The 60948-nt window shown below is 31.5% G+C and overlaps 2 protein-coding genes across 6 annotated transcripts; one reads left to right on the forward strand and one right to left on the reverse strand.

Annotated features, from left to right (window-relative positions):
• Positions 1-12167: 12167 nt before the first annotated feature.
• LOC127720200 (E3 ubiquitin-protein ligase Midline-1-like) lies at positions 12168-40267 on the forward strand. Of its 5 annotated transcripts, none has more exons than XM_052226669.1 (9): positions 12168-12267; positions 29294-30058; positions 31886-31981; positions 32961-33191; positions 33579-33601; positions 34179-34306; positions 35536-35687; positions 36950-37160; positions 38504-40267. In XM_052226669.1, exons 1-9 carry the CDS (start codon positions 12196-12198, stop codon positions 38794-38796), a joined length of 1971 nt encoding a protein of 656 aa, XP_052082629.1. In that variant the 5' UTR covers positions 12168-12195; the 3' UTR covers positions 38797-40267. The 5 variants fall into 5 exon arrangements, with proteins under 5 accessions (XP_052082629.1, XP_052082633.1, XP_052082632.1 ...); XM_052226673.1 differs by lacking the exon at positions 12168-12267 and adding an exon at positions 14047-14187; XM_052226672.1 differs by lacking the exon at positions 12168-12267 and adding an exon at positions 15151-15213.
• A 6941-nt stretch (positions 40268-47208) lies between these two features.
• On the reverse strand, positions 47209-53840 carry LOC127720983 (guanylate cyclase 2G-like). The gene is made up of 5 exons (XM_052227700.1): positions 53594-53840; positions 52366-52503; positions 51925-52023; positions 48919-49010; positions 47209-47372 (listed from the first exon to the last, which is right to left on the reverse strand). The coding sequence occupies exons 1-5, from the start codon at positions 53832-53834 to the stop codon at positions 47247-47249; spliced, it is 696 nt and encodes a 231-aa protein (XP_052083660.1). The 5' UTR covers positions 53835-53840; the 3' UTR covers positions 47209-47246.
• Between the last annotated feature and the right edge of the window lie 7108 nt (positions 53841-60948).

Raw genomic sequence — 60948 nt, forward strand, 5'->3', positions numbered from 1 at the left:
AAAGGGATCGTCTAGTCTTTATTAAATATAAAGAATATGTTTAAGATAATGTATGTACTGTTTTCATACAATGAGAAACATCAAATAAGAATAGCGATACGCGTGTCCCTTGTTTTATTGCTACAATAACATCCAATTAACACCGTTTAACTTTGACGGTACACGCGTCAGACAATACAATTACACGCGCCAGAATATACAATCATTGTAAATAGTGAACACCTATTTAGAACTCAACATTGTCTTTATTTATCTTTAATTTTCAATCAACATTAAACTATACATAAAAATTATCGTTTAATGAGGCAATACACAAAATAAAATTATGTAAAATATTAACGTTTTGATTACGTTTTCTTCTTGTTTGATTTCAACGATTTCAGTTCATTGTATTTCACAAATTATGTCTGTATTTTCTGGACAATGATGCACAAATAATGCATTTTGCATGCAGTCAGTTCATTATATATTAGACAAAAAAAGTGTTAAAAAATCATGCATAAGATGAATATATAATTGTTCTGAAACACAAGTAAAAATTGATATCATAATATGTCAGGAAAACGTAATATTTGCTGTAAATAAAATTATGTAGCACATAGCCAGAAACTAGTAGTACTTTTGCTAATTAATATTCATAATATGTAAATGAGAATTGTACTACGTGATAATAGTTTGAACTGGACTGGCTTGGTATCATTAAAATCTTTAAAACACGGATATTATAAGTTGCCCGTCACAGAGTCCTTGTTTATAATCACTCTGATATTTCCGTAAAGTTGTCAGGCGGTCAAAATCAAAACAATGAACGCGAATTTAGTGAATTTTTCGTGTTTTCGTGAGTTTATTCTTCTTGAAATAGGGGCATTTTAACTTTACGTGGGAACCTAGAGTTCAACGACTACACATACAAGGTTTGGATTTGCTTATTCTTTGGACATTTAAGTTTCAAGTTTCATCCCCGCAACCTGTTTTTGTAATGACCTTGTTACTAGCTGTTAGCCAATTTTCAACACGACGTTTGCATATTTGACGTTTCAGCCATTTTAGCCTGTATTTTATACTGCAATTTTAAAAGCCTCTCGCTTCGATTTGATTGAATGGTGTATGCTTAATGTTCAGCAGCAAATATAACATTCAGTCTGTGCTGTTACATCCAAATAGTGCATGCATGATACATAGCTCATTTGTAGCTGCAACTTTATGTACTTAGAGTTTGTTCAGCCTTCAGGTGCAAACCTAGAATTGTAACAGGTCTTCCTATTTTTACTAGTAGTAGAATTATTTATGATGAGATTGGTTGGGAAACTCTAGCTGAACGAAGAGAAAGGAGGATTAGTTACAATTATTTTATAATATTCAGCATAATAATGCACCAGCCTATCTTTGCAATTTAATTCCACCAACAATCCAAAGTACAGCTGTTTACCCCTTACGTAATGGGAATGATATAATATACCCTTTTTGTAGACTTTCATTGACCCAAGAATCCTTCATACCTTCAACTACACGACTGTGGAATAACCTTAATGTGGTGACCCGCAACATTGACTCTTTAATAAGGTAAATTTAAAACCGAATTAAAAAATCTTAAACTGAATTCAAAAGCCCAAGTACCTAAACATTATAAATTTGGAAATCGTAAACTCAATATCATTTTGACTCAACTTAGATGCTCAGCCTCTTTTTTGAATTATGATCTTAACAGAGTCAATATAATTTCAGATCCATCTTGTAGCTGTGGTGCTAAGCGTGAAGATTCATTTCACTTCTTTTTTGAATGTCCTAATTATACGAATATAAGAATCAAACTATCTAATAATCTGAACTGGTTACCAGAGAACTCTCTACTAAATTTGAACATCTTAACCTCTGGTGATTCGTCATTAACTAATGATGAAAATGAAAGAATTTTAAAGAATGTATATGAATTTATTAAAGAGTCAAAGAGGTTTCTAATTGTGTAATACAGCACACTAAAGTGCATATACATGTATATTGTGTACAACCATTCACATCATCACACATCATCTTTTTACATATCCAATATATATATAATGTATTGTTTGCATGCATGCTTTGTAAAAAATTCTATTGTTATAAATTGTTCATGGGAGAAGACTTCATAAGTTTGATTAACTTGTGTCTCATCCCTTTTGCATATTTAAGCAAATAAAATATGTTTAAACTAAACTAGAATATTCCACTTAAAAAAGAATAATTTTTATCAGAAACAATGAATATTTGTATAACAACTGTTCTTTTATATCATGTTCATATAATTATAAATTTGATAAAATTAAATTTTTTCAGTTAAAAAATGATTTTTTTGGTTGAATTGGCAGTTTTAGCTGGTGACAATTTCACTTGATCGTTCATGCAGAATGGATTTAAGACACAGCAAGACATCTGAGGACACCCTAATATTCCGAATATAGCAGGCTGGCTTAGTGATGCAATGGTAAGAAAAGTAAACATTCAAAACAGTTACATTTCTTTATATATACATTGTACATTTATACTTACTTTGGCTCAACTTTCTTTGAATATATCTTGCCTCAAAGGATATAAGAGTATTAAAAAAAAGCTGGATTTTTTTATACTCCCACTCTGTGTTTTATCCCCGTTTTACCCCCGTCTATCTGCCCATCCATCAGTCTGTCAATTTGTCCCATGAAATTTCCCGTGCATTTTTTCACAGAAACTCAAAAATCAGAACCTCCTGAAATTTGACATTTAGGGTGAGTGATGTGTTTTCAGATTCATTTCTCCTCAACTGCCTGTTTACGGAATCTTTATATTTTCTTACTCATAATGGCCATGTATGAAATTTTCATTGCATTTTTCTAGAGAACTACATATAAGAGCTTCCTGAAATTTGTTTTCAGGCTTCATGTGAACATGCTATACAATGAAATGGGTTTTCAGATTCATTTCTTATCAACTTCCTGTTTACTAAATACTTGTATATTCTAACACATATAATGCCCCGATGATGTATGAAATTTTGTCACATTTTTCTAGGAAACTACAAGTAAGTGGTTCTTGAAATTTATTATCAGACTTCATGTGAACATGCAATACAGTGTGATGCAGTTTAGATCCATTGACATCACTTTCCTGTTAACTAGATACAAACTTCTTATAACACATACAATGTAATGGCCGTGTATGAAATTTTTGTCATATTTTTCTTGGGAACTATAAAAATAAGAGCTTCCTTAAATTTGTCATTTTTTCATAGTGAAGTTTTTATAATGCTGCATTGGATTTCAAAAATAATAAAATGGATATGTCATGGAGCACTTTCATTCTATATGGTATGCCAAATTTTTTGTAAGGGTTTCATTGTTTGCACTCCTGATTATTTTGATTTTGGAGCTACATGACCAAAAAGGACCTAATCAGAATTGCCATATTCATCCCCAGTCAACTTTGTCTAATAATGTCACATGAATGGTTGAATTTCCATGTTTTTAGAACGTTTCTCAATTGTTAACCAATCACAGTGTTTTTTGTGTAGGATTTTAATTTTTTTCCCAATTTTGTGAGGATTATAATGTAGAAAAACATGACTTAGTAACTAGACGAAAAAGAAAACACTAGAAGATAGATAAATACTATTAGAAAATAAAAAAAAATAAATTCATATTATTTTTTGCTATGTTAAAAAAATTAAATACATTCTCTTCAATATAGAAAACTTAAAACTATGAGTTATCTCCCCTTGTATACCAAATTTAAAAAAAAACAATCAAAAACAAATGTAATTCTGTATTTGTGAAAAATCTAAATGATTTCAATAAATTGAAAAATGATTCAACTCCTTTAGACAAAGTTGACTGTGGATGAATTTGGTTATTCTGTTTAGGTCCTTTTTGGTCATGTAGCTCCTAATATTTTTGCATATTTACAAATCCCTTGCTCTTAAATATTTAGTTTTGAGTTTTACTGATGAAGGCAAATCAACAAAAGGGCTTTGGATGCATGAAATTTATCAAATGTTTATTTCAATTGCAATCAATGATGGGGATAATATAGCAATATACCCATATGCTGCATGGACTCTCAGTTATTGTTGAAGTCAAAAGGAATAAAAGTAGACAAAAAAGAGTTCTTTGTCAATGAAAAGATATGTTAGGTTAATAGGTATAGGTCAATGAGACAGCAACGAAACATTAACAACAAAAACAAAAAAAACATCTATAGGTTAAAATATAGTCCGACTGCAGAGTCCTCATACAATATGTCAAGCTCTTAATCACTTCTGCTAGAAAACAGGGATTATTTTTTATCAGTTAATAATTTAAATAAAGGATTTAGTTGTCACCAATGTATTGGAGCTGAAATTTGTAAAATACAAACTTTGATACATGTATGTAAAATTCTGAAACTCTTTCATTTTGTTTTTATAATCCATTTGCCAACACAAAATTGTACCACAACATACATGTAAACCCAGGTGTTTAAAATCTTTGAAAAATAAGTAGAAATTGAAGGAATTGATTATTAGTTATTATCACCATAAAAATAATGGTGCTTAAAAGTCTAAGAGAATGAGAAGAAGCTTGTAGCAATGAATTTGGTCAAATTTTATGCAAATGCAGTGATAAAGTATATTGATGTTGTTTTCATTTGGATTTTTAGATATTCATAAACATGAAAATTTTAAGTCAAATATGTTCAAAGAATAATAGGGAATGGAAAAGAGCCGCAAAGAAATCAAGAATGTGCATATTATTAGAAAAGGACATATAAAAAAAAAGGTTTTAAAATTACTCCAGTTTTGTTGTAGACTGATGGCTGTACATGTCCTTCTACAAAAGATCTTTTTGTCCCCTGCGCAACGTGTTGCAGGGGACATAGAAATACCGGGCGTCTGTCCATCCATCAGTTCTTGTTACCGCTCTTACATGTACAATTCTTGCCAAATTTTATGAAACTTATATCATAGGTTTATATCAGCAATGTCTTGGAGGATTTTGAAAATCAGTGCCAATCAATAATTTTTTCAAGAGTTATGCCCCTTGGAAACATTAAACATTAATTATATGGAAAATTGCATCGTTAGCGCTCTCATATGTACAATTCTTGCCAGAATTTTATGAAACTTAAATGATAGGTTTATATCAGTAAGTCTTTGACGAGTTCAAAAATCAGTGCCGATCAATAATTTTTAAAAGAGTTATGCCCCTTGGAAATATTAACTATATGGAAAATGATCTTATGAGTGCTCTTAAATGTGTACAATTTTTGCCAGATTTTTATGAAATTTATATTATAGGTCTATAATTTTCATGGATATCTTTGATGTGATCAAAAATCAGTGACGATCAATTATTTTTAAAAGAGTTATGCCTCTATGAAATATTGATTATATGGAAAATTACATTGTTAGTGCTCTCATGAGAATTTTATGAAACTTATAACATAGGTTTATATCAGCAATGTATTTGACACTTTCATAAATAAGTTCTGATCAAATATTTTTAACGAGTTTTGCCGCTTTGAAATATTAGTTATAATGGAAATCACATTGCATTTGCTCTAAAGCCTTTATTTCTCTAAGATATTAATAAAATTTCTAAAGAACAAAAAAAATGTGCATTTTTTAGTTATTGCCCTTGTACCTTGGATAGATAAAATATGTGCAATGTGAGGGACATTGGAACACTGTTCTTTTATTTATTATATTATTATTAAATGCATGTTGTCCTGTTGATACCATATTATGTCCAAGCACAGGCATATTGGGTTGAGGTTTGCTGCATAGACCTGGGTCGTAGACAATTAGGCCCAAGACAGCTTTAATTAGGACCTAATATGACTGTGTAAGAACATAATACAGGATCAATACCAAAACACCCATTTGATTATTATATAATTTACATGTAAATATATATGGTAACTTTACAAACACAAAATAATTTAAACTTTTCAGTAATCAAAACAATTAAAGAATTTGAACTATCAAGGCCAGGGGAGATAACTCAGATATCAATTAATGATTTGATGGAATATGCCTACATGAGGGGTTTTCAGAAACCATGTGTAGCGAGGTTAAATGTCTTTTATGATTTTTTGCAAAACAATGATATTATTTCTAACCAAAGGGAGGGGATGCATCTATTCATATGTATTGATAATACATCTTCCCAATTTTATATGCCTGTTGAAGAAGGATAGATAGCCTTTATTTAGCCTTACATTGTGTAAAAATTTAGTGATGACTTTTTAAAGCATGCTTGATTTAAAGCTAGTCTTGCATAGAAGGACTCATGAATGGAAGGACAAATGGACAAAGGGATACCATAATAGATCCTTCTTCTAAAATTTTCCTAGTCAGTATAGTCCTTAAGATATGGATTTTAAGATTAGGTAATGGGAGAGTTATAGGACATTTACATGTTTAATCATCAAAACCTGTAAACAATTTTTGTCGAGCCTGCAACTTCTGTCATAGAAAGGTTGACATAGGGTTAGTGATCCGGCGGCGGCCACGGCGGCGTTAACTAACTACTTAAAAGCTTTACATTTCAGAAGGTCCTGTACAAACTGTGACGCCCGTATATGACACGGAAACCAGGCGTAAAAATCATACTTTATCCGGGCGTCATTGCAGTGTTTAAGGAATGCATGTCCAGGCGTCAACCAGGCGTAAACCAGGCGTAAACCAGGCGGAAACCAAGCGTAACTGAGGTGGAAACCAGGCGTAAAATTAGGCGTAATATTTAAATGAGTACGCCTGGTCCAGAGAAAACCAGGCGTAATATGCAAATGAGTACGCCTGGTCAATAAATAAACCAGGTGTAATATCCTTACATAATACTACACTTATTTCAAATCAGTGTATTACCCTAGCTGTGTATTTAAGACAAACTTCTGTACTGTTGCTTTAATTTCTCATTGTTTGACATAAAACTGGAAATATTAACCATTGAAGAAGCTAATATATAAATAAACACATTTTAGACAGACACTGCCACTGGCTCAAATAAGTTTAAAGTTTAAATAAGAATTATGACAATTAATTTTTCTTGAAATAAAACTTAAGCATTTTAATTAACTAAGTTTTTTATAAATTAATGTCCTTTAAAATACAATGATAATACTGCAATTTAACTTCATGTAAAAGATTTTAATGTTATTATCCAAGGTTAAAGGTTTTGGGATTTCAAAATTACTGTTAGAACTTAAAACTTAATAACTTAGGTTACACTCACATAATTATTATTTACCATGTTTTACTTTCCATTTTTTCACAATTTTTATTAATCAATTTGATTCCACATTTCCAATTTCAAATTCTTTCAAAAAGCACAAAACAAGCTAATTATCCCTGAACATATGAAGCTGCCATAAGTCCAACTCTTGCAAACTAAAACCAAAGAGTCAAATTTTGAAAAAAATTCCCATGATCCTTTAAACAAAGCATTATGGGTATTATGATTTACGCCATACCAACAGTTTTACGCCCGTAAGAAAATTTACGCCTTGCTTATTTCAATTTACGCCAGGTTTACCACTTTTTTCTACGCCCGTAAGTACTACAAATTTACGTTTCCTGCTCCCTTATGCCTGGATCTAGACACGTAAGTACCACTTACGACTGGTTTACGCCTTATTTCCAGGCGTAATACGCCTTATAATTTCATACGGGGTGGAAGAACTGGATACTTCATACTTTGTATATAGATGCCTCATGTTAGGAAGTTTCGGTCTGTGATATGTTCATTGTCCTTGACCTCATTTTCATGGTTCAGTGACTACTTGAAAAAAAAGTTATGATTTTTTGTAATGTTAATTTCTCTCTTATTATGAGTAATAAGATAAGTATATTTAGTATGTGTGTACCTTGCAAGTTCCATGTGCCTGTCAGACAGTTTTCATCTGACCTCGACCTCATTTCATGGATCAGTCAACAAGGTTAAGTTTTCATGGTCAAGTCCATATCTCAGATACTATAAGCAAAAGGTCTACTATATTTGGTGTATGGAATGATTGTAAGCTGTACATGTCCAACTGGCAGGTGTCATCTGACCTTGACCTCATTTTCATGGTTCAGTGGTTAAAGTTAAGTTTTTTTCTTTAACACTATATGCAACAGGTCAGCTATATTTGGTGTATGGAAATATTTTACGATGAACATGTCAGTCTGGCAAGTTTTATTTTACCTCATTTTCACAGTTCATTGCTCAGTGTTAATCTTTTATGTTTTGGTCTGTTTTTCTTAAACTATAAGCAAAAGGTCAACTATATTTGGTTTATGGAATGATTGTAAGGTGTATATATCTGTCTGGCAGGTATCATCTGACCTTGACCTCATGGTTCATTGGTCAATGTTAAGTTTTCATGGTTAAGTTTGTTTCTAAAATACTGTAAGCAATAGGTCAACTATATTTAATGCATAAATTGATTGTAAAGTGTACATGTCTGTCTGGCATGGTTCATCTGACCTTGATCTCATTTTCATGATTCATTGGTTAATGTTAAGTTTTCCTGGTTAAGTTCGTTACTAAGAAACTATATATAAGCACTAGTATATTTGGTGTAATTGGAATGATTGTAAGGTTTACATGTATTTCTGGTTTGGTTTATCTGACCGTGACCTTATTTTCTTGGATCATGTTAAGTTTATGTGATACTTGTAGTAAAGCTTTATATTTAGGACTATCAACATAAAATCAATGGTCAGTAAAGCAGGCGAGACATTTCAGCGTGTGCACTCTTGTTCATTTTATCACAAGTGAAATCTAGCTTACAATTAGTACAATTTGTGGAAAAAATAACTGTTTTATGTATTCTATTTAAGACAACATCATTTTATTGTTTCCCCAAATTGCATGTATTGTAAGCTTGATTTTACCTTTTTTAATTGTTCTTACTCGACCGAGAACCAGAAATTTTGTCCTACCACACAGTTAAGGTAACCTATGGAAAATATAAATACTCCAGAGTCAAAAGTGGATAATATGAAAAAAGTCTATTGCTTTAAGGGGAAGATATATATATTAAGTTGTCACTTAAGGTTTTAACTTTAAGTAATGCCACTGTTAATAAGCAGGCAGTTGTTAATCTCTGTTAAATATATGCACTAATTTAATTCAATGGTCATATATAATCATATACATTTGGATTATGATGTCAAATAAGCATATTTAGTTAGTTTTAATTAAAATGGGATTACTCGAAATGCATGTGTCAGCAGACATGTATTTACCAACGTTACTCAAAAAAAAGTACTGCGTGAATAAGAAGAATGTGCTTAAAAATAATTAAAAAGAAAAAGCAAATTCATTATAAATTTCATGGGAGCAAGCTTAAGCAATATACATATAAAACTTTGAAACCAAAGTTTAAATATTCCCCTAAACAGGTATCTTTTCTTTATTAATCATAGTTAATAAATTTTTAGCTGAGAGAATAATTAAAGGTTAACAAATTTCATAATATGATAAAATTCCATCCATGTGTCCATTCTTTCAGGAGCCCCAGACATCAAAATTTGGACAAAATATTTAGAGCCAAAAAAAATTCTTTACCAAATTTGGTATATCATAATGACCCACTGAAAGAGAAAGAGAAAGAATCCTATTGATTTGGGGTCAATGGATCAAAGGTCAACATCAAAGTGCTCCCTTGTATAGACTAAAATTTCTTAATATCCATATATATCACTTTTATCAAACTTGTTTCTTAATGACCAATAAGATGATGATGAATCCCACTTTAAGATATTCATAACCATTGAAAAGGAAGAAAATAGTACCATTTGAAAATATATTTGTTGTTTAAGATGTAGATAGCTTAAATAATGTAATATTATTAACACTTTTTATTACTCTTTTTTGAATATTTGAAAATTAAGTTTGAATGCCTTTCATAATTAATATTCATTTTTTTTCAGATGAATAGTTAACCTTTTTAATATTCATCATAAAATACACTAGTAGTTGTAATACTTATTAGAAATATTACGGTAATGCACTTCACGATGGAATATAACTATAAGCCAATGTCCTAAGCCAAAATTGAATATTAAGTAGTTCATAAATTGAAAATCAAATCAAAATCCTTGATGGAATGACTTTTCTATAGGTTTCTACCTGTCCTTACTTCAGAGGGAAATTTTCAATATACATTAGGTTTAATAATTTGTTTGAAAGGGATGCTATGATATGGTTGAATGGTTTTACAATAATAAAGGAAAGAAAATTTCATTTCAGGTTTAGAATGCATTTAAGTGGAATGGATTTATCTATCTGGAAAGAAAACATACATTGATTTTTAAATCGGGCTTCTGAAGTTTTGATCCTGTTCAGGTAACGATAACAATAGTCAGAATAATCGACCACGATTTATTACTTATTTAACTTTGAATACATACTGCATTTCCATGTATACTTGCAAAGTTAAAAGAATAATTAATTCCCATGACAAATGGGTATACCTGTATGTTATCTGTAGAAACGTAAGGTTTCCATTCGAGTACTAGAGCATGATTTTATTTTCAACTTTGTCAAAAGATTATACGTGATAAAAACACAATTTATTACTTGACAAATTGAATGCATGGAGACGTTTTCAATTAACGGTAGATATCTTACCGTGATGACATAACTTAAACTGATCCATTTACATATTTATGGAAAAGTGGGAAAAAAATGAGAGATTTATTTCAACAATATTGTAAGGTATTTAATCTATTCAGTTTTCAAATCTTTTGTAGTTTTATAGTTTTTCTTTTAACATGTTTAATTTAATTTAAAAGTTATTGCATATATTTAATTTGGTTCTTTAAAAGTAAATCCTTTTCAGTTAATAAGAATTAAATACTTGGTCTTATATTTGTATATCAAACATGTCAAAGATAGGACCAAGCCTTTATTTGGATTTATTTTTCTACAACTCCTAACTTATAGTACTACGGGTGCATTACTGGTGGGGTAATTTTCTTTAGAGTTGAGGTGAACACACAAATTCAACAAAATACATAGTTCCTGTAATGCAGAATTTTTCAAAACTTCTGAATCAAGTTTCCATGTAAATGCATTTTTGTTATCATGGTTATCTCCTTAATTTGTGTGTGATGTTTAAAACATGTTAAAGCCTGTCAATCAGAAAATTAAAAATTTTGTTGAAAATACTTGAATATTTTTTAACATTTTTTGTAAATAGTCTTTTTAATGTTTTATATTAGTATATATTTGATATGAGAACAAATTTCTGGGTCATCTAGCCAAGACTTAAGATGTGTCATTAGTAAAATATTCCTAGTTGCACAAATGCACAAATTGAAAAATATACAGCATATCGAGACGGCAGGTCAGTGACACAAAAGAATGATTGACATACAAGTGTTTTGTGAAAAATGCATTTGACGCACTTAAATCACTTAATAATTTTTTTTTACACAGTGATCAGCAAAATTTGAAGCCTAATCATTGCAAATTTAAGCTTTTCCTTAACAGTTATACATAGATACTTCATCTGACATGACAGAACATTATATTGAATTTTGAGTACTGTAAACTGGGAAATTTTTGTTCTGTCCTTTTATTTGTAGTTTGCTGAATGATTTCAAATTAGCGCCACTTAACTTCACGATTTCTGGGTCGTAATTGTTTATGTATAGTCCCAAGTCCTATGAATTGAGTTCCCTAGAAATATTTGTGGTTATTTTATCTTTAGCGTATCACTCTTACTGCAAAAATAGCGAGAGAAAAAACTGCAGCAAAAATTTCCCTGTTCACAGTACCAAAAAATGTTTCATACAACTTCTTTTTACTGTAAATTCAAGAGCTGTCCTGTACTTATACAAAGTCATCTGGAGATAAAAATTTATCTCTAAAAAGGTACAGGCAGTCAGTCCTATGCAGTCCTTCTGCTTAAGTTTGGTGAAAAATGGTTTAAAATATTTGACACAGTAAATTTTTTGACAAAATATGGTTGGACGATAGTAAAGATTAATGATAAATCAATTTCTGGACATTAGCTCCTCACTATATGTTAAAAAAGACAAATAGACCAAAAAAACACTAAAAGTTTCAAAAATTGAGGCAGCCTCATTGAATAATTTGTTATTGAATTTTACGAAGTAATTTTGATCCAGAGTGGTGTACCAGGACTTGACAACAAAAAAGGATTTGTTTCTATTTTTATTGTAGGTGGTGCTCCTAGAAACAAGAAACGGTAATGGCCCAGTGTAGCTTTTGGAGTACAGAAAGGCACAAAGACAAGTCCAACCTAAGATCAAGAAAAAACAAGGTACTATCTTTTAAGTTTTTGTCGTAAGCATGAATAGGCTTGTATATTTCATGGGAAATAACAAAGCTCCATTATGTTCCTTAGGACCCATGGAGCCCATTCACTTTCAGACAGAACCCTACTGACACACCATGACCAGAAAACCCTATCATTGGTACCTATAATAACCCTATAAGTTGAGCCCTGTGTCCTGTCAGGGGAGCCTAGAACCACAAAACATTAATCAAAGGAGCCCTGAGCCCAATGATAAAATTAGGTTGGAGCTGGGAGCTCAGATCCTGTGGTATGCCCCAAATTTTATTTGTACATATTCAATTCTGATAACTTAACTAATATATCTTCAGACTTCTAGCAGACATTTTTCTTATTATGTGCTGTTACACCACTTTCCCAGGTTAGAGTCTGAGGGTTTAATCCAGTCAAATCCTGTATGTGCCTGTCCCAAGTCAGGAACCTGCAATTTTATGGTTTTCTGATTGCTTTCTGTTGTATTTGTTTTTAATTAATTGTTTTGTCATAAATAGTGCTGTTGGTTTTCTTGTTTGAATTGTTTCACATTTTATCATGTCATGGTCATGTATATATTTTATAGCTTGCTATGCAGTAGTAGTTTTGCTCATTATTGAAGGCTGTACAGTGACCTATAGTTGGAAACCCTGGTGGATTATATATAAGTTGTCTCATTTGCAATCATACCACATCTACTTATTTTTATATTGAATATAAAATAAAGATATGTTATATATGGTTGCCAATGAGTCATATCCTTCTTATTGACAAAACTGGTACCCATTGCTTCACAAATAGATAATACCAGAATACAGCATGGACCAATGACTTTAAGGCAATCATTATTTGGGCAAAAAGAAAGTTTGTAGATATAAATAGTCTTCTGGACTGTCATAAGTAGGTGGGGAGGAGGCATAATTAACCACTTGCTATGCAACCCATATAAAACTAAAAAGGTGTCTGATTTGAAAATTGTTTTAAATTATTATATATATATACAAATAGCTGCTGATCTTTACAACCATGAGGGTGAACTTTCAGAATTTTTTTTAATTTCTGAGGCTTTCTTCATACAATATCTGATACTTACGCAACCATAAAATTAGAAAAAATCATAAAGCAGTGGTTCAAATTTGCCTCAAAGAACAAAAGGTCTGTTTAGATTTTATACTGAAAAAATCAAAGTTTTTGTTCTAAAACAGACAGGTCCCAGGCTTTAGCAAGAAACCCACTAATTGGAACTTCTGACCTGTTAACAATCCATGTGTCATGATACTGTAAATTCAGAAATTATTGTGAATTTTTGCAGAATGGACAAAACTGCTAGATATAAAGTATTGCAATTTAAGAAACATTTGCATAAATTATGTATTGATCGGATTTCAGAATGGAACTCTTCAGTATTGAGATACTCATCCAGTTGGAATGATTCACATTTATAAAAACCTCACATTTATTTCTGAATTTACAGTATTTCAGCTCTTACTACAATATGAACCTCTTTGAAGATCAAATGATTTCCTGGTGCAATGTAACAACTTTAAACTATTTTATACAAATTACTCAATAAACTATTTGTATGCTTCAATAACGTTCTTATTGATGTTTTAATTGATAGTTTAATTTTTGCTGTGATAGGATTATTAAACCATGCCAAAACATTTAGATTACAACTAAGATTATATGATAAAATTGTCTTTGTGTCAACTATAACAGGTAGGGGTCGTTTATGTATTGGCCTAAACTCATGTTTAAATAGCTTGGTAGTTTTTGGATTCGAATTTTAGTATATATGGATTATTATAAGAAATTGAGAAAAAAATTGTTTATTGGATAATCTTGGATTAACTTGAGACTATTACTGACGTTGAGGTAATTGTATGTGTTATAGTAAACACATAAATTTCTGAGGTAAGCGTTATCTTATATCTTTGTTTTTTTTTTTTTACTTTTAACTTTAAAAATATGATGCTTCTGAACCAGTCTTAAAGTTATAGCAAATTTGTTTTATATTAATTGTCAAATATATTAAATTTCCCATCAGTGTTGACTCAAGAAATTGTGAAAATGATCATACATATGTCCCATCTGAAGTCAAGTGAGATCAGATACTCTTATCAGGCCTGTTTTATGGTTCTCCTTTATGAGGACCTTAACAGTTAAAGATAGACTACTGCATGGTGTTAGAGCAGTTTCATCCGTATTTAAGTCTGTAACTTTTTTGCAATTTTACTGCTAATCAGATGCCATTGTCTTAGTAGACCATAGAGTTTTGACTTCAGGAATGGCCAAATTTGAGAGTGGATGATTGTTATATGCATTCAACCTGCTTATTTTAAGGTTTTATTGTTTTTTTTGTAAAAAAACATTTTTGGATCAATCTTAAAGGGGTTTCAATCAGCCAACTAAAGAACTTGAATGTCAGATAGTTAAAGATTTGTTTTTTTGCTGCTGTGTATATGAGGAAACATGAATAGAGCAAAGTTTCTCTAGGGAATAAAAGTGGCATAAGTGGCACCATTTGTTTTGTTATATTTTTTTGTGGAAGAGGTGGCCACAGTAAGGGAGGGTAAAAATTCTTACCAACTGAGATGGATTAAATTAAGAGTAAATTGTTTCACACTGTGAACATGCATATTAAAACATTGAATTTCCTGTGTTTGAAATAAAATGGACTGCATGTTTTCTGAATTTTTTGATGACTTCCTAAAAATGTTATATATAGAAAAATAAAAGGACCTTTAAAACCTTGATTAGAAGACTACTGCCAAAAATATTATGTTAAATATTTAACCAAGCATATAAAACAAATCATATCATAACATTGCATATAATATAATACATTATAATATTGCCAAGTTTTATGTTGTCAACTTGACACGATCAGTACATATTGTTTTATGATATCGAGTGGTTTAATTACACAATACTAGCTGCGTAAGTGTACTGTATAATATTTTAGCATTTGATTGATAAAAGTAAATATTTAAATTGTACTTGAATATTTGTTTAAAATCAAAAGATTTTAATATTGTTTTTAAGAAATTCAAACCATTTTAGAGAAAGTTTTGAATATTTGTTTATTTTACATATATATAAAGGTTGCATTGTGTAAGTTCATAGTAACTTTAGAAAACCCAGATTGCAGTTTGATTAATATGAAACTATATTTAAAAGAAGACTTTATATAGTTCAATTATGTATAGATCGCACGAATATGATAGAAAGGGAACAGTAATTTTTTTATTATAGCTGAATAAATTTGTTGTGTATTGAATTTTGTTAAAGAGAATTTAATATCTTGATATGCATTGTTAACAGGATGAAATGAAAACTTGAATGGAATGCAAAATTTAAAGTTATTGATAAAAAAGAACCGTTAACTCAAAGTAACAATAGAACCTGGTAGTTTTATTGTTAAAGATTATAATAGCTCACAAGAAAAGCTTTGCTTACATTTAAAATGTCTTTGTTTTCATTTTGAATGACAAGGGGGTATTTAAAGGGTGCATATATATGACAACTAAATTTTTTGTAGTCGAAATGATTTGCTAGTTTTAAATTAGCACTGTATGTTTTATAAAAATCTTGTTTTTAGTAAATAATGAAATTAAGTGGTTTCTAGATTAAGTAGTACTAGTTAAATGAACAACTTTGTATTCTGTCTGAAAAATTATAAGTACATTAACAGCAGACTTAATTATGATTGTGGACGCAACCCAGTGCCACAATATGAATGTGCCTGTCCCATGTCAGAAGCCTGTAATTCAGTGGTTGTCAAAGGTTGCTGTCTATCATATTTGTTTTTAAGCCTCCGCCGTAGTTGACAGGGGCATTAAGTGTTACCCTTGACTGTCTGTCTTTCCATCTTTCCATCCTTCCTTCCGTCCGTTCCATTCTTGTTTGTTTGAAGCTATATTAGAGGGGGCATTCTTGTCCTCAGACACATTTTTTTTTTTATTTGTTATATAATGTTGATTGTTTTATCATAAATTAGGATATTGGTTTTCTCCTTTAAATTGTTTTACATTTGTACTTTCGGGATCTTTAATAGCTTATTTGATGGTTTGGGTTTTGTTCATTGTTGAAGGCAGTATGGTGACCTATAGTTGCTTATTCTCCTCATGAGTTCTCTAGTCCATTGTTGTCTCATTGGCAGTCAAAAAACATCTCCTTATTTTTATATTGATGAATTTAGGATGTAGAATATAAGTGACCAATAAATCACAATAGTGCAAAATGGTTTATAGGACATTCAGTCCAATGAATAATTAGTTTTTAATGGTCAAAACAAGTCAGATTTTATTGGTGGAGGAAGCCTGAGTGCAGGGTTCAAACTTGCAACCTTAAAGTGTTGACATTAGCTTATAGTGATATAGTAGATGGACTGCTTAGGTCACTCAGCCACCAAGGCCCCTCAAGAAATATCTATATATATATTTCATATTTTCTTTACTGATACATGTATATTACAATATTTTGTCCAAGTTTCATCACTGATTAAGAACTCAATTTTAACTTTAAATTGAATGTCTTCAAGAGAACCTTCGAACGATCAGTAAATATCTAGATTTTTATTCCTAAAAAAATGGAGCATTTAATATACTACATGTTGTATGTAAGAACTTCATTCATTACAAATTATTTACCTAGATTGAGCCCCGTATTGTAAGAACAAGAGATATGTATTGATTGACGTTATGCACATTAAACACTTATTGAATGAATATATTTAAACTTATTAAATATACAAATTACTTTTAATACAATTCTATAATAGAAAGTGAAGTTAAAACATTTCAGTGAATATGACCTGGCTAATCTAAATCATATCTGAATTTCTAAGTTTATCTACATGGGACTAACGTTAAATGGTTTCTAGGGTGAAAGTTTAACACAAAGATGCTGTTTGAATACCAGGTAACTATTTGTTTGTCTCTGTTTCCTTTGATTTTAGAAATTGTGTTGCAATATTTATTTATTTTCGAAAAAATTAAAAATGAAGTTGGCTTTGTTTCATTGTGCAGTTAATATCTCTAAATGAAAAAATAATCTTTAGATATTCTTTAAATTGAATGTCTTCAAGAGAACAGAACATGGATATTTTGAGCCAGAAACTGCAGTTATCGCCCTTGGTTTAGATTGTTTGCAAGCAATGTTTCTGGATTATTTACATATTATTAATGAATATGAAAACATCTTTTTTATTTTATGCTGGCAAAGATTTGCAACTATAGAAAATGCAAACAAGAAAATCTTAATTTTGTCAGAATTTTGTAGAAATGAGAGAATATTAGATGTTTTGAATGCTGGGACCCTTCCTATGATAGCATTTATAATTAATGTGGTTTCTAGTCTGTGCATGTATCTTTCCATCCATCCATCTCGCATCAGATTTAAGGGGGTACCCAACACTTTAAAATAGATTTGGCACGTTTAATTTTCATAAAATTTGGACAAAATATTTACTTTGACCTGTTGTCACAAAAATATAAAAATTTCAAGAAAATTGAACCACCTACTTTATCGGAAAAATTTCATTGGATATATAGCAGTTTGACAAACACTAATTTTGATCATTGAGAAGCTCCATATTTCCTTAACAATAGAACGTGATTAAAACGTTCAGCTGATTTTTACAGAGTTATCTCCCTGTAGTGTTGTGTACCACCTTAAGTTTGGGTTTAAGGTAGTTTAATATGAAGTTCACATCAACTTGAAACTTGGTACACATGTTCATTATATGACAAATTTGAGTTTTGATCCAGATCACACGGTTCACTTAACATGGAAATGTGATATTGGGAGCAGGGCAATTGTGTTCTTTGGACACCTGTTCATGTTTATGATTTCCTATTTACATACATGTCTTAGTCTGACATATTTGTACTCTTTCAAAAGGTTCATAAAAAATAAATGTTAGACTTAGTATTTGCCTGTTTTTAAAACCCTTAATCAATGTCAGAAAGATCTTACATTTCACTTGGGAAATATAAAAATGTCAGTAACCCCAGATATTCAGACACATTTAGTATTGAAATAAGAATTTTTAAGTTACAATAGTTTCAACTCATGCAGGTCACAGGACTTGAACCAGTTTTTTTTAGTTATGCCCTTGCGTAGAGGAGGGGGAATTAAGTTTTACCCTTGTCCGTCTGTATGTCCGTCTGTCCGTACATCCCAAAGTTGGTTTCCGTTCTCTAACTTTAGTTTGCCTCTGCAAAATATTATGAAACTTATACACAATACTTATTACCACAAAACACAGATCAAGTTTGAATTTTGGTGGTGTCACTTTAAGAGTTCCAGAGTTATGTCCGTTTACAAATGGAAAAATTGCTGAATTTTTTGGTTTCCGTTCTAGTACTTACGTTTATAGCCAAATGTTATGAAACTTATACACAATGCTTATTACCACAAAATACAGATCAAGTTTGAATTTTGGTGACATCACTTTAACTGTTCTATAGTTATGCCCCTTTACAAATGGAAAAATTGTTGAATTTTTTCGTTTCCGTTCTCTAACTTAAATTTGCCTCAACCAAATGTTATGAAACTTATACACAATACTTTTTACCACAAAACTCAGATCAAGTACAAGTAGCGTCACTTTTACCATTCTTCAGTTATGTCCCTTTAAACTTTATATGATATGCAAGCGGGGACATCATCTGTGTCCCATGGACACATTTCCCATTTATTTTTTTTGTCCCGCCCTCCCCACCACCACCACCACCTCCACCACCACCACCACATTGAATATCTACAATTTTATATTAATTTTATTCAAAGGAGAAAACTTGACATGCCCTTGTATACATGTAATATCTTAAAAATCATCAGTCAGAATGATTTCCCACAGTTATAACAAATTCATTAAACTTTTATCACTTGTCGAATCATGCACCAATTGTAATTTATCAATAGATCTGAGTTAAATGCAGTCACATTTCCATTTTATTTTATTTTTACAAAGTCAAACAATTTACTTTTTCACTTTTTATTGAACAAACATTGTGACTAATAATCGTAAGATAAACCCTTATTATTCCGCCAATTGAACATTACCTACCTCTGTTTGAAAAAGTAATTTGTTCTGTATATTGGGTTATCGGGCTACATCATATGGCAAGAGATTAAGGCACCCGTAATATAAACCACATCAGATTCAGGAAAGTATTGTTCAACTTACTGCCTTATCAGGCTACATCATATGGAGAGAGATTAAGGCACCCGTAATAAACCACTTCAGATCTATTATAATACATACAGATATGAAAGTTTAATTTAAAATTTACGGTATAAGATATGGCAGCTCTCAATGAATGGAGAAACAAATAAGACTGATATGTGAACAATCCAAGTTATTCTATTTAAACGTAGGCACTGATTAGGACTATGATTCTTTAGTATACATTTGACTGAAAGGTAGGTAGGTTAAAATTTACTTATATTTTATCTACTGTTAGAAAAAAGTTGAAAAATCGAAGTTAAACATACAGATGGGTTTTTTTCTATGATATTACTTATATTAAAATTTATGAAAATGATAATTTATGATATACTTTGTTTTTTTTTTATTGATGAAAAGCAAGGTCAGACAACACTGGTCAAGTATGAGTTTCTGACCTTATTGATTTTCTAATTGACCCAGTAGAAATATACCTAAAAAAGTCAAATGGATCTTAGGGAGCAACCATTTAACTTCAAGGGGGGCGTATGGTTTAACATTTTTATTTTAGTTTTTCGATGCTATCAATCAAATTATTTTCTACAACTATAAGGTATGGGGAAAATCTGGTTTCAGAATAATTTTTTTTGTCATTTGCTTGACCACAATATTTTTTTCATCAAATTGGGGATCAGAATGTTTTTTTAGGAAAAAACCATACCCCCCTTGAAGTTAAATGGTCGTTCCCTTTCATTTCAGTAGGAAATATAATATAAAATGGCCCTTCATAGTTGTATCTTTTAGATGCATATCCTTGGTTCTGTCATGCAAAATTGCTGACTTAACTAAGCACACACAATTTTTATTTGAAGCATACTTGTCTGGTAAATTACACAATGCATGGTGCCTACCAATTGTATGCATACAATTTTTTATTCCTTTAAAAAATGTTAAGTCCTTATATAAACCCATTATAGGCTTAAGGGCAAAGACATTGTATATTTTGAAGAATCCATGTTATATCTTTTGTAAATATTGATTCATCATAAGAGTTTAAACACTTAATATGTCCAGAATGATGCTTAAGAAAGGATTACTGTTAGATTCATTGTTCATGCTCAGTTTTATGTATACCAGTGGCATATGACATCTTTTATGCTTAAACTGATGAATTATACATGTTGCCTTTAACAATTTATCATTATTTATTGGTGTCTTTAAACTCTTAGCATGGTTAAAGTGAGGCATGAGTATCCATTACATGTAGGCCACATAAAGTCATAGATTCGTGTATTATAACGTACCATCAGACTGCAGTGGTTATCTTATGTCATGTTTTTTTTTTTAATTTGCATTATTTAGGCAGATCTTGCATCATGTTCGTAACTTCTTTATTATCATTTCATGTCCTTATTTGGACTCATGGTGATTTGGAGCTTGATATATTGTGTAGGTGCCTGTCTATTGGTAAAGACTGTGTCAATGACCTCCAGAAGTCTTTTGGTCACATGTGTTATTGGGTTAATGTCTCATTGATGTATAAACCCAACATTTCCTTATAATTATATTCAAATATGCATATTGTGGCACTTGTGCAACTAAGTATACACTAAAAGTCTTTTCTTTTGTGCTAATTTATCTTTCTTTCTAGGAAGAAATAAGACAAAAAATGGTTGAATTATGTTGATGTGCATTCACTCATCGTTATTTTCATGATTTCATTTCAGGGTATCCCCAAAGTCTTCATAGCCTATAGAAAATTGTCATTTTGTTAAGCATTTAAATTCATCGCAAAACCCATGAAAATTGATATCATGAATATTAATATTAATGAATCACAGTACCAATCGCACATAAGTTTACCCTGTAACTTGATAAATATATGAATTTAACAAAGCTGGTGGGTATATATTAATGAGACATCAACCAATCAACACAAAATCAAAAGATATCTCGAGGTTAACTGTTCATACAGCTTTAAACAATTAGATTATGTGCCTCTATTCTAAAATTCTAAATTGCCAAGAGACGTAATTATATGTGAGAAGAGATTAAGCAAAATGCATGCATGAATATAATTTTGTTATAAATACAAGTGGATTAATTGACAGCCTGAGTATACTTAGTCTAAAATTATCATTTATAAATCTATTCAAAAATTCATACAGGTTTATTTTAACAGAAGTCATTCATCTTTAACATATGTTTAAACCAAATTTCTTACAAGTGGCTGATTTAATTCAGAATATTTTTTTTAAAGAAAATTGCAAGTTGTTAAAATCAAAATTTTTATCAAATTACACATTTATTTCTAGCAGCAAAAAAGCACTTACAATTCAATATCTTAATTCTTGGCTCAAAGACATTGTCAGTTCAGTTCCTCAAGAAATTGATCTAATAACAATCTTTAAGAAAAAAATCTGATTTAAATGGATTCATGTACCAAATATTTTTACCAATGAATATAAGAGGTACAGTAAATTCAAACAAACATAATTTTAGTGATGATAAATGGTAGCATAAGTGTCATTCAATTTTATATCCTAGTTGACCCCCAAGTTCACACAAAACTTAAAATAGTCCTGAGGCAAGCCCAAACCAGATTTAGGTATATGACTCTTAATCTACCTTAACATATTGTTAAAGCTTTAAGTCTGCCCTCTTCTCTTTTACATCATCTCAAATTGTTGACTTTAAATTTAGTGACTTGGTAACAATAATATTTTTATATCCTATCAAGTTTTCTTTTCATATAGACACAGACTGATCTTTATAGCTATTATAGCCGTAAAATGTTGACGAAACCTCTTACTGATAGAATACCTTTATTTGTATACAATATATCTAATCCTTTAAGTGTCTGTGATCATCTCTTAGGACTTTTACTTGTTAAACTTTAAAAGAAACAATTATAATGGTACTTAATTTTATGACAACAATGAAATAAATTTTAACTGAAGTTTGGGATACATTTTACAATATATGACTATGAGGGCAAGATGACTTTTCAAATTCAAATTAACATTTTGTGTATAAATGCTTTGATGTGCATTGATAAAATCAAGTCAAATATGGATCTGCTTTTGGTTGTTAAGGTTTTATATAACTGTGCAAAAAATGGCATGTGAACTAGGGGATGGCCGTTAGAGTTATTGTATAAAATAAATCTGTATCAGAACCTGAGTTGCACTGGACTTTAAACAAGCAACAATCATTTAATCCACGAATCATTTTTAGTATCTGATTATTCCTTTCTGGTTGATATGACCACAGAATTTACTACTTATATTTTTGTTGTAAGAATTAAGGAGAGGGCCCATCATCACAGTATAGAAATTTTTTTACTTTCTTTTTTTCGCGCATGTATTGAACATTTCGTACAATGTTATAGAAGTCATTGAGATTTCAGATTCATTGATTTTTTATGTTTAAACATAGAATAGGCTGGTAGCATCATTATTAAATAATCAATATAAACATCATTTTCTATGATTAAAGTCACTTGAAAATTAAAATGTAGTCTGATCAGGTGAAATGGATAATTACCTTATACTCTCTAATAAACAGAAAAATGATAAGAATGAGTTGGAAATGTAATAATTTCTGAGGCCATCCACATTTTGGCATTTTGTTTGTAACGAAACGATTTCAGAATATCATGACAGCTTTGCATATCAAAACACTAATGAAATTTGTTATTATATAATTTTACTGCTTTTTTTAAATTATGTATAACTGTTAAGTTATTTCCCTTACCAGGTAGGCCAAAAAATATATTTGTTTCCTGCCTCCCTACTGATTCTATAAATTTGTCATGCCTTTAAACCTCCTTATTATTATATTTTATGGATATTTTGGTTAAGCACCATCAAAAGTTCTGAAATGTTTGGTTAAGCACTGTTGAAGTCCAGATCATTTTCCTATAAAGTCTATGTGGAACTTTTGGTCCTCAATGCTCTTCAACTTTGTACTTGTTTTGGCTTTCGTACTTTTTTTATCTGAACGTCACTGGTGAGTCTTGTGTGGACAAAACGCGTGTCTTGCGTATTAAATTTAAAACCTGGTACCTTTTGTTAGCTATTATTCGTATGTTTCTCTGTCCTATATGTTCTCCCATTTATTTGTATTGTAGTCCTGTCATGTAATGTTGTCATTTTAATGTTATATTTAACATTGCCATAAAAGCGGGAGGTTTGGCAGCCACAAAACCAGGTTCAACCCACCACTTTTTTCTTAAAATATCCTGTACCATAGTCAGGAAAATGGCCATTGTTATATTATAGTTCTTTTCTGTGTGTGTTACATTTTAATGTTGTGTTTCTGTTGTGTCGTAGTTCTCCTCTTACATTTGATGTGTTTCCCTCAGTTTTAGTTTGTAACCCGGATTTGTTTTTTTCTCAATCAATTTATGAATTTCGAACAGCGGTATTGTGACTACTGTTGCCTTTATTTAAACATTCTAACAAAAATAAAATCATTATACCAAACTATAACCTTTTTTTTCTGTCTGGAGGCTGAAAATTGAAAGGGGCCTTAAAAGGACTAAAAAGTGCACAAATTAAATGCTAAACTTTTACTTCACAAGATAACTAAAAAAATTATTTCAAATCATATCAGATAAAAAGTTTTCTATCAAATCAGTATCGATCATCATGATCAAGAAGAAAATAAGTTTTAGAAACAAAATGTTGACTTAACTGTCAAAGTGATCTATTAAAGTTGCTGTTTATTACATTAAATTTGGTACCAGATCAAAAATCTTTATATTGCTTTTAAATTTCACTAAAGGTATAGATTTGATTTGAGGTTTTGTTATGAATTTGTATACAATTTTAAATGGTTTGTTTATTCCTATAGCTGCAAATGAATTGAATTTTGAGCGTATATTTATTTAATTTAAAATATGATATAAATTTTTTAACATCTTATGATTTCTTTTTACTTTCTGAATGGTATTTTAATGAAATTTACCTCCGAAGTATGAAATTGAATAATAAATTTCATGTATGATTACGCTGCTTTATACCTTTATTATAAATGCACCTGAATATGTTAGTAGCAAACTGTCAAGATTTTAACAGTTGACTGTTGAATTAAATTTTGTGGCAGTTTTAAAAAAGTGAAAGGGGCATACTGATTCCTATTGTTAGCTTAATCAGACATATTTCAGAGGAAAAATAGGAAAATCAAAGCTTTAGAATTGTGAGGTATGTTGAAAATTTTTGTTTATACATATAAAAGATAAGGGTATATGTGGTATAATTGACAATATTATTGAGACAACTATGCAACAGTGACAGATTGACATGAATTAAAGTAACTAGAGGTCACCATACAGCCTTCAACAACGATCAAAATCCCATATCCTACATAGTCAGCTATAAAGGCCCCAGCATAAAAAATTGTGAAACAATTCAATGAAAAAATACAATAGCTGATTTACCTCTTGAAAAAAAAAGAAAAAACAAATATAACAGACTAGCAACCAATGTAAACCACTCTGAATTACAGGCTCTGGATTTGGAGTTTGTTTGCATGTTGGGATACATTGCAATCCTAATTGCCTGATAAAGATAGCATGCAGCAAATTGAAATAATGAATTTATTTTTTTTTCTTATAATATCATTTCAGCATTTATACCAGTTATAAAATCTATAGCATTTTTAACTTTTTAATGTAAATTATCAGGAGACATTAATAAACAAATAAATAGATTATAAGAACTTAAGGGTTTTAGTCAAAATCTATTATAATGTTAACAGCGCGTGGAGCTGGATCTGCTTACCCTTCTGGAGCAATTCCCCCCTGTTTTTGGTTACGTTTTTGTTGATCAGTAATTATAGTTTTCCGTGTTGTGTTTTGTATACTGTTTGTCTTTTGGTAGTTTTTTCGTCTTTTGCCATGACATTGTCAATTTGTTTTCGACTTTGAACATCTCTTTGGTATCTTTCACCTCTCTTTTAGAAATCTTTCAGAATTAGAAAGTAGTATTATTTTTAGACAAGGAATTGCATGGTGTTTATAGAAAAACATTTACAGTATGACATCAGTTTTCCCTCTAGAAAACCTTATTGATTAGAATTTGTCAATGGGTTGTCTAGATATTTTTTGTGTCCTTGGGTTGCTGTCTCATTGAAAAATACCCAACATCTCTTTTGAATGATAAAATATTCTGCAAAGTCATCTAAATTTAAGGTCTTTATACTTTTTGTCAAGGAAATTGGTTATTTAAAACTATTGATTTTCATTAAACACTGAAACATAAAAATTGATATTTCCTCATTCTGGACATTGTTTACTGCTGTCTCTGTACATACAAACTATTTGTGTATTTAATTTTTAGTTTCCTTTATGTATTGATTATAAGAAAAGTAAAAGGATTATAATACAAGCAGACATATATGTCAAATTTCCACTGTGAAATGGTGTTAACTTTAATCTTAAGCTGATTAAACTGGATTATGGTAAAACTGTGTATTGCCAGAATTTATCCATTGGAAGACTTTCAAAATGAAAGCTGTTCCATATGGTAATGGGAAGATTTTATTAGCAATTTAAACTTTGGTGGTTTTTTGAAGAAACATTTTCATTGATAATGGATGATTCTGTTGATTTAACATGGTATATGGTATGTGATTTCAGTTTCAGTTTATATGATAATTTTTAATATGTCAAAATGACTGACAATGTATACCTGACTTATTTTCTGCATCAAAATTAGTTTGCCAGGTATAATGAAAACTTTTAAGTCCTAGAAAGCATAAGATAGGTATTTTTAGGTTAAAGCAGTGTATACACATTTAAAATTTTTTTTTTTTTCAAATACAAATTAATGTCTCTTGCAATTATGACTTGTTTACATCATAATAGAATGCTTGCCTATTACCTCAGGCTTAACCTCAACACACCCCCCCCCCCCCCCCAAACCACCACCTCAAGGGTGACTGGGGAATAGAAATATGGTCACTTAGGTCTTCTTGCGATCGGCAGTTAAACCCTTGCCAAAGTGGCCATTATTATTGTGTGCATTTGGCTGTGCAGGATGTACATGTACGCAACCATGTCAGTCAGAATGGGGACGTTAAATCTGATGCCTTGTGAAGAGAGTATGTCCAGTGCTCTCTGCATGGTTAAGAATCCTTGCAACAACTCTTAGAGGGGCAAAATTTCTGTCCCTATATAATATACCCTAATTTTCCAGTGGCAGTCCAAATTTTCCTGACCTTCATCCGGGACATCCTCTATTACAGGACCTTCCCTTTTAGCTCACCTGGCCCAAAGGGCCAAGTGAGCTTTTCTCATCACTTGGCGTCTGTCGTCCGTTAACTTTACAAAAATCTTCTCCTCTGAAACTACTGGGCCAAATTTAACCAAACTTGGCCACAATCATCATTGGGGTATCTAGTTTAAAAAATGTGTCCGTTGACCTGGCCAACCAACCAGGATGGCCACCATGGCTAAAAATAGAACATAGGGGTAACATTGTTTATCAGGTCAAGATCTATCTGCCTTGAAATTTTCAGATGAATGGGACAACTTGTCATTGGGTTGCTGCCCCTGCATTGGTAATTTTAAGGAAATTTTGCCGTTTTTGGTTATCTTGAATATTATTATAGATAGAGATAAACTGTAAACCGCAATAAATTATTTTTCAACAAAGTAAGATCTACAAATAAGTCAACATGACCAAAATGGTCAGTTGACCCCTTAAGGAGTTATTGCCCTTTATAGTCAATTTTTAACAATTTTTCGTAAATTTTTGTAATCTTTTACAAAAATCTTCTTCTCTGAAATTACTGAGACAAATTTAACCATACCTGGCCATAATCATTATTAGGGTATTTAGTTTAAAAAATTTGTCCGATGACCCTGCCTTCCAACCATCATGGCCAACATGGTTGAAAATAGAACATAGGGATAAAATGCAGTTTTTGGTTTATATCTCTGAAACCAAAGCATTTAGAGCAAATCTGTTCATCAGATTTAGATTTATCTGCCCTGAAATTTTCAGACGAATCCGACAACCCGTTGTTGGGTTGCTGCCCCTGAGTTAGTAATTTTACAGAAATTTTGCAGTTTTTTGTTATTTTCTTAGATATCATTATAATATCTAATATCTAATACTATTAATTATGATTTTAACCTTATTTTACATGATTTCCAAAGCATCAGTAAATACAGGTGAGCGACACAGGCTCTTGAGAGCCTCTAGTTAATTTATTGTAAATTTGTTCTCGTCCTGAACTTGAATATTTGTCACTAGACGTTAAGCAACCAACAATTATTCAATCAAAATAAATATTTGCCTCTTGTATGGAAATTTTTTATCTGCTGAATTAGATGGCCCGGGTCTTTGAAAATATCCCCTAGGTCAAATTGTGCAGAAATGTATAAATGTATATTCCATCTGGATTAAGGCTTATTGTACAATACTTAGAAATTATACTTGTATCTAAACTCTCCCACATTTCATTCTGTTCAAGACAAGTATAAAATACAAAATATTTTACAGTATTGAATTTTGTTTTAAAATAGCAGTAGCCTATCTTTATGGACAGTTTATATTAACTTTTAATGATAAAAATATCAGAGAATCGAAGGTACAAAGATATTTTGTCAATAATAAATCTTTCCATAATCGTTATTAAATCCTCTTCACACCTTTGTTGTATGACATAACTAAAGTAACCTGTCAATTGAATGTAACGAATTCTATCTCGTCACCTTCTAAACTTACTGTTTAACATGTTTAAAGGGTGCGTATAGGAGATAGTTAAAGTTTTATGAAAGTTGTGCATGTAAAGTGATAGGTACAATTTTATGAATTTTAAACAAGCTATCTAAGCTCACCTTGCCAAAGGATCAGTATGAAAACTTGTCAAAGATACCAGGCTCAGGTAATTCAGTACACTATACACATGTTTCATCTACATAAGACTCATCAGTGGGACTTGGATTAAAACAGTTTGAAGTTCAAATCATATATGAAGTTGAATAGCATTAAAAAACCAAAAATTCTGAGAAGTTTTGCCAAATATGACTTAGGCAATCTTATGTAATGCCTGGGGTAGAAAACATTAGTGGTTCAAATCATTAAACATTGTGAAAGGTTTTGGTCTGGCCTGGTACAATTTTCTCTAAAAGTCATACATATAAATGCTAATTGACCAGTGTTAACTGTGGCATAAACTTTATGTATATAAAGCTTTAACGGTGTATATCAGATGGCAGAAGAGCTTGATAGACTGAGTCCATATTATGTATGCAATGACTGAATAAAAATTAAATTATGATTTTAGTTACTAGACCAGCATGTAACACCTGATGATCGGGTAGACTGGTATTAATTATTGAACAATGCAGGCGAGATATTTAAGTGTGTCCTCCCTTAACTTAGATATTTAGTGCTGTGAATTCATTATTATTCCTTGGGTAACGATTTTTTATGATTTAGTTGAAAGAGCGAAAATATGAATTTAAATGTTCAAAGAAGTGTAAATTTTCTATATGGTATGTGTATACAAACTTTTGCAAAACCACAAAATCAAATATCCACGAAAATACTATTTTCCAAAATCCACGAAAATTTGCACCCATGAACATAAATGAAATTACAGTATTGCATGTATAAACAAATGAAATTTCAGTAATGCATGTATAAACTTTTACATTATCTTATCCAATTTAATCCAGTGGTTAGTTTGCAGTAATTGTGGTCCAAATCATCAAGTAACATTCCTTAGATGTAAATTAAGATGGCATTTGTTACTATAAATAAAGATTAACAGAAACAAACAATATGTTGTATTATTACTGATTTCCTTTTTATTTATTTATATTTTTAGAACAACAATGCTGCTTTGTGGTCCAGCATAGACTGGTCAGCCCAACCTGTGACATCACATCGGTCAAAATCCTCCAAGTCTAGCAATTCAAGCCACAACATAAAGATGGATGTCGATGATGATCTACAATGTCCAGTGTGTTTAGAACTATATTCTTATCCAATCATCCTTCCCTGTTCGCATGTTTTATGTCGAGAACCATGTGCTGAACACCTGTTTGATTTTAATTTTATTCGCTGTCCTGTGTGTAGGGATAACTGTTATGTTAGCGGAGGAATTAGTAGTCTGCCAAGAGTTCTAGCCCTTGAAAATATAATATGTAGATACAAAGAAGACCAGCAGAAAGGAGAGAAAGAAAAACAAAAATCTTCTTCACCTGTAAAGGAAGATGTAGTTCAACCAATTATAGAACAAGTTGCAGAAAATCCTATTTTATGCCAGCATTGTGATTCATCACTGAAAAAACTTGCCAAAAAATCTTGCCTTGATTGTTGTTCCTCATACTGCAGCAGGTGCTTTAGACATTCTCATCCATCCAGAGAGCCATATTCAAGTCATGAAATAGTGGAACCAAGGACAGATCTCATTAAAAAGACTGAACCTATACAGACGTTTTCTCATTCAGGAAAGTGCTCATTACATAAAGAGAAATTAAGTTTATATTGTTCTGAATGTTCACAGTCATGTTGTACTAAGTGTAATAGTATGGAGTGCCATAGAGGACATAGCATAATCTTGATTGAAGATGCATATTCAGACTTGAAGGTAATTACAAAAAATAGATATGCTTTTTGATTTCATACTGCTCAAGTATATGTCCTTTGTCAAGAAAATAAAAAAATCATAAAAAAGAAACATAAAAATAAAAAAACTCAAAATCACTGAAGGTATCTTACAACCAATCATATTGAAAACATATGTAAAAGTAGCCATACTCTGACAAAATACAGTTTTTTTTTATACATGTATTGTTTTTACTTACACATGTCAAATGGATTTACACAATTAAACCTTTTGCAGAATGAGAGCTATATTTGGATCAATTTGAGTTTAAATTTACAATTTTAGGGTATATTTGATACATATTTGCTTTAGGAGATTTTTGGAAAACCAGAATGCTATTTTTAGTAGTAGGTGACTTCTTGAATGTCATTTGTCAAAAGAAGACATTAAGCTTTGGTCGAAAATTGGCATGTAGAAAGGTGAAGAACGCACAATTCAGGGAAATCTGTATAGGATGTTACTATTAAAAGTCCATTCCATTTTTAAACAGCAAAATCTGGTATGGAATAGTTTATTTAAAAGTCCATTCCATTTTTAAACAGCAAAATCTGGTATGGAATAGTTTATTTATAAGTCCATTCCATTTTTAAACTAAGAAATCTGGTATGGAACAGTTCATTTAAAAGTCCATTCCATTTTTAAACAGCGAAATCTGGTATGGAATAGTAACTTAAAAGTCCATTCCATTTGTATACTAGGAAATCTGACTGGTATGAAGTAGTTCATTTAAAAGTCCATTCCATTTTTGAACTAGGAAATTTGGTATGGAATAGATCATTAAAAGTCAATTTCATTTTAAATCTAGGAAATCTGGTATGGTATAGTTCATTTAAAAGTCCATTCCATTTTTAAACAGGGTAATCTGTTATGGAATAGTTTATTTATAAGTCCATTCCATTTTCAAACTAGGAAATCTGGTATGGAATAGTTCATTTAAAGGTCCCACCTATTTTTCAACATGGAAATCTGGTATGGAACAGTTTATTTAGAAGTCCATTCCATTTTTTAACAGGGAAATCTGACTATTCCATTTTTTTATAGTTAACTTTGTAAATCTGAATAATGTTAAGGACTGAGCAGTTGTAGTAGATCCATGGAAACTCATTCATAGGTGAAAGAAACAAAAAAAATTGTATTCACATGCTCATCTTCTGTTCACTATTGATATGTTAGTGAACACATCTTGATAATAACTCGCTTGTTCAAAAATCCGGATTTGTGATCTGCTATTCACTGTTGATATATATTACTATTGGTGAACAAATGTTGATAGTAACTCTTGTGTTCCAAAATCCAGAATTGTGTTTTGTATCTGTAAACTGATAAATTGTTAAATCCCCTAAATAAAATCTCAATAATATCAAGAAGGTTTACCTTTTGTTGTAAATTGTATAATAATATGTTGCTCACAGAAGGAATATAGACTAAGTCGTAACTTTTAGAAGTAAAATATATAAGATAACGAGGTGACCATGAAATCTTAACCAACACTGTCAACTCTTGCAAAATATACTTCTGCTGTTCTTATTCTATTGACCTTTTGAAAGAGAATTCCTGTCTTTCTCTCTTGTCTAACTAGACTCAGCAACACAAGATACACACCACTGCATCCCATATTTATAGTAGTTTCACAGTTTATATTGTTCTAAGTATTAAGTTAAAAACTTACAGTAAGATATAGGAGAGAGCTGTTAAAATTGTATGGTTGAATATATAGGGATTTTGAATTGGTGGTTTGACACCTGAATAAATATGAATGTTACAATCTGTTAATGGGAGATAACTCTATTTTTTCAAATTATTTTTCAGATTTCATTAAATAACAGTTTATCCAAACTAGACACCAGTCAAGCACATGTAACAACTTCATTAAAATGTCAGAGAGATAACCTAAAGGATATGCAGGTAGGTATTAGTTCTTAATCAGGATGACTTTTAAATTCATCATCCATGGTATAATTAGATAGAAAATAGATTGATTACTTGTTGTTTAACACCAATTTCAGCATGCTCGACTTTACTGTTTTGTCCAGTTTTTATTGGTAAAGGAAGCTGAAGTACCATTAAAAAACTACAACCTTCAGCAGGAAAACTGGCATTCCTAGTCAATTAAGTTTATTTAAAATCAAAGGCACTTGCAATGTATCAGTAACACACAATCTCAGTGTTGACAGGATAGTGATTGCTGTAAATGAACTTCTTAACTAGACCACTTAAGCACCGTGGCCCAAAATGAAAACAGATTGAAAAACAAAAACACAATGATATTTTGTTTAATTTAAAAGTTTATTTTATTTACATGACACATGATGTCTTTTTTAAGTTTCCTCAACAGAGAATTTAAAATGTTGATGATGGTAAAATCTGACATCCTAAATAGATTCAAATCTGTTTTTGAATTCTTGCAGTCATGAGTGTGATCTTTTTAATTTCTATTGAATTGATAAGTGATAAAGAAAAATGATTAAATGCATAATTATAGTATTTATACATGAGCAGCAAGCATATATAATGCTACGTCTTATAAATATGGATATTGCCACATCCAGTGTGTAATGGGAGATAACTTCATCTACTTTTTCTTTAATTTTCAAAGAATTGATGAAAATATTACATTTAAAAGACATTTATATTTACCCAAAAAATTTCAAACTACTTTTTCATATACAGACCTGAAAATGTAGAGGATTTCTTAGGTATTTGTTATAAATTTTTGTAATATGTTAGAAAAGGAGATTTAGATTTGTACTTAGGCATTTTTAATCCAAGCACGAGAATAGCGTGAAATAAATATATGTCACCTAGTTTCCTGTCTCTTGTATTATATGTCTCTTATGGTTGAGTCGTCAGGAATGTAAAACTTTTTATCTTTTTTTTATAACAGCAAGCTATAAATAGAAGAAGAGATGAAATTAATATGCATTGTGATGCATTAATGGCAGAAATAGAAAATAAAAGGAATTTTTTCCTTGCTGACCTTGAATATGAAGAAAGAATAAGACAAAATGACATGGAAGACATGGTGAAAGCCATTGAAAGAATACAGGGGTCATCTCAAGCACTACAAAACTTTGCTAAAGAACTTCTCAAAGAAAATGTCCCAGAATTCCTAGAGGTATTATTAAACTTAAGAATAATAAAACATCATGTACAGGAACATTTTTTTTATCTAACTTCTGTTCATAGTTGATAGCTGTCTGCAGTTTATTTTCAAATTATTAGTTATTTGATATTTATTTTTTATTAAAAAGTAGTTTCAAATTTAACAGTGTCAATTGGAATGTTGTGTCTGATTATAAAACACTTGAACAAATGACTTATAGATTTCAAGACAAGAAATAGAAATGTCTAAAACAAATTCACAAATACGATAGTTTATAAGTGAAGTTATACTATAAAATTAAAAAGCAAATCAATTTACCCAATTGCAAATATCATAAATAATAAATAAGCAGTTTAGGGGAGATAACAAAGTTTTAAAAATTATCATTTGTATTTTCAGGAGGCCTGTTCCTTAAATGACAAGTGAGTAGACCTTTTTTTTTAATTTTTGTTAGTTCATCTATTTGAGTCAAATAAAAACATATAAATTGAAGAAACACAACATTTGGGTTTCCTTGTGATTCTAATAATCCACTTTTAGTGTATTCGAGATTAAGACAAAATCAGACTTGAAACAAACACACCATATCTCAGAATATCTGTATTATAATTTTATTATTAGCTGCTTAAAATCATGCAGCAAATATTACATGCATATTCAGGACATAATATGTCATATAAATATATACTGATTTTACCAGACTGGTATACCGCATTTGTTTAACATGGATTTTTTTAGTCTATTTCACAAGGTTACAATTTATTTAGAGGTAGACATTTCACCTAAACCAGGCCTTTTATATTGACATCAAGCTGACCAGTATTTGTTATTACTACAAAATGCTATATGATAGGCAGAAAACTATAAACAAATACCAGTTGTGAAGTCAACCTGCCATGAAATTGTACACTTATCTTTTTCCTACCAAAACATATATTATTTTTCAAATCTCAAACGTCTATTAAACTGGAATTTACTTTGTATTTCTTTTTTTGGCAGGTTACTTAAAGCAAGCATTGATTGTCAAAGTGTTCAAAGTCAGCAGAGTGATTTAGAATCCTTAACAACAAAAGTTGTGGACTTTAGACGAGAGAAAGGTGTACTAAGAGACCTTCATTACTTGTCTGGTAAGCAGTTTCATTGTTATTTTAGAAATGTTTGTGATGTTTTTATTATTGCTAATAATGGCCATGGGAATCATGGGATAAGATTTACAAAAAAAAACTTACATTTTAACTTTGGAATATGTAAGCTTTATTTGTATGCTCCATTTCTTAAAATCACAATAATTAATTTGACATTTTTGTCAATTCGCTGTTTCAGAATCTAACGCGTTCTTGGTAATATTTCCCAAAAATGTACACCAATTTGTTGTGATTGGTTTAAAAACCTAAACAATGTAAATTCAACCAATGACCTAACGTTATTTTCATTTTTGGTATACAAACAATGAGATTAACCATATTCCTTTAGATTCTAAAGAGTCTTATGTTCAACAATTGCAGTAATAGATGCAAGCAAAAATTTTCAAATTTACAATAGTTTAGTGTGATTTTAGCATCAGTTGTACATTTCAAGTATTTATTTCGACTAAAATCAATATGTTAGATCCTTTAGATAAGTTTTTACTTAATAACAGCAAAAACTGAGCTGAGTTAAATGTTTTTTGAAAGGGGAATGGATTATAATATAAATCTAATTCTGAAAGTTAATCTTTAGAAAAAACAATTTCTTTTAAAAACTTAAAATGATATCAAGTGTGCAAAAAGATGAGCAAAATTATCTAGTAATTGTGATTATTAGCATTTACTTAAGGGGGGAAATGTCTGTTCAAAGGGAGATAATTCCTAAAATAAGTAATGCATAATTTGCAATAGACATTGAGTTTCAACAATCCTTTAAGCATTCATATGAAACAGAATTAAATTGATCTGTGTTTCTAAGCAGCTTACAATTTATTCATAATTTAAAAAAAAAAATTATATCTCAAATGTAATTTATGGCAAAATGTTTCCAAATTCTTATTTATAATATATTTTCCATATCATTTAGAATTCATTTCTTTACATGCATTTGATATAATAAATACAGGGACATCTTTTTCACACTAAAATTTCTTAGTTTTCCAAGGCACATATCATAAAAATGAATTTTCCAAGACACATATCTTAAAAATGAGTTTTCCAAGGCACATTATCTTAAAAATGAGTTTTCCAAGGCACATATCTTAAAAATGAGCACCTATTATTATTTTGCGATAAAGTTGAGGAATTATATATTGATGGAGAATAATGGGAACTGTAATTTTAAAATTCAGCAGCAAACATTATTTTGTTATCAATTTGTCATTTTGTAGCACCCATGACACCAATAGTTGATGTAAGTCGGTGTACAAGGAGTGAGGACTGTGTAGTACTTGTTTTATCAGCACCACAAAGTATACATGATGTTATTGATCAGTATGAAATTCATTATTGTTCTGAAGAGCAGAAGTCTCTTGAAATTGAGGTTTGTTTATACTGTCAATTCATTTATTTTTGTGAATAGGGGAAAAACTGTATTTTTGTGGATAATTTATTGTTGGGTTTTGTCAAAGTCTGCATGCAACATTTTAATTCAAAGTTTACCTATACTATAGAAATCCATTAAAATTGGCATTTCTCGAATATTAATGAATCTACAATAGATTTGATTTTGATTTTTGGTGTTTTAACGACACTTTTAAGCACCGCTTTTGGGCTATTTCGTTGCGGCCAGTTTTTATTGGTGGAGGAAGCCGGAGTGCCCGGAGAAAACCACCGACCTTCAATAGGAAAACTGACATTCCTAGTCAATTAAGATTGGAGTCGAGTGCACCCGCATGAGCAGGGTTCAAACTCACAACCTCAGTGTTGACTGGCTAGTGATTACAGTAGTAACTACTTAGACCACTCGGCCACCGAGGCCCCATCTACAATAGACAAACATAGATATTTTTGGTATTTTTGATACCAGTGCTCATATAATTTTGTTCATGCACATTATAATTTTCACATTGTGTTAAAAGATGAGCCCTATATTTTTTTAGCATTTAAGCAGAAAATTTTTGCAATGAGCATATGCATTGGTACTCATAATAATGGGCAAAATATAAGTTGACAAGTCCTCAGATAACATGAGAAATAAAATGAACAAATATGATGATTTCTATGATAAAGATCCTTTTTGTTAAATTGCATTTCCTACAGTAGATGTGGAAATTTTTGGGGTGTCTGAATTTCGTGATGTTAACGTTAGCAGTAGGCATTTTACTGCACAAGTTAACAAACTCAAAACATTTCACTGTGGTATTTATAAGTACATTTTCAAAAAGGATCATCTTCTGTTAACTATATCTGTCAAAAATATTTCCTTTAGTATTATATTTGTATGGAGGTTAAGTCATTAATTATTATAAGTTTTTTATTGACAAATTTGCTTAAATACATCTTTGTTACAGACATTTTATCTCTTGGGGATAGTTGTCTCATTGGAAATCATACTACATCTTCTTAATGTTATAAAGGCATTTATGGAACTTTTTAAAACCTTGATCACCCATGAAATAAAGATTTTCAATTTTCTTATGATTCTTACAAATTCTAGGAAAAATGCAACCACTCATTTTATTAATTTGAGTGCCTCTTATCCCCCACTAATATTTGGGAACAGCCCTTACTTGATAATGATTGTAGGAGAGTTCATTCTTATAAATGTATCCTTATTAGTAGCGTCTTATTTTCATTTTTCAGGAAACTGTGATAGTGAAGAATGTACCAGATGACAGACTAGTGGCCAAGGGCCTGCCACACAATAATGCCAATGTAGTTATACTGCTAGACAACCTGTGTAAAGGGACCACATACTATTTCTGTGTTAGTGCTAGCAACTTGGCAGGGAAATCCCCTAATTCTGAAGTGGTGCAATGTACAACTTTGATGCATAGTGAAAGTGTTATACCAGGTAGAGCTATAAGGGCCAAAAATGGCCTCTACTTCTCGCTTAAGGATGTTCGCTCCTCTTGTTTTTGAATTTTTGCCAGATATTTGGAATCCTCTGGTTTTATCCATGTAGTGCCATTAAAATTTTTTGCCCACTAACCCCTACTTTTCTTTTCATAATTTGATTAGATATAGTTTAAAATGCCATCTTTGAAAAATCTTATTAAATCCGTTATTTTTTCATACTTTTAGACAGAAAAAAGGTGCTAATGTTAAATATATGAAAAATCTAGAGAGAATCATTTCCTGCCAAATTTTCAATGGCGTATATCTCGAAAACAAGCACACAGACCCTTCATTTTTATCTGCTTTTTTAGTTCTTTTATTTATATACTACCAATTTACATCACTCTTTTAAATAGCTTATTATTTTGAAACAGAGTAGCAAACATCCTTAAATTGCAAGTTAGCATTTAATATAAAAATAAGGAGATATGGTATGATTGTTAATGAAATAACTATCCAACAGAGACCAAATGATGTAGATGTAAGCAACGATATTATATGTCACTTTACAACCTTCAACAATGAGCAAATCCCAAACAGTATATATAGTAAGCTATAAATTGCCTTGACAATTTGACATAACAAAATGTGAAACAATTTCTAATATCACAACAAATCATAGTTGAAATAATGACTATAAGATAGAAAATATGTTTATTATTGAAAATTTACATATCAGCATTTTTTATGACGTCACGATTAGCATCAATTTCAATTTTCAACCAAATTCAATGAAAGTTACAAACCAATTCACATTGTTTTTTGGGATGGAAACATAGCCCATAGATCAACAAAAAGGATCTTTGCTTGTTATAACAAATTACATATCTGACTTGATGAAGAAAAAAAACTAACTTTTAACCATGTTATTGAATCATGTTAAACAAAAAGTAAAATAACAAAAACACTGAACTCCAAGGAAAATTCAAAACGGAAAGTCCCTTACTAAATGGCAAAATCAAAAGTTGATTCAGAATCTAAATGGAATATGATTAATTTCAATGTTAATATCCAAGTACAAAAATAACATTGCTTTATTAGCTCAATTTGCATTGTTTGGTCTATAGTTAGTACTAGTTAATAATAACATTGGCCAGGATTTAGCCCTTTTCGCTTCAGCATTTTGCGCTGATGCACTGTAATGCAAACACTAATCAATCTATCAATCAATCACAACATTATGAAGTAGCTTTTGAAAATGTTATACCTTGACTGCATCAGATTCTGAAATGGCAAGTTTTGTGTCAATATAATGCAAGGTTTAAAATATAATTGAAATATGCTGTATTCTTTTTGCAGTGCCTGTGATAGTTGAAAGCTTATGTCGCCAGTTTACGTCCTCAATACAAGTGTACAGCTCAAGTCCGCAGGACATCACAGTGGACCAACAAATATCTCATTTTCTCTTATACAGACCATTAGGTCAGAGTAGAGCATGGAAAACCATTCCTTTATATGGCAGACAAGACCATCGTGTATTTGGATTAGAGTCTAGCATAGAATATCAGTTTGTAATCTTAGGGTGTAATCCTCGAGGGGAATGTCAAATATCAAATAAAATTGTACTGCAGACAGAACCTACTACATATTGATGCAGTATGATTAATGTTTTTTTGTAATTGAAAGGCACAAATACCTTTTAGGATAACTTGGCTGTTAATTAACCACAAAAAAAGATTGTGGAGAATAATTATTGATCACATTTTTCCCATGCTGAAGATTGTGGGGTGTAATTATTGATCACATTTTCCCCATGCTGAAGATTGTATCATTTTTAGAAATAGATAGACTAATTTCAACACAATTTGCTAAGTTAAAGGTTTACAAGTTTAACGTTTACAAAAACATAAATATATAATACTTTCAGCTTTTTTACTCTAAATTAGACAAATTTTGAAATACGTTTTTGTGGGGGGTTAGATTTGCCCAAAAAAAGATGAAAAAATTACTGAAAACCAATAATTTGTATTAATTCTGTTTGTTTTGATTATGTAAAGTCATATTGTTGATGTTATAGTAATGTGCAGATCAGACGTTTTGTAACTTTACCAGAATTCCAAAATCAGATTAGATATCAGAATTATCAGACATAGGTTTTGTTGATTAATTTATTTTCATGGGCACCAATTTTCATGAATTGAATTTGAGGGAAATTTGTATTTTCGTGGATATTTGATTCGTGGTTTTGCCGAAGTTTGCATACAAACCTATTAAAAATGTATACTTTGATGAACCTTTAAATTTGGGGTGCACATTTACCCCTGAAATCCCAAAAAATTGGTATCCCAAGGTTAATAAGGAACCCACTGTATAATGATAGTTAGCCATACCATTTTCCTGACCTAGAAAAACTGTCTTCCTTTATACTAAATTTGACGTCATTTACGCATTTTATTGGCAAACTGGATCCCATCATCCATGAAACAAGGTCATTGTGTCCACTTAGAATTATTTAAACGTCACTGCATTCCTATGTACGATATTCAATTTTATCATCAGAATATGTTTATTTTACCATTTATTACATTTTTTTAGCCAAAATATGGAGATTATGACAATTAAGATATGCATTCATTCCTTTCCTCAACTTATTGACATCCAAATGAGGTTGAAAAAAGTCGTCGTAAACCAAATTATTTTGATGGAATGATAATGATCGAAATCAAGTGTATTTGTGGGGGAACTCATAAGCTGTTTACATTTAAGTTATTTTTTTAGTTGAGATCAATCCTGATAAATGGGAGATAACTCAAATGAGAACCATCTTCAATTGCCTATTGCAAGTTTGATAAATTTGATATTTGAAAGTAAATTATGTCTTTTCTCCAGATACCTGTAGAGAGTATTTATAGTTCATGTAGATGTTTTGTTCAATAATGGTGCTATTAGTGAATCTGGCTTGGTTCAGTTATTAAAAAAATCTCGTTCCTGCATAGGAATTGTCATATTTACATTGTTTATTTAATTATAATAGTTCAAAAGGTTTTTATTTTACCTACAACAAAATTAGTAGCAGATGAGACAATACTTGTCAATTTAAGTATCTGTTGATGATATTGTTATCTGCCTATCTGTTAATTTCTAAATATAACCTAGTTGACTGATCTGATATCTGACAGACTGGCCTGCAAAATCTGTAGACATTAGAGCAATCTCGAACTGCTAAAACAGCCATTTGACATATTTGTTGTTTTAATTTCATTAAAAATCTCTTGTTATAAATTTTAATCATTTAAAAAAAAAATTGATAAATATGATGATGATATAGCACAACACAGTTTTTGGAGGCAGCCCCAATGTCATATAGAAATCTGCATCATTTTACATTTTGTTGTCAAAGTTTTAGTTTTAATGGAAAAGCTTATTGACTTATAAGCTGGAAAATCAGTCTTTCATAATATTTCTTTCAATTTATTTGGCTTGTAAGGCCTCTTATAAGACAAACTTTACTGGCCTGGCCAGTAGGGCTTGTGGATAATCATGACGACTGAAGTTTACCAAGAAAGGGATTTCTGTTGTTTCAATCTTAATTTTGCCCATGTCACTTCTTAAAGAAAGGAAAAGGAAGGTTATTCCAGTCATCCATGGCTTATATCCTTATTTTGAAAATGTTATGAGACGCTCAATCTGTTTTAATATGGACTAAATTTTATATCATTTCAATGATAATTTTCAACTCTTACATTCAATCTTGATTGTGTTTTAGATGTTGTTCGTCCAATTTTAAACACTAAAATATTTCTATTCACTCCATTGCTGTTTAAATAAGTAATATTACTAATTGTAAATTAAGACTAAGTTGTCAGGCAAGCTTCAATACACTGGTTTGGACATGAATTGAGGTTCAGTTTTTTGTAACACCTTAAGGGGAAATAATCATGTCCCCCCTCCCTCCTTCATTTGAAATTTTTGACAGAATTGTTGTAGAATTGTAAAAAATACAATGCCATATTTTTTTTTTTTTTGGACTGTTCCAAAATTGGATACATTGGAGGCACTTTTTTTTTATATCCATGCAACCACCAATAATTTTAAAATTTTCAGTTTTCTTATAATTCTCACAGAAATTCCACAATCAATTTTGGAACCAAACATAAAAATTTTGTGATTTTTTTATTTTTGCTGTTAAATTATTCCGTTCAAAAATATTTGTAATCAGTTTCAATTGAATCTAGTTATTAATGCATTGACACCTTAAGTAACATCACAAATAGCTTTAAAAAAAGTATGGTGAACGTAAAAGTAATTGTTCTGATGGTTTTAGAACTCTTTTAATATCCGTGAAAGATGGCTTAAAAATTGAAGATTCTAACTTCCTCCACAGGCAACTGTTTATGAAGTTAATGTCATTCACTTAAATTATGGGGTTCAATATTTTCAAAGATTATTCCCATCCCCAGCCCCTGGATTGACTATTTAGGAATTTGTTAATTTTAACAAAAAAATATCACTATTTGTACATGTATGTTATAATTTTATTGCACTTTAGCAAAAATATTTAATTTATGTTACAATTGTGTCTGTGATAGTTAAAAGATTCCATGAGGCTTTTTATTACACTTTTTGTCTAGTCATTTAAGATGTAGAATTGCCAATCTGATTAGGATACAGATCCTGTACCCAAGTTTTGCTTACAACTCTCTGTTCTACTTTCTGTTTTGGTAATTATTACATCAGCCAATAAAATTTCAGCCTTCAAATTTATGAAGGTGTGTATCATTAAGACAAATCCAGAGGATCCCGAAAGGTCTTTATAACAGAAAGTAGAATGGATTATTGTCAGATCCTTGTAAACAAAGCGCAGACATAAAATCTATATTTCAATCAGATTAAGGAATTGCAGTATTACAAATTGTTTTCACTATATATTTGTAGTTTGTGAAACTCAACAGGGCTTAATAGAAAATTATCATATTAGTTAGATTTAAAGACCAAGGTGCCATTATTAAATGTGATTTTCCATTGTATTGAATTTATTTTAAAAATGTAAAACCATTTCTCTTTTTGTATAAGTGGAGGATTGTTTTCTGGAAGTTTTTTCTTATGATAAAGCTTTTAGTTCTGTATCAGTCAAATTCAATAGTGACAAGTTTTCTCACTGTAATTTGGTCTTGCCTTTGCAGCAACATGTAAAAAGGAAATCATGCATGATTAGGTTATATAGAAAAACTACCGTAATCTTAAACTTTTACTTAATAAGGGTCTAATGGACTAACGGATGGACAGATGCACAGACCAGAAAATATAATGCCCCTTGATAACTCTAGACTGGGCCAATAAACATGACCAATCTTCTAACAAAGGAACCAAATAGAAAAGGGTGCAGTCACACAATATAATTTATAATTTGATGAAATGAATTAAGCAGTATTTTGAGACAAATAATAAATTATTAATTTTGAAATACTCAATCTTTTGATTTATTTAATGTGTATTTGTGATAAATTCATGTGCTGTATTGCTAGACTGTGATATTTATAATAGAAGCTATATTTATATTTGAATAAAGAAAATAAATAAGAGTTTGATTTTCAATATATTATCTTATATTATTTTGGTCAAGGTAGTTTTTGATGAAGTTGAAGTCCAATCAACTTGAAACTTAGTACACATGTTCCCTGTGATAGATCTGGTTGCACAAGGATGAGGTCTGGAATAGTGATAGTTTTAAAATTCTTCAGTTCTGTATTTTATCTTCTAGTATTCTTTATTATTTGCCCTTTAGTCTCTATTCTTTATATTTAAGCATCCTATTATTGTTGATTCTTTATATTGTTGGCCCGTTTTTATCTATTTTTTATTTTTTCTGTAAATTCCATATAGACCTTCATGGACTGTTACATGTAGTATGCATAAATTTAGGTATATCATTTGGTGCATGTCAATTGAATATCAACCCAATAATACAGCTATTCAGTATTGTCATCATGTAACCTTGGTAATTGTTGTCCGTTTTCAGTAAATGTAAAGATTTTTTTTAAAATCACTTCTCTGAAACCATTGTTCCAATTTATAGCAATCATGACTTCGATTCCTTTTGATTGCAAAGATATCTGGTCGCTGTATGTAATTTAAATATGTGAACCTTTGAAAGAGAAGCAAAAGTTATCAAAGGGACATTCAAACTCATAAGTCAAAAAATAAACTGACAACGCCATGGCTAAAAAAGAAAAAGACCAACAGACAAACAAAAGTACACAAAACACAACATCGAAAACTAAATTCGTAAAAATACCGAAACAAGCTTGTTATTAAAGGGGCGCAAATGTAGTTCATAGGAATAGCTATAATCTGTCGATAAACTTATATTTCCGAAATGTTTATGGATGTTGTGATTTTGTGAAGTTTACCATAAGACATTTATCATATCACGGTCCAAAATAGCACATCGATCGCTTTCAATGTTTGATTAATTCTGTAAGAGTTAGATAAGTGAGAGAAATAAATGCCATATGTATCAATTCGGAAATCTGGGTATTTATAGTTTACTAGATTAATGCGGTTATTGCATATGGAAAGAAACCTCGATTGTATATAGTCTTGACTGAATATTTATACCAATACTGTCAGTTTTTTAATGAGAGCAAAATTTTGAAGGCCAGTGTTGATTACATGCCTAAAGGTTACATTGGTGATGATGGTAAAATAGTAAATGTCAACAACGAATTCCAAAATGAACAAAACAGAAAGAAAACCAGAGCAACCACAGATGTAGTCATGGCCATGTTGGATATACATTTTTGGTGTAAATTGAATTCGTGTGTACGCAGGTCTTTCTCCGTGTCCTAAATTAGTGGGAAAATAAAAGGTACATAAATATTATTGTTCACATATAGATTTATCTAAAGAATATCGAGTATTTACAGATGAACAAATTTCAAACACAGTTATGCAATTGAAAAATAATTCTGTAGATAAATATGCACATGAATTTTTAATGTAAGCAAATTTTTTACAGTTCACCTATGCACACAGTCTGGGATTAAAGTTTTTTAACATGATAAGTTTGTTAACCTTCATGGATTGTTATGAAACTTGGAAAGAAGCTTATCTTCGAGACCAAGAAATAGCATCTAAAGAGAAAGTTTGATTTTTTTTTACTGATAAATGGCCTCACTTTTTAAGTCAACATCTATTTACACTCTTTACACTGACAGCAGCAATCGTAGGCGAGATACAGGGTTCCACGGAACCCCTTACGAATTTTTATCACAACATCAACGAAACTACACGTCCTATTGAATACAGGCAATATTGTAAACATGCTCACCAAATAAGCTATGATCCCTCCGTTGAGAATTTTGGTAAAGGGAACATTTTTCAATGACATATAAGCGCGCTCGAATTGTAAACTTCATTGCAAATCTCATTGCAACAGATTCATTTTAATGCTTACACCTGCAATGCAAATTCGCTACTGAAAACGCCCGCTTTACTGTTAATTTTAGAATAACGACGTTTTACATGTATGTACATGTATATCATATAAGAGCTTGTCGTGCATTAAATACGTGAATTCGGAATTGACTCGTTATATATATATTACATAACAAATGATTGCCAATGAGACAACCCTCCACCAGTGTGGAGAGGAGAGAAATGGGTCGTAACCTTTGGCTAGCGAAGATGGTGACCAAACGACATAGAAGTTAATAACTAGAGTCCACCGTACGCAGCCTTCAATAATGAGTAAAACGCATAACGCATAGTAAGATATAAAATGCCCCGAAATGACACATGTAAAACAATTCAAACGAGAAAACTATAGGCCTGGTTTATGTACAAACAATAAACGGAAAACAGATATGATATACAGCAACAAAGGACAACAACTGAATTACAGGCTCCTGTCTTGGGACCGGCACATACAGAAGGTGGCGGGGTTAAATCTGCTTGCTGGTGCCAAACCCTCCCCCTAACCTGGAACAGTGGCGAATCAGCATAATATAAGAAGAAGCTATAAAAATCAGTTGAAAGCCCGTTTATTATTATCACAGATGATGTGTCTCGCCTGCGACGACGATAGTAGCAGAATGCGAGACATAGGGATGCTAATCAATTGGATGATGTGGCGGCGGCGTAAACTGTTTGCTTAACGCTAAATATATATTTTAGAAGGGAGAAGACCTGCATGCTTCATATCGTATATATATAGTTGCCTTATGTTACGAAGTTCCTGTCTGTCAAGTATCCATGGTCTTTGACCTCATTTTCATGGTTCAGCGACTGCTTAAAAAACTATAGTTTTTTGTCATGTGAATTTTTCACTTATTATATATATGAGTAATTATATTTAGTGTGTGGGATCTTGCAAGAGACTGTGGTTCACGTTTGTTGCTGTATATCATATTTGTTTTTCGTTTATCGTTTTGTACATGATAAATCAGGGCGTTAGTTTTCTCGTTTGATTGTTTTCATTTCGGGGCTTTTTATAGCTTGCTATGCGGTATAGGTTTTGCTCATTGTTGAAAACCGTACGGTATCTCCGTCTTTCTATCATTTGGTCTGTGTTGGAAATTTGTCTCATTGTCAATCTAACCACATCTTCTTAATTTCATACGGTCTATACATGTCCGTCATTTTTTGCCATCACTTGGCGTCCGTCGTCGTCGTCCGTTCGATGTAAACTATTTTAAACATCTTCTCCTCTGAAACTACTAAACCAATTCCAACCAAACTTAAGCTGAATGATCTCTAGGGTATCTAGAATAAAGCTTGTGTTTTATTTTTTGTTTCGTCAAAAAACATGGCCGCCATGGCTAAAAATAGAACATAGGGGTAAAATGCAGTTTTTGGCTTATATTTTAAAAACTAAAGCATTTAGAGCAATCTGACATTGGTTAAAAATGTTCATTAGGTCAAGTTCTATCAGCCCTGAAATTTTCAGATGAATCTAACAACCCATTGTTGGGTTGCTGCTACCAAATTTGTGATTTTAAGGAAATTTTTCAGTTTTTGGTTATTATCTTGAATATTATTATAGATAAAGATAAACTGATAAACTGTAAACAGCAAAAATGTTCAGCAAAGTAAGATCTACAAATAAGTTTAATGACCAAAATTGTCAATTGACCCCTTAAGGAGTTATCACCCTTTATAGACAATTTTACACAATTTGTTTATCATGTTTTCTAACTTTAAAAGATCTTCTCCTCTGAAACTACTGAACCAAATTAAACTAAACTTAAGCTAAATGATCCTTAGGGTATCTAGAATAAAGCTGGTGTTTTATTTTCTGTTTCCCCAGAAAACATGGCCGCCATGGCTTAAATGGTAAAATGCAGTTTTTGACTTATATTTCAAAAACTAAAGCATTCAGAGTAAATCAGACAAGAAGTTAAAGTATTCATTAGGTCAAGATCTACTTAATTTGCCCTGAAATCATCAGCCATATCAGGTATCTGATTTTTAGGTTATTGCCCCTGATTTGATGATTTTAAGGAAATTTTGCAGTTTTCGGTTATTATCTTGAATATTATTATAGATAAAGATAAACTATAAACAGCAAAAATGTTCAGCAAAGTAAGATCTACAAATAAGTTTAATGACTGAAATTGTCAATTGACCCCTTAAGGAGTTATTACCCTTTAAAGACAATTTTTCAAAATTTGTATCTAGTTTGCTTACTTTAAAAAATCTCCTCCTTTGAAACTGCTGAATCAATTTCAGCCAAACTTGGGCTGAATGAGTTTCAGAGTATCTAGTATAAATTTTGTATTTTATTTCCTTGCAGGTCAAGAAACATAGCCACTATGGCTAAAATGGAACATAGGGATAAAATGCATTTTTTTGCTTTTGAAGAAAATATGACAGATACAAAGAACATTTAAATGGTATTTTTAAGCCACTCATTGATATATATTGAAAAGCAAAAATAATCATTAATGAAAGATTTAAGCAAAAAATTACAGGTGAGTGATCCAGGCTCTTGAGAGCCTCTTGTTTTGTTTTTGTTTAAAAACTTTAAAATTCATTTTTATTTAAATAAAAGTGATACACACAAATACATTACACGCACAGAAATGAAAGAAACAGTATTATTTCAAAGAAAAGATCCGAATGATGAAGCATCTGATATTGTAGAATAACCTTCCCAGACTTGGAAATCCTTCTGAAGCAACCAGAAGGTCGTTTGCGAACAGCCGTTTTTCTTCAATTCATCCTTCGCCTACAACAATCATTTATGATTTTTTTTAATATAATAGTTTGAATACAATTGTGATTTTATATAACTCTGTATAATCAAATTGCGCATATTTTTGGACCAATTTTGGACCTTTTGGTTTCCATTGCTCTTCAGCATTGTTATTGATTTGGCCTTACGATTGTTTTGATTCGAGCGCTAATGGTGAGTCTTAATTTGCTCTTAAACGTTCTTTAAAATCCAAATTTAAGACATAAATCATTTGTTATTTGTGACGCTTTTATCGTTGAGTATATAACAGCAATGAAAAGCTTTTTTGAATAACACAAATACTTGAATAGACCTTCAAAGAAACAAGGCTAACGTTTCATAAGTGGAGCAGATATTACTGATCCTTTTGGAGTTCATCCCGATTTTAAGTTGTCGTATTGCGTATGTCTTTTCGTTGATTTTCTTTCGATCATGGTTTGGACTGGTGTATATCTTTTCGTTGATTTTCTTTCGGCCATGGTGCGGACTGGTGTATGTCTTTTCGTTGCTTTTCTTTTGGCCATGATGCGGACTGGTGTATGTCTTTTCGTTGCTATTCTTTTTGTCATGTTGTTGAGATCTTGTCATTGATATTCATATATGGGCTACACCTTGACCCAAATATATATTTTGACAGATGTATTTTTACACAGAATGATGTTATTGTGTGTAAAATAATTTTTGGGGTAAGGTAATTGCTCATATCTATTTTGTTAAAAAAATATGTGTAAAATGTTCATTTTAGCTCAAATACGCCATTTTCAACATGTCCTTGACATCACAGTGACATCCGAAGTGACATTTCAGCACTAAAGTGTTCAGAATATATTATCCTGTTCATTTATGAATAAAATTAACGTACTTTTGAAAAGCTTGAGTCATTTTTATCGTTTCAATTTCTGGGGCTAAATAATAGCTCATATCATACCTCTTTTTTACCATTTGATTCTGAATACGGAGGATTGTTTTAAGTAGCGGCTTTTTCAGAAAAACAAGATGAGCTACAAGCATTTAACAACAGAGCAAACATAATGATAACATGTAATACTATAGGAGATATTCGAATATAATTTACTTGAAGAGTATGTTTGCATTTTTTAAAATCTGTATGTCCAATTTCTTAAGGATGTCCGCCTTTCTGTTTCAAAATAACAAGCTTTTCAAATGACTGTTATAAATTGATTGTATATAAATAACGGAACTTAAAAAACAGGAAAAAATGAGATATAATTAATTAAAAATGACGACGGGAAATGATTCTCTCTAGATTTTTCATTCATTTTAGATTGACACTTTTTTTTCTTTCAAAACTATGAAAAATAACAAAAATTTTATAATATTTCCAAAAATGACTTTTGTAAACTATATATGTAATAAGATTATGAAAATAAAAGTAGGAGTTAGCTGGCCAAATTTTTAATGGCACTACATAGATAAAACTAGAGGATTCCAAATGTCAGACAAAAAAGTCAAAAACAAAAGTAGCGAACATCCTTAACAAACATGTAACATTTAACGCAAGAAACCATGCTAAACTTACAAAAACACTCATGGTTTGTCGTTCTTCCATTTCAAATCCACCAATGGCGCTCAATAGAGAGTAAGTGGAATGGCTGACCTGGATTTTGTTTGCTATACAATAAAAAGGAATTGATTAAAAATGTATGAAGGACATGCAGTGACCTATAATTGCTTTAATCTACATCATTTGGGCTCTGTTGGATAGATGTCCTATCGGTAATCACACCACATCTCTTCATATTATATATACTATGTAGACAACCTTTACAAACAGAATATGATATGCCTAAATGGGACAACCGTTTGGGCAATCGAAAATAAATATGTTAAGCCGCACATGTGAAATCTTCGGTTTAACGTCACATCAGCAAGAATTATGTATTTTCCATTTTACAACATATTTGCGGAAAAAAACACGAACCAAGCCGGACATTATACCTACTGTGCACCGTTGTGTGTGTGTGGAATAAATTTCATGGTCTTTTAAACTAAATTGCTTGATCGGTCAGTGCCAAAGTAGAAAGTATAATCAAATTATACTGTCTAATCTGTACGGAAGACCATTTCATACGAGTTTACGGAAGCCCATTTAGGACCTTCCAAAAAAATAATTTGAATTCGAAATCACGAATTGTATAATTTGAATTCGAAATCACGAATTGTATAATTTGAATTCGAAATCACGAATTGTATAATTTGAATTCGAAATCACGAATTGTATAATTTGTTAAAACAGATTAAATTTGTGATAACGAATTGTTGGAAATCGTTATAACAGATTTTATAATTCGTAATTACGAATTAAATTCGTTATCACATTTTTTTGTAATTCGTGATAACGAATTAAAATCGTTATAACGAATTGTATAATTTGTTATAACAGATTAAGTTTGTGATAACGAAATGTTGGAAATCGTTATAACAGATTTTATAATTCGTAATTACGAATTAAATTCGTTATCACAATTTATTGTAATTCGTGATAACGAATTAAAATCGTTAAAACGAATTGTATAATTTGTTATAACGGATTATATTCGTGATAACGAATTTGTGGAATTCGTTATCATAGTTTATTTTGTAATTTGTGATTTGGATTAAAATTCATTATCACAAATTTTTAGCTCACCTGAACCACAGAGTTAAGTGAGCTTTTCTCCTCACGTTACGCCCGTCGCTGTTCATTACTTTTACAAAAATCTTCTTCACTGAAACCTTTTTGCCAAAGTGAAACAAACTTGACCACAATCCGGGGCGATTTAGTTTTAACGCATTTTATTTGCAAAATTAGCAAAATGGATTGGACAAAAACTGAAACAACATTAGTGACGTCTTCTCCATGTACAAATATAAACACAAAAGCACTGTACCTAGAAGTTTTTGTCGTGTAAAACGGGTGGGTTGACTCACAAACTGATATGTAAGTTTATTAGTCAGCGACCCAGTTTACACACCAAAAATCTCCAGAAAAAAATGTGTCTAATCCTCATATTTCTTGACCGATATAGTTTTATTCCTTATTTTTCATTTAAAGTCTTTTTAGACCGGCGAATATCATTAGTGTGTATCGCGCATGGATATATTTTACACAGAGGCAACGAAAGTAGTTTCGCCAACATGGTTTATCGCAGTGTAAACCTAGGAAAGAAAATTTAACAGACCAATCTTTATTGATATGCTAATAATATAACAATTATTAATAATAACGAAAACATAGTAGGAGTGCATGTAATTCAAAAACAAACACAAGATATAAAGAGGAAGAAAATAGAATATAAGTGCACAAGTAGATAAGGCTAGCCTGGAGTGAAGTGTAGTGAGAGCAATAAATCATGGTTTCTAGTTTGAAGAATGTGTGCAATAAGCCCGCAAGCGTAACAAAATGGACGACATGGCCTAAAATAGAACACAAGGGTAAAATGCAAGGTTTTTTTCTTTTATCTTGAAAACTGCTATAGAAAGAGAATTGTTTGGAATCACAAGGTTTCCGTACTGTCTGTTTACATCAAAATTGTAAGATGACTATTTATAGGAATAATTTTCCTTTACTGACGTTTTTTTTTATTTTGTGTTTTGTCTGTTATTTTGAAAATTATAATAGATAGAGAGAATTATTATAGCGAAAATGATTACTGAGAAAGATCTACAAATAATTCCACATGATTGAAAGCGGCAATTGACCTTTTTTTACCCTTATGTTCTATTTTTGGCCATGTTGGCCATGTTGTTCCGCAGGCGGGCTCATCGCACACATTCTTTAAAGTAGATACCCTTATTTATTTCTCTCACTTCACTACACTCAAGGCTAACCTTATCTTATAAATACTTTTGCACATTATATTCCATTTTCTAAATTTGTTGTTTGTTTTTGAATTGCATGCACTCCTATTATATTTTCGTCATTATCAAATAATTCTTAAATTATTAGCATATCAACAAAAACTTGAATATGATTAGTCTGTTCGATTTTCTTTCCTGGGTTTTACACTTCGATAAACCATGTTGCCAAAACTTCTTCTGTTGCCGCTGTGTAAAATATATGCATGGGCGATACACACGAAGGAAATCGCCGGTCCAAAAAAACTTTAAATAAAAAATAATGAATAAAAATGTACAAAAATCACAAATAACAAAAAATTGTGATATATAACGAATTTAATTCGTAATTACGAATTATAAAATCTGTTATAACGATTTCCACCAATTCGTTATCACAAATTAAATCTGTTATAACAAATTATACAATTCGTGATTTCGAATTCAAATTATATATTTGGAAGGTCCTAAATGGGCTTCGTGATAACGATTTTTTAATTCATGATCATGATTAATAAATTTGTGATCGCGAATTAGGGAGGACCTAAATGGGCTGCTGTGGGATATCAAACAATTCTCCGTTTTGGAATAAAATAATATCGTATACGGAAGCAAAACACCACCATATCTACATTTGAACACAAATAGCGTTAGATTACAGATACCATTGGCCGACAGATACCATAAAAAAAACATTAATATAACTTACTTTCTCCAGATGATTCCATCAATGCCACGATTCGTACTGTGGACCCAAACAAACAATATCTAGGATTCTTTGTACCAACCACACCTGCTACTACTGGACCTATAGGCACAATATCAATCAATCAATTTGATAGAACTGAAAAATTAATTGTTCTAACGCACTTGCCTGCATATCTAGCTGTTGACTGCGTGTGTATTGGTCAAAGTAAAAATGGAAACATTATAAAACTTCCTAGTAGAAAAAGAATCAAGCACCCCCCAAAAAAAACAAAAACACCTTTTTCCTCCCAGGAAAAGACCAAATGAAAAGACCAAAAAGATCTGGCATGACAATCGTTTATGTTTACTTACTGAAAGAATAACAACAACAGCTAAAAACATAAAGATGTAACACAATAAAGAAACCTTGACTAACAATAAAATAAAAGTTGATGACATTTACCTGAATGACATCCTATTCTGATCTTGTACCTTTCACCGGATAAATGTGGAAGTTCTAGCTTGTTTACATGATATAGCAAATCCAGGGATAAAGTTGCGATTTCAGATGCATGTCTTACTCCGTTCCGTCTCGGTACACCTTCAAATATAAAAAAATGTCCTATGCATAATTGACGACATATATCTCCTAAATTGTTAATTATTTGAAATTTTTAAACAAAAAGTTTTAACTCTGTCTAGCAAAGTTAAACTTTGACAGTTTTAGCTGGGTTTGTTTAGCGCTTTTGATAATAAAAATTTTCATATACATGATATAAAAACAAGGTGACGTGGTTCTTTTGCCAGTGAGACCAATACTCATAGACCAAAGGACAAAACTATGTACAATTACAGATAACAGTACGGCTTTCAACAATGAGCAAAACCTATACCGCATATATACTAGAAGTAAGCTAGAAAAGGCTTAAGACAAAATGTGAAACAATCCAAGAGAGTAAATTCGACAGATCTTCTTTCTTCCTATCTGAATTTAGAAGACTTTAATATAGCATTATTGTCAGTTAAGAATGTAGTCGAGCACGCCTCGCCATAAGCGCGGTTCGAACTCAAAACACCAGAGTTGACATGATAGTATGGTGGCCGGATGCGGCCATTTCACCTTTTCGCGTTTTCACGTATTCTCCTTTCACTTTGCAAACGCGAAATAGCGCAATCGAGAAAAATCGAGAAATCGGGAAATCGAGAAAGCGAAATCGAGAAATTGAGAAATCGGGAAATGGGGAAATCGAGAAATCGGGAAATTGGGAAATCGAGAAATCGGGAAATCGAGAAAGCGAGAAAGCGAAAACGCTAAATTGAGAAATCTATTTCCCGTTTTCGAGTTTTCGCCTTCGCGTTTTCGCGTTTTGGCTTTCTTGCTTTCTTGATTTCTCGATTTCCCGATTTCCCGTTTTCTGGATTTCCCGATTTCTCAATTTCGCTTTTTCAATTTCTCGATTTTCCGATTTCCCGATTTCTCGATTTCGCAATTTCGCGTAAAAGTGAAAGGAGAAAACGCGAAAACGCGAAAAGGCGAAATGGCCGCATCCGACCACCATAGGATAGTGATTACTGTAGACGAACTACGTAGACCACTCGGCCATCGACGTCATTCTATGGCAGATGTGGTTGTCATTGTAATACTAGCACGTATCGAATAAGTAAGTAATGAATAAAATTAAAGTAAAAACCTGATACCACCATGTAGCCATCTCCGACTGTTTCCACTTTATACGTATCATAGATACTAATTCTATCATCAAAACACGAAAACAACGTGTTCAACATGTCTGTTACTTGAAAGGGTGAACTGTTTGACGACAGCTGAGTGAAACCGACCATGTCGCTTTGAAATATTGTACATTCTGGGAAATGTTCAGCGTTGAAGCTTCCATTCTGTTTCAGGTCCTCAGCCACTGTCCTCGGTAACATTTGGAACAAAACAGCCTCACTCTGCTTCTTTTCTCTATTCAATGCTTTGGTTCTTTTATATGCAATAAACAGAAATACAGAATGAATAAGATTAAACTTGTTATAAATACATGTAGCATTATTGTACAGTTTCATCACACACTATAACATTAAAAGTACTTTCATTAACATCTAAAAGGGATCGAAATTGTTAATTTGATCTTTTAAAAAAACTTAGTAAGTATGTGATGAATTTATTGAACACATAAAAAATGTAAATGCAGTTTGTGCATATTTTACGAAATACGTGTAGGTGTTATGTGTTTGAACGAATGCATGTTAATTTCACACGATCTAGGGTAAAAGTCAATGATACAGCAACCTAACGACACAAAAAAAATCAAAGGACATCCAGAGGTCAACATACAGGCTTCAACAATAGTCGTGTCTAAACATAATGTAGAGCTTTAAGTCGCCTAGAATCTCAATAAGTTACGAATAAATTTAACAGAGACTATCACTGATATGCCATCAGCAAAAAATTTCCGAAAGAAAAAAAGTAAAAATATACATCAACATATGATTAAAATAAAAATAAGGAGATGTGGTATGATTGCCAATGAGACAAATATCCACCAAAGTTCAAATGAAGTGGATTTAAGCAATTATAGGCAACCGTACGTCCTTCAACAATGAGAAAAACTCATACCGTATGCTCGGCTATAAAAGGCCCCGACATGAAAAATATGAAACAATTCAATTGAGAAAACTAACGGCCTAATTTATAACAAAACAGCTTACGAAATAAAAGATATGACAGACATGAACCAACGACAACCACTGAACTACAGGTTCCTGACTTAGGACAAGCACATAAAGAATGTGGCAGGTTTAAACGTGTTTGTGAGCGCTCAAACCTCCCTCTAACCTGGGACAGTGGTTTAACAGTACATCATAAGAACAAACTATAAAAATCAGTTGAAAAAGGCTTAACTCATCAGATGGATACAAATAGAAACACCTCTAACAAAAACACAAAGTGGACGTGGACGGGTACTTATACATCCCAAAAACAAAAAGACAATAAGTACAGATCTGAGAGTACTCGCAGTTATTAATGACAGCTAGTTCAAAGCCAATAACAAACCAATGAAAAAAATAATGTACCTAAGACTAGAATATCAATCAGTACATATCCAACATCCAATGGATTTAGTGTAAAGACGTCATTAACAGTCAGAGAAAAGCATGACCTTGTACAATGCCAAACTATAAGTATCGACAGATTGTAGTACCGCGAAAATACATATGTGTAATATTTAGTATGGTTTTAATTTACTGATAACAAAATCAATATTTACACCAATAAAAACAATATTCAAAGATATAATTACAGTTTTGAAAAGGTAACCTTTTAGAATAAGTTTATTTAAAGGACTAATAATTTTACCAGGATCGTATCTAAATTTCCGGGCTCGGTTTACAACATCATCGTAAAATTTAGGATTTGCTATTCCGTTTGAAATAAGTTTTCTACAGGTACAGCCAAACTTGTAGACCAAATTTTGTATCTATGAAAGAATTTTGTAAAGGTTTTAAGTAATTTGTGGTAACGAAATCCCTGACATAATAATTTACTAGTAGTACATAGATTACGCTCATTAAAATCCAAAACGTCACTACAAACACGAGCATAGCGAACGAGTTGGGATATATAAACACCGTAAGACGGTTCCAAAGGAACATAGACAACCACGGACAAGGTTCTTGACTTCAGAAAGGCACATGAACATGTGACGTAATTAACAATCTCAATCTCTTAATCTCGATCAGTGGACAAAAAAGGCTCATAAACGAACATTGCACAATGAAAACCAGTACAGAAATTTTAGACCTTGCTCAAGGTACCAATCGAAGAATTCTTTATTCCTGTTATTACTGAAGTGGGAATCAACAAATTTGAATTCATATATAGTCAGTATTAGCAAAACCAAGTGCGAGAAATTATTGAGTGCTGTCTTTCACGCAACAATTGCATTGCATAAACAATAATTGGTTCCTCTATGCAAACTGTTGACATGGATTTAGTATATTATTGGAATATCCACAAGAGTCTAAATGACGTGCATGAAAGCAACTACAGGTCCCTGCACGACCTTCAACAACGAGCATAATATCCCTACCGTAAGTCAGCTATCAGGCCCCATTATGAATAAATGTGAAACAATTCAAACGAAAAAAAAAAACAAACGGCCTTACCTATGACTACTTACTTTTTAGCGATGTTTAATGAGTACTTTTGGATATTTGATGTCAATTTGTATACAAAAAGGATTATGACTGGACTTATGATTACAATTCCGGAAAAGATAACACCTGCTATTATCATTTCTTTCAAATCAGCATTGGAGTTGTTTTTTAGAAGTCTGTTGATCTTAGCGGTTAACAATATCTGTGCAGATTTCATAACATCCATATAGATACTCATGTTTGCAAACCACCGGTTTGCCTTTTCAAGCGATCCTTCCGAGACTGATGAATTATTAGCTTTTATATCTTCTCTCAAATCGTTTATTACACGCAATGTTTGATTTTGAGCGTCAAGTGTTGTATGATAAATATCGTAAGCCGTAACGGAATACATTCTTGCAGATTCAAAATGTGTTTTTGCACTGTTTTGACTTTCCATAAAGAGTAAATAGTGCGTCCGGTCCACGAATGCACCTGTCGCGTAGTAATATATGCCATATCCTCTCTCTCGACCAATATACTCGCTGGCTATGATCAATTCTTGATAGCCCACTAGTGTTTTCCATATAGTTCCAGTATCCAACTCATTAACTGAATCATACATCCACTTTATAAATATTTCAATAGTCTGCGAGTAAAAGCTTATTTCATCAGTTGCTGTCGCATTATTAGAATCCAGTTCGTATCGATGTCTATTCAGAAAATAAACGAAATGTTCGCGTGACTGGAATTCTTTCTGTTTATTACGCGTACTAACAGGCCACGAGGATAAAGTATCTAAAGCGGCATCTGTTTCCGGATATGCAAGTAATAGTTCTCTTTTTGAATCAAAGCCAATTTGACTTAAATAAAGGGAGCTCATATCTCGTTCTTTTTGCAGGGCCTGTAGAAATCCACCAAGCTGTACTCCAAAATCTATTTTTTCGGCTATTTCATCGGTATTGATGTAACTTGATAAAGATTTAGAAAAACCCACTGCAGTGATAGTTGACAATATCAGTAATGGAAATAAAACAACTGCCAGCATTTTTGCCATTTGTTTTCTCTGTCCAATAATCGTAATTGGATTACCTGAAATGCATAAATCCATCGAAGTATTACATAGTTGCAGGGTTTTTCGAAAAGTGAATCGTTAATTTAGTTTGTTCAATTGTGAATACCAAACGAATAATCCAAATGAATGAATGATACAAACTAGTGTGGGAAAGACAATAGTAAAGTCATTTTAAATGTCTATCGTACAGTAGGATCACGCAAATGATTCCATTAAATCACGTGTCTGTAGTCCATATGAAGTAAATTTTTCATTAATTTATTTGCGGATTTATGGTCGCATGAAACAACTGATCTCTAAAATTTATTTGGTTCAAGATACCAATTAAGTGACGAAAATTCATGTTTTTTTTTTCTTTCAAATCGATGAATATTTCGCACGTTTCAATTTTCCAACCAACTACCCGAACAATGTACCTTGTGTTGCCATAAAAAAAAATTAAAAAAAACAGAGAAAAAAATCTACCGAAAGACAAAATGCATATTACTGAACAAATGACAAAAAGGCCCACAAAAGACATCTAGAGGGTAGGATCCAGTCTTCGATAATTGATAGATTTCTATACAATGTGTCAGGCTCTAAATTGTCCCCGAGTCTATACAATTATGATCTGATTAAACAGAAACAATCTGTGCCACCCAAGCCAAATTCTCCACACACACAAAAAAAAATTAATATATGACGTAAGACGAGCACTAACGAGCTTCGTGACTCTGGACACGATAATGTGGTGGGATTCAGTTTCTTTATCTTTGATATCAAATCTCCCCCTTTTCTTGATCAGTAGACTCCGCATGTGGAGCAGGATCTGCTTACACTTCCAGAGCATCTGAGATTACCCCCAGTTTCAGTGGGGTTCGTGTTGCTCCTTCTTTAGTTTTTTTATATTGTGTATTGTATACTGTTGGTTGCCGTTTGGTCGGTTTTCTTTTTTTTTTTTTGACATGGCGTGTTTGTCATCGATTTATATGTTTGATTCTCCCACTTTGATATCTTCCGCCTATCTTTAACAAAACATGCATACAAGAATACAGCGCTACGGCAATAAAAATCAATTAAGGTTCTGGTGGACTATCAGTCCCCGAGGATATCGTCAACTCAGTAGTCAGTATTTCGGTACGGACATTTTATTAAATATAACAAACCTTTCTAAAAGTGTCCGTTTATAAATTTAGAAATTATAAAGAAACTAAGGTTTCAACTCCCTCAGAAAAAGTTGAACTTAGAAGGATTTGACTATTTTTGTAGATTCTTTTTGGTCATATAGCTCTTCAACTGTTTCGGATATTATACATCCTGGTCTTTTGAGTACTAGTATTCGGCTTTTAGCGTTCCTGGTGAAGGTAAATCCAGAGAAGCGCTTCAGACGCATGACATCTATAAAGTGTTGTTTTCCTTTTTTTAAGGAATAGCACTTAACTGAAAATAACTGTATGATAAATAACAAATAAACAATTAGTTTCTTGTGTATAATTTGGAGTTTAGTATGACGTCCATTATCACTGAACTAGTAATAGTATACATATTTGTTTAGGGGCCAGCTGAAGGACGCCTCTGGGTGCAGTAGTTTCTCGCTGCATTGAAGACCCATTGGTGGCCTTCGGCTGTTGTCTGCTCTATGGTCGGGTTGTTGTCTCTTTGACACATTCCCCATTTCCATTCTCAATTTTAAAATATAATCAAATTATATTATCATGATTATAATAAAGGATACTCGAAGTTACTGAAAGCAAGCTCAAAGTACGCATCCTGTCGATATGAAACCACGCCGTTCTATAGTATATATCCCTTATTTTTCTATTAATATCAGTTGTTGGACATTATACATGCATGACATTAATACACAATTATTGACTTTTGATGAGGATAAAACAATGATTTATCAACCCCAGAGATTTGATATTCACCGAGGTCAATGGCTAATCATGCAATTTGCGGATTGGTTACTTTGGCAAGGGATATGAGCCCATATCTCATATGAACAAAAACGAAGATCAGACTGGTACTTAATGTAGAAAGCAAGACACTCCAGAGTATTATAATTGATGTTCGGGGTTTACATGAGATATGGTATCATATTCCCTGTCTGCGACCTATATCTTTTTTCGCCTGACGCCTCAGGGAATGTAAAACACTGACAGGAAATGTGATCATATTTCCCCTGTGAAGAATCGGAATAACATTATAGTGCGATTTAAAAAGCGTATATTGAAGCTACCTTTTGAGGAGTTTTTGTGTTTTATGTGGTTGCTATGTAATTGATGTATACTCAACCATTCCTCTTATGTATAATCAAAGCCACCGTCCAGCCCCATCTCGTCATAATCCCAACCCACAAAATAGTGTTTTATAACATACCGATGACTTACCAACACATATTCTTCTGCATGATTGATTTGGTGCTGAATGCAGCATACTCATAATGGCCTCATTGAGATCATTCTGTGAGAACGTAGAACTAGATCGAGTGCTGATGGAATATCTTCTTCCTCGAGGTCCAGCGGCCTCTGATTTCAAGCTCCTCATGGATATTTCAATAGGGATGATTTTGTTATTTAGTGCCGCCATTCTGCTTATCTAAATTTAATATTGTTTTGAAGAACTGTAATTTTACATAAAATCGGTGTATACAGTTCTAATGTAAATTTGACTTTGTGAAATTATTAGCACAAAAACTCATGATATATATATTTTTTTTAAACCAACGAATAATACGATCCCCAAAAAGCATTTAGGGCATACATGTGCATAAGGATTGTTTTTCATTTAGTGCTTAGGAGTAATCAGGCCATTGGTTTTCTCTTTTAAATTGTATTCATTTGTCATCCCGCTTCTACGAGTTTTGATCATTGTTAAGACCGTACGGCGACCTGTAGTTCTTCACAACAATGTCAGTTGGTCTTTGGTGGATAATAGTTGTCTGATTTGAAATCTTACCAGACCTTATTTCATACAGTTTAAAATTTTGAATCATGATTTTTGAGAATTTGTATGTTTGAACAAATTTTCATTAAAACTAAAATATGGTAAATAAATGAGGAAAAAATATAAAGACAATTCATTTGAGATTTTTTTTATTCCGGTCATTTTGATGTATTAAATTTGATCTTTAATGCTTGCGTTAAAAGACGTACATTATAAGTTTCCAAAACCATATAATCTTATAAACATAAAATATATTTTGGATTTAATTTTACTTAAACTGCCATGAATCTATGGTAGGACAGACAAACTCCAAGGACATTTACTTAAAAAAAAACCAAAATGATATGACATATTGTTCGTGATGTTGTGAAAATAATAATAATGATAATAATAATAATATTAACTTCAAGGATACTGCCTCATTCAGAAACAAATTTCCTAATTCTTTTATTTTCCGCAGTTATTCTTTATACTTTTGCACCCCATTATTCTCCAGTCTTTAACTTTTTTTGCTCATTTTTCTCTATTTTTTTTTTTTTCTTCATTATTCTCTATTCTGTAAAGACCACCCAGACCCTCCTATAGTGAAATATTGCTACTTTATGTACAGACAACTGTGTGAAAAGATGTTCTCGTATTTAAACCGGAAATAAAAATAAAGGAACGAAGCAAATTAGAAGGACAAAGTAATAAGAATGTAGGCATGATAAAATCAAAAGGAAATTGTCATATTTCAAAATGTCTTACCTTATCTTACAGGTACCACGGATAAATGATCTAATAAACTTTTTATTTGCGTCTTACTTCACAAAACCATGTCGCATGATATGTGCTAAAGAGTTGAAATGGTGATAATTAGCTTAAATTAAGTGAAAATGATTACAATTAGTGTTTAGTTTATTGACG

The sequence above is a fragment of the Mytilus californianus genome, unplaced genomic scaffold (genome assembly GCF_021869535.1).
Source record: "Mytilus californianus isolate M0D057914Y unplaced genomic scaffold, xbMytCali1.0.p SCAF_11, whole genome shotgun sequence".
Taxonomy (NCBI): Eukaryota; Metazoa; Mollusca; class Bivalvia; order Mytilida; family Mytilidae; genus Mytilus; species Mytilus californianus.

Excerpts from the sequence above, each read along its gene's own strand:
- LOC127720200 (XM_052226669.1), top strand. The coding sequence starts at position 12,196 with ATGGCCCAGTGTAGCTTTTGGAGTACAGAAAGGCACAAAGACAAGTCC. Across the intron at positions 12,268-29,293 it reads TAAGATCAAGAAAAAACAAG|AACAACAATGCTGCTTTGTG; the intron begins GTACTATCTTTT and ends TTATATTTTTAG. Across the intron at positions 30,059-31,885 it reads ATGCATATTCAGACTTGAAG|ATTTCATTAAATAACAGTTT; the intron begins GTAATTACAAAA and ends ATTATTTTTCAG.
- LOC127720983 (XM_052227700.1), bottom strand. The coding sequence starts at position 53,834 with ATGTTACCGAGGACAGTGGCTGAGGACCTGAAACAGAATGGAAGCTTC. Across the intron at positions 52,504-53,593 it reads TGGCTACATGGTGGTATCAG|GTGTACCGAGACGGAACGGA; the intron begins GTTTTTACTTTA and ends TTATATTTGAAG. Across the intron at positions 47,373-48,918 it reads GACAAACCATGAGTGTTTTT|GCGAAGGATGAATTGAAGAA; the intron begins GTAAGTTTAGCA and ends TGATTGTTGTAG.